At 35.0% G+C, this 72,089-nt stretch overlaps 8 protein-coding genes across 8 annotated transcripts; 6 read left to right on the forward strand and 2 right to left on the reverse strand.

The window, feature by feature from the left end:
* Positions 1-13,798: 13,798 nt before the first annotated feature.
* Positions 13,799-14,878, reverse strand: LOC127252731 (uncharacterized). Its single transcript, XM_051277044.1, has one exon. The coding sequence runs from the start codon at positions 14,876-14,878 to the stop codon at positions 13,799-13,801; it is 1,080 nt and encodes a 359-aa protein (XP_051133001.1).
* Positions 14,879-29,565: 14,687 nt separating this feature from the next.
* Positions 29,566-29,911, forward strand: LOC127254475 (auxin-responsive protein SAUR27-like). The gene has a single exon (XM_051279585.1). The coding sequence runs from the start codon at positions 29,593-29,595 to the stop codon at positions 29,854-29,856; it is 264 nt and encodes an 87-aa protein (XP_051135542.1). The 5' UTR covers positions 29,566-29,592; the 3' UTR covers positions 29,857-29,911.
* Positions 29,912-32,299: 2,388 nt separating this feature from the next.
* On the forward strand, positions 32,300-32,746 carry LOC127254470 (auxin-responsive protein SAUR21-like). The gene has a single exon (XM_051279571.1). It carries the CDS (start codon positions 32,394-32,396, stop codon positions 32,682-32,684), a length of 291 nt encoding a protein of 96 aa, XP_051135528.1. The 5' UTR covers positions 32,300-32,393; the 3' UTR covers positions 32,685-32,746.
* A 1,588-nt stretch (positions 32,747-34,334) lies between these two features.
* On the forward strand, positions 34,335-34,855 carry LOC127251601 (auxin-responsive protein SAUR21-like). The gene has a single exon (XM_051275354.1). It carries the CDS (start codon positions 34,384-34,386, stop codon positions 34,651-34,653), a length of 270 nt encoding a protein of 89 aa, XP_051131311.1. The 5' UTR covers positions 34,335-34,383; the 3' UTR covers positions 34,654-34,855.
* A 1,881-nt stretch (positions 34,856-36,736) lies between these two features.
* LOC127251594 (auxin-induced protein 15A-like) lies at positions 36,737-37,261 on the forward strand. Its single transcript, XM_051275341.1, has one exon. It carries the CDS (start codon positions 36,794-36,796, stop codon positions 37,064-37,066), a length of 273 nt encoding a protein of 90 aa, XP_051131298.1. The 5' UTR covers positions 36,737-36,793; the 3' UTR covers positions 37,067-37,261.
* Positions 37,262-40,716: 3,455 nt separating this feature from the next.
* LOC127252071 (auxin-induced protein 15A-like) lies at positions 40,717-41,205 on the forward strand. Its single transcript, XM_051276083.1, has one exon. The coding sequence runs from the start codon at positions 40,720-40,722 to the stop codon at positions 41,083-41,085; it is 366 nt and encodes a 121-aa protein (XP_051132040.1). The 5' UTR covers positions 40,717-40,719; the 3' UTR covers positions 41,086-41,205.
* A 12,796-nt stretch (positions 41,206-54,001) lies between these two features.
* LOC127252761 (uncharacterized) lies at positions 54,002-60,888 on the reverse strand (the record flags this gene model as incomplete). The annotated part of the gene is made up of 8 exons (XM_051277066.1): positions 60,606-60,888; positions 60,235-60,303; positions 58,477-58,845; positions 57,296-58,410; positions 56,465-56,719; positions 55,392-56,038; positions 54,490-55,268; positions 54,002-54,357 (listed from the first exon to the last, which is right to left on the reverse strand). Coding segments are annotated over exons 1-8 (3,873 nt in total), but the record flags the coding sequence as incomplete, so codon positions are not given.
* A 4,328-nt stretch (positions 60,889-65,216) lies between these two features.
* LOC127253280 (auxin-induced protein 15A-like) lies at positions 65,217-65,745 on the forward strand. The gene has a single exon (XM_051277780.1). The coding sequence runs from the start codon at positions 65,312-65,314 to the stop codon at positions 65,579-65,581; it is 270 nt and encodes an 89-aa protein (XP_051133737.1). The 5' UTR covers positions 65,217-65,311; the 3' UTR covers positions 65,582-65,745.
* Positions 65,746-72,089: the final 6,344 nt, after the last annotated feature.

Genomic DNA, 72,089 nt, shown 5'->3' on the forward strand with positions numbered 1-72,089 from the left:
GTTGGCCTTTTATTTTATTTTTGTATAAATAATGGTAGTTTTCATAAGGGATGATTGAAAAAAAAAAAAAAAAATCAACACAAACAAATGTGCATTAATTTCATAAATTGAAAAACACATAAATTTAACGTCCAACTCAAATTTTGACCAAAGGCAAATAGAATGTTTTTTTGTAGAGGAATATTCTAACTTTAATTTATACAAAACATACATAGGATAGACGAAATAAGTTATCAATTTCATATAAAAGTATGATTATCCTATGATAGCAAAAAATATTCAATCTTTGTCAACGTGAACTTAAGTCTGGTAAAAAATAAATAACTAAAATAAATTTATAAATTTTCACAATATATTACTAACAGACAAATATTGCATTGTTTCTTGAAATAATATCCTACATAAAAATGAAATGTATTCTTTTTTCATAATACTACATGAATGGATAGGATGTAAATTGAAATCCAAGTTTTTTATTGAATTTGACTATACTTGATCGGACCCAAAATAGATTCCGCAAAACCCGAAGGATATCTCGAATCCCCCATTAAAATAATAAATTCTCCGAGATTTGAAATTACACCCGACCGACTTAAGATTTTAATTTTTTTTTTAAAAGAAATATTTATCAAATTTAAATATAAATACTAAAAGATTGCAAATATAAATTCAAAATTTACATATTAAAAACCAATTACAACAATACAATAGCTTTAAATTATATTTGAAGTATTTTAACATAAACTTATAACATGATATTGTTTAATCCTAAACCCAAACTCAACACAAAATGTAATAATGTAGTAACGAAACTTATATTTTTAAAATGTGAACACCTACCTCTACTTAAAGAATGTGCTTGGGTTCTTCCTCTCCTCAGTTGCTTATCTGTGTCATTATAAGTAGATGGTCCATCTTGACCACCAAGAGTATATACAACCAGTTGTTGTTCATTTTGAGTATCTTTTGGTGATGATGCTCTTCCCTCTTCTTCGTAACTCACTGATTGCCGATTATCCTATATAATGAGGTAAATATGGTTGAATATAATCGAATTCTTCATTATTAGTATAAGGTAACAAGAAATTAATAATACTCAAGAAACATGAAAATATTAAATGAACATCTCAATCTTTCCTCTAGACCCCATTCAATATGCTCGTGCTGAAAGTTAACAACATGTTCATGCACATAAAAAATTCTTTCGAAAAAAATGTACTCTCCAATCCCAATATATATATATACACATATATGTGGAGTAATAATAAAGTTTTAAATGTGGAGTAAAGTTCATGGTTTGACGTATACTGGTAAAACTTTAATCTTCATATAAGACACAAGTAATTTTGTTGTAACATTAGTTAAAAAAAATAATTATTAACTTTGTTGTATTTTTATTCTAATATGTTAAACAACAAGAAACTATCAAATAGATTGTGTCGGGGGTTTTGGGTTGCGGGTTAGGCTTGGGTAATGGGTTGGGCCATAAAATATCAACAAACTTAATATTTTTTTATTCACACCAAATAAACAACAAAATTATTAAAAGTACATGAAATGCTCCCTCTCTTTTTTATTCTTTTCTACAACCAATATACGTAACCAATTCTTGAAATTAATATTTTGTACGTGGGGCTTTTATTCTCTAGATAAATTCTATGTCTCCTACGTGGCACCCATGACTTCTAAGAAATATTAGGTTCTTTCAAAGAAAAAGAACATCTCATTTGACAAAAATAAATGTAAAATTAAAAAATATGTATCATATAAGGTTACTCTAAAGTAGAAGAATCTAATTGTATATGATGTTATTATATGACCTTTTTTGAATAATAATAATAATAATAAGATTTTTTAGTTTAAGGATAAGCACAATGAGTCTGAATCAATGATAGTTATTACAAATGCGGCCTAAACCCATTGAAATCAATATTATTTTAAGAAATTTTAAATAAAAATAAATAAAAAACTTACCATTTTGTAGAATTTGAAATCTAAGCAAATGATAGTAATTTGTTGTGTCTTTCTCCGGCCTTCAAACTTGAATCAAGAATACTGTAAAAATGGAATGTTATTTACAAATATCGAGTTGATAAAAATGATAATAACATTCAATAAAATATTTGCTTTATTTTCGCAATCCCATTGGTTTGAGTTTTTTTGTTTAACATCTAGTGTATCAAAAAAATGAATAAATAAAATAAAAAACCTCAAGCATATCAAGAAACTAGATCTAATCGATTAAACCTCAAGTATATCGATAAAATTTTGAGTGTATCGGAAATCGAAAGAGATAAATATTTAAGATTTTTCTTTGAACATCGATATATCAACAAAATTTCGAGTGTATCGAAAATCTAAATCCAATTGAATCGTAGCTTAAAAAATGAATGAAAAATAGTATCAACAATCCCTCCAAGGAAAATGAGAGAATGCATATAAGATAGATTGATAAAAGAAACATCACCTTGAGTTTGAGTTTAGATCCCACTCTGCAAATAATGGATTTAAAATGAGAGATCTCTGAATTTTCGATTAGTAAATTATGCATAGAGAAAAAAACAATATTATATCACTTTGTTATAAGTCACAAATGCAAATCAACAATATCATTTGATCGGGAAGTAAGTAATTGATTTCGAGTTTTTTGTCAAACCTCGAGTGTATCGAAAAAACCTCGAGTATATCGAAAGAATCTAAGGTATTCAAAAAAAGTCAATTCAATCTAATTGTACTTAATTGTAAATGAGTAACAATCGCGACGACATATCAAGAGAGAAAAAGAGAAGGAATATGAGAATAAAGACATCACCTTGAGTTTAGCTTGGGCTCGCAAAATAATAGATGTAGAATGTGAAATGATTTTTGACTACTCAATTCCAGATTTAAGACATGTGCGTTGTTTGCTTTATATAAAGAAACAAAATAATATTTTTTAATTTTTTTTAGATTAGGACTAACGCACGACTCAAGAGAGAATTTTGAGTTTTTTGCCGAACCTAAAATGTGTAATAGAACTGAACTTCAAGTGCATCCAGGGCTGTTCCTGGGTTTTGATGGGCCACGAAAAAAAAAAAAAAAAAAGAAGGTAATTATTTTATATGTAAATTATAAAAAAATTACTTATTTTAAAATATTTTTTGGGCTTGTTGCTTCTATTACAAATATAAATATACTATTTTTTTTTAAATAAAATACCATATCAAATATATTTAATAAAAACTCAAATCTAAATACAATCAAATAAATTTTGATATTATATATTTATAATATTTATTTAATATATACATATATTATATATCGATGACATACATAGGCACTCCACACTTTCTTCCTTTTTTTTTTCCTCCATTTTTTTCTTCTCTCTCGGTTTCTTGTTTTTTTTTACACATTAACATACACACATAAATATATATATATTCTTCTCCCCTCTCCTTATTTCTTCTTCCCTTGTCCGCCTACTGTTCTTCCTTTTTCTTCTTTGGCTTTCTCCATTTTTTTTCCACTTCTATTTCTTGAAGATTCATTTCAGTTTAGACTATTAATGATTGATTATGTTTTTTTAGATTCATAGATCGATTAAAACTCTTGCCAATTTAAATTTGAGGATCTTGAAATTTAACCCAAATCTTAAAAAAAAAAAATGCCTAATTGAGCAATCTCGAAAAAAATATGTCTGATTCATACATAAATCAGTGACTGTACACACAAAAAATATATTTATTGTACATTAAAAAAAAAGAAAAAAATTCATATTCTTGTCCATCCGCCGTTACCAACACCACATTTCTTAATATTTCAGACATTTTCCTTTCGTCACTTTTCTCATATGAAAATTTCAATTTGAGGGTTACAGATTAGATTAGTTCTCTTACTGCTTTTCCCCATTCGAGCTCACCCCAATCCACTTTTTATTACAAGATTTAGGAATTGTCGACTCCCATTACGGCAGAGGTGCACCTCGCCGAAGTGCTGCCCTATTCTTACTGGACTTTTATTGAAGAAAAAGAAAGCGATTGAGAGCAGAAGAGAACTACCATGACAGAAAGGCTGGGGAAGATGAAGGAGAGAATAGAGGGTAATTTTGTAATTTTCTTCGTGAATTTTCAAAAATACGTCGCATTTGCAATTGCCATTAAATATTAATGGTGCGGGTGTTTTTTGCAACATTTTCGAAACCAAAAGTAGGTAATATGGAATTTTAAAATCAGAGGGGGTTTTCAGAGAATTCGAGATTCTATAATATCATATGTATTTTTTTACTAATTTTGAGAATCCATTGAAATCTCACCTCATAACAAGAGATTCTATAGAGTGTATTATGTTAACAATTTTATTAAAGAATCCAACAAAATCCATGGATTTTTAAAGTCTATATGGATTGTTGAATACACCAAAATTTTAAAAGATTTTTTAAAATCTGAATTGAATAAACCCAGATTTTTAAAAACTTTTAAAAGTCTGTATTTAATACACCAAAATTTTAAAAAACTTTTTAAAATTTGGATTGAATATACCCAGATTTTAAGAGTCCAATGAATTCAATAAAATTTGTATTGAATACACCCCTAAAATTTTGATATTATATATTTATAATATTTATTTAATGTATACATATATATTGATCAAAATGGTCCCTGAAGGGCCCCAAAAATTTTGGGCCCTGGGCATGGGACACCTATCCAAAAAAAGTAGATTAACTTGAATTGTTGTTAAAACCAAATGATAATAGCATCAACAATCTTCGGAAATATAAAAGTGGAGAATATGATAATATATTGACAAAGAAACATCACTATGAGTTTAGATGTTGTTGAGATATTTTAGATATTCGGTTTTAAATTTAGTAGATTTATATTTAGATATTCAAAACGACATGACTCTCTGCCGGAGCTGAAAACGACATGGCTCTCCACCGGAGCCGAAAACAATTGACTCTCCACCGGAGCCGAAAATAGTTGACTCTTCACCGGAGTCGAAAACGATATAACTCTCCACCGGAGACAAAAATAGTTGACTCTCCATCGGAGCCAAAACAGTTTAGTCTCCACCGTGCTGAAATACAAAACAGACTCGATAGACTCAAATTTAAGTAATCTAATCGATAGATAAGACCAAATCTAAATATAAAACTACTATGGATAAGACTAAATCTAAATATAAGTTTACTAAATCTAAAACTAAATATATAAAATATCTCAACATATGCGACTGTCCAGGTACAAGAAATAGAGTTCTAGATCTTTAAACTCTCAATTATTCGATTCAAAACTTGAAAAATGTTAAACCTCGATTGTACTGAAAAAAGAAAAAAATTTCACGCATATCAAGAAACTAGATTTAATAGAAACATAGTGAAACCTAATTGAATAACAACAACAACAATATAATGTATCAAAGGAAAAAACAAAAACATCTAAAAACAGATTTTAAAATTAATCACTTTAAATTTATATCCGACTCTCCAAGATATAGATGTAAAATTTGAAATATCCTAATACGATATAGATTTAAAAAACATAAAAATCCCGCTTTATATAGCGAGAAAAATAAAATAAAATAAAGACTTTATTTTAAATTATTGCATACATTAAAAAAGACAAATATATTCATTAAGGGGCTGTTTGGTTCATGGATTTTTTTGTAGGATTGAAATTTCACAGTATGATTTATATGTGATGAGATTTATTATATTTAGGATTTGGAATCCTATCCTATGTTTGGTTGGTAAAATTATTTGGGATTTATATTTCTAACATCTTTTATGTTTTTCATATAAGTTGGGATTTGGATTTTTTTTTTTTTATATTCTAAATGACATAAGTGTCCTCATATTAATTTTATTTATTTTGATAAATTAAACCACTAATTCATTATTAATATAAATTGAAAAGATATTGGGATGACAATAGGTTCGCGTAAACTCGAGACCCGACCGGACCCGATCTATTTATTTGAAGTTGAGTCCAATTATTATAGTATTAGGTCTGGGTACTAGGTCTGGGTCCGGGTCATACTCGGGGTAATATATTAATAATATATCAACTATACATATGAAAATATAATTTTTAAAAATATAATTATATTAAAAATATTTTTTTTGAGTTTAACTTATTCATTATTTTATTATAATATTTTTTAATAAAAAATAAATTTTAATATATGTTGGGTCCAGTACATGTGCAATTTTAAATTAAAATTTAAGAATTATAAAAAAAAAGTAGATTTTTCGGATCCATCCGGTCTTAATGGGTATAGTTTCGGTCGGATCTGGTATAATTGGTAGCTTCGTTGCTTCCAATAAAAATACTTTAACACCACAATTTCCGCGTAGCAAGTGGTGCCGAGGTCGATCCACATGGACTGTGAAGTTTAATTTTTGTTTTGTCACAATTATAAATATTGGGGGAGGGATAGATTAGCAATTCACTAAGATAATTAAAATAAGCGATAAAATTTAGATTTCAATGAGATTAAACTTCTAGCCCAAGGAGTGAACAAGAAACCGGATTAAATAATCTCGTTATTCAATTCATAAATTGGTTACAAACATTAGATAAGATCATAACGCCCAATTTTTCCTTACTTTATTGAAGACAATGGTACGATTGATTAACCGCATCCCTAATCAAAGAAATAATCTAGGTACGACCATAAATTAATTTCCTCAATTGAAAATAGCCCGAGAAAAACCCAATTCAAATATTCAATCAATTACGAAAAGATTAAATTATTTGATCATACAATTCCTAGGCTAAGCTTGTCAACTTCTTTACCACTTTATCAAACAAGTTCATAATTACGGATGCAAATGTTCAATTGGCACACAATTGGTAAACCAATCTAAAATTCGGCCGCAATAAAAGATTAAATAAAAAAATTGTAGTTATGAATAACAGAAATTGCATAAATACCAATTTCATAAACAAGATGCAATTTAAATCAAAACATAATCTCACAAATCCAAATTCGAAATCTAAATTCAATCTTAGACTAGAATAAAGAAAATTAGCTACTCATGCTCAAAATAAAAGAAAGCAATAAGATGAAGATAATGATGATTTTCTGGTAGCGGTTTCTCTCAAATGCCTCGCTCAATCCTTATAAAATGTGAGTGTAAGTTGTGATTGTTCATCCAATGTCTCCCCCCTTTTTTTTATAAACGAGCAAACTCCTCAATTGCTCCTTGATTGGTCCTTTCCATTTTTCATGCCTTCGATCAAGCCTAAATTTTTCACCTTCCATCTTCACACCTATAATCACGCCACCATCTTTTTAAATCACGTCTTTCCTTGGCACGCATAATTAATCCTATAAATTCCTCAATCTTTGTCCCCAAAAATAAACATGATTAGCTCAAATTACTCGTACCTGCCACCAATCACAACTGTACCAAAATTAGTAAGATCTATCCAAATTATTAATTATAAATTAATAATTTAACTATTAAAATATATGACAATATATGCATTATCGATTCCCCCACACCCAAACCATGCTTGCCCTCAAGCATAAACCAAACAAGCACACGCAAGAACTTGATGCATCATAATTTCCACAAACAAATTCACATCATTATTACCTCAATGAAACTCAAGACATACTGAGCGCAACATAACCTCACTATGAATAAAGTGTATACACTCAACACTAAAATATATCTGGATTAAAAAGTCACTCGTGTCGCATCGTAAAAATGATTATCCCATAGGCTTGCATATTGATCAAATCTCTTAATTCTTCGAAATCTAATGCAAATAATCAAAGGGTCTTTAAATAAGGTTGAAACGGGGCTTTAGGTTGGGGTAGGATATAGGATATTATTCGGCTAAATAAGTCAAAAAGAAAATATTCCAAGCTCATTTTGTAATATATAGACTCCGTGTAATACTTCTCATTCCTCACTTATTCCTTCATTAACATGGATACTCAAAACTTTATTCTTGCAATTTACGTAAGAATGCTCACCAATATAGCCCGTAATACACCCAACTCAACCGACAAGTTAACATCAAAATGCCCATTCCCGCTATAATGTAATGAAAATTTGTGCCATATTTCTTATTATTTTTTTTTTCAATCCTTTTACTCCATCCTTCATTTTTTTTTTTATTTTTTTACTTTTCTCTCATAAGCAATAAACAACAATAAATAGACATGACTTCTCATTCCCTTGGAGACTTTAAAATAATATGAGCTCAAAACATTTTCCTTTGACTATAGGTTCAAATAAACTTTAGCTTTAGAAAGAAAGGTCATAGGTTAATATGTGACTCATTTAACAATAAAATAGGGTATTCAAGCTAAAAAGGCCTCACTACGTGATTAATTTTTTAGGTAAGAAATATATTAGGCCAAATGGCTCATCCTAATGCCCTTATCATATTAATTGCATAGACTTTTGGGAAATCAAATTCGACATGCATCACTACGCAAGTTCTAGAAAACAAGTCTATAGCAACAATCACATACAAGAAGAAATGAGTAGCATTTAAAATGAATATTAGGCTCAAATCTCGCATAGGGTAAAACATGTGATACTCGGAATATTTATCGTCTACTTCATCGGCAAGTCATCTAATAAAAATATGTCATGTTGAAAAGATCTACACACAAGTCAGTCATGCAATCGGGCAAACAATTGATATTTTCTCCCCACACCCACTATGCACATTGTCCCCAATGTAAATGCATCTCGAAAAAGAAAAAGAGCAAAGAACAATAGGACTTTCCTGGACTGAGTGGGGGTGGTGCGCAAGATTTTCAAAAACTACGATAAACTCATCTGGCATGGACATGCTGCAAGGCTAGCATGGGCATGTCTAAAGTCGTGCCGCATGCTGGAATGATATTCTTAAGTGCTCAAAATATAGTCCCGGGCATGCTGAAATCATCATCACCTACGGAAAGTAAAGACAAGCCAATTAACACACTAAACATACAAGAGAAAACAACAGTAAGTAAATAATGGGTTGCCTCCCAAAAGCGCCTTTTTTTTAACGTTTTTGGCTAGACATTATTAATTGAGAATTTAGGATGAAGGTCCCTCAAGAGCCATCCAAACAAACTTCTTCTCCATCCTTGAACGGGTCATTCCACCCGTAATACTTTGTATCGCTTTTCAACTCGTTCATCTTGGCTTTCATCATTGTGGATGAAATGGTCACTGGTAGCATCTCACCGTCTCTCAAATGAGCATATTTCAAGTGATTCAAAAAATGCTTAATTTTCAACTCCCGTGGCTGCACAATTGAAGGCAATAATCGTGTATTAGTCTAGGGAAACAATAAATGAGCATGGGCATACCTGTGCGAAATCACTTCTAGAGCCTCCTTGCCTTTTACCTCCAAAGCATCCTACACTTCAAAGTCAATGACAGCTAATGAGGAACAGAGTGAGAATCTGAGGGATGTTCAATCGCATCAAAAATTTTAAATTCAATTTTTTCTCTATCAAATTCCATCGTCAAATTACCATTGTTAACATCAATCTTAGTATCCGTCGTACACATGAAAGGACTCTCTAAGAGTAGTGATGATGGGTTTGATGAATTTTCATCATGCATTTCCAAGACGTAGAAATCGACCAGGAAAATCAAATCATTAACTTGGACAAGGACATTCTCTATAATTCCTTCGGGATATACATGCATTCTATTAGCAAGTTGAATAAAAATTCCAGTTTTCTTTAGTGGTGCAAGATTCAAACAATTATAGATTGATTTCGGCATGACATTAATTGTTGCGCCTAAATCTAACATAGCACGCTTGACTTCTAATTGTCCTATTTTACATGGGATATTGAACATATGACAGACGTTCGTCACACGCTGCAAAATTTAAATAAAATAAACCTACTTCTGCAATAAAAATAACGTAGTGTAGATGAAGTAGGGTCGTCTCCTCGGGGAATTAAAAATGTTTTATTTTCAATTGTTTAATTTATAAATATTATAGAAGAGGGGATTTTTGAAGTAGGAAATAAAAATAAAATAACAAACTAAAAACTCTACGACTAAAAAATAAATTCAATAAAAATAAGTTTCCAGTCTATGATTGAAATTGAAAACTTGGGTAGTGGATTTGATCATCGATAAATATTTAATTTTATTGGTTTCTAAATAAATTAGTTATAATTACCGACACGCGCCTAATAACCAACTCTTCTTTAATTTCTCAACAGTCTAGATACGCCCGTCAACTGCTTCCCTAGTTAAACTAGAACCCTAGTGACGCCACAAGAATTTACTAGCCTAACCGCCTTGCAAACTAGAAGAGCCTAATTCAATTTAACAATTACCTATGCGAAATTGTTTAAAAATTGATTATGTGATTTCCTAATGGTGTTTGCCACTAATTACTACTTGAACAACATTAAAACGCAATTACGGACGTCTAATTTAGTTTAGCAATTAATCCTTAATTCAATTGAAATACCTGGCCATAATATCCAACCAAATAAAAGATTATAAATCAAAGAAATTAGAAACCACAAAAATACTTAAGAACCAAAAAAATATCATAAATCAAAACAAGTCTAATCTCCTAAATCCATACCAAGTTGTTTTTCACTCCTAGAATAGGAAGGTAAACTACTCGCTAATCATAGGAGGATGGACAAAGAAAGCAAAGATAAACATCGCCTGAGAATGATGTTGGTAGTGGTGAACTCAAAATCTTTTTGGAAGAATCTTTCTCCTTCTTGCCCTTGCACGGTTTGTCCCTATGACTGTTCTGCACGGTGTTCTCAGCCTTGGCGTGTAAAGTGGCAAAAGTGGCGCCTCCCCCTTCTTTCTTTCCTTTATATTTGCCCTAATTTTGTAACAATTGGGCTTTGGGCCTTTTAATTAATTCTTCAAGTCATTGGACCTTTTTGTTCTCTTTTCCCTCCAATTCTACCAATTTTATTATTTTTCTCCTACAAATCTTAAATAAATAATATATACCCAAATCAGGTAGAATCTAATCAAAATCAACCAAATATAACAAATAATATGAATATTTAACACATGCGACTTCTTGCTATCAAATCTCCCCATACCTAGATCATGTTTGCCCTCAAGCATAAATTCGAAATAAGCCAAAAGAAATCGCATGCAACTCAATATGACAAGGAAATCTAACACAACCAAACAACCGGAAATTCAACATATCAAACCAAGTTAACCTCACAGGATAAAGTGTATGCGCACATGCTCTCTGAAAGAAATAAGTGTGTATAATCAGCTAACGCTCAAGTAGGCACAAAAGATTATCCCATACGCTTGGATGAAAATCAAATCTCCCTTGCTTAAGATATTCGAATCTAACATCAAGAATCAAATGGAATTTTTTATAAAGGTTGTAACGGGGCTGATGGTTAGGGGTAGAAAAAAGGATATGCGAAGGTTAGAGTATGTCAGAAAAGAACACAATAAGAACAAGATGCTAGCACGTGAGAAATGGTTCGGCATAAACAATGAAACCCTTACTTTATTCACTACCCAAACTTCAATAACATAATTATATCAATAATACTTCATCAAGATGATATGTATATTTTTTCTTTTTGGGGCCTTTTTCTGTTTTCTTTTCTTCTTTTTTTTGGCATATTTTTAATATATATATATATATATATATATGCCTTTCACTACCTGTTCTCATTGCATAAGTCACTTCCAAATGCATTATTTATTTATACTCAAACTTTTTTTAAATTGGTGCCGAACACATTAAGGTGCATCATAACGTGAACCTAAAGTAACTCTTTCTAACATAGGGTTCAAATCGGAGAAGGTTTAATATCAAAAGAAGGGTATGAAGCTAAAAGGCGGTTTAATATAGAAGAAAAATTGTTTAAAACGTCTCAAAGGGGCTAACTAGAGGAAATATATTGTGTTGGGTGATAAAGAAATGTTCAATGGGTTACCTAATGCCCTTATCATTTTCAAAATGCAAGACTCGATAGTTGCAAGTTCAACATGCATAATCACTCAAGTTCTAGGTCATGTAATTGAACACTACAAATCACACAAGAAAGAATTTCCAAAGGTTTGATAATATGTAGCTTATTTTCTATTGTAAGCTTTTTGGAATATAGACTCGAATTCTCACAGGGTTCAAATGTCAACCTGGCTCAACATATTTCAAATCCAATGTCATCAATCATGTCAGACTAACCTATCACACAAACCACATTTGACTCACTTTAGAGAAATCTCAAAAACATGCGAAAGGATAGCGAACCAGGCATAAAAAGTAGCACAAAATGAAAAATTTGCATTACTCTCTCCCCACACCTAAAGCAAACATTGTCCTCAATGTAAAAAAGTAAAATAAAATAAGAGAGGAACTTCCCTGGAGTCTGTAGGATGGTGCGATTGCATGTTTTTGCTTTGGATTCCAATACCAAAATCGATGGCTCACTGAGGTCGGATAACCTGAGCAGGGAGGAAGAAAAAGAAAAGCAGCGGCTTTTTTTTTTTTTCAAAATTCTCCAAGAATTTTCCTACAAAATAAAGAATCCGAATCAAATAGGCGATGTTTAAAAAAAAATAAAACAAAAACTAAAGAAAAAAAAAAGCTAGAAAACTTGGGTTGCCTTCCAAGAAGCGCCTCTCTTTAACGTTTATGGCTAGACGCAGTTACCATGTTAGCCATTAGGTAGCACTACTTCAGACCTTCTTACCCACTTCAGTTTTTCTTTTTTTACTTCCATGTTTAAAACGATGATCACTCAAAAAAAATTTCTTTGCAAGATTTATATCATTATTTAAGTGAGCAGGCTCCAACTCCAGCTGATTCAAAGGGGGCTTCGATTTTATATTCAAATACATTTATCATGCAATCCCAAGACTTTTTGCATACCTTTGTCAATAACATTCACACTGCACAATGCATTAGATTTTTCAAGGTATTTTATAGAATCGGAAATATTAAATTGCACTTTCTCACCATCAAATTCCATAGAAAGTATACCTTGTTTCACATCAATTTTAGTTTGTGCGGTGCACATAGATGGTCTACCTAGTAAAATCGGTGCAGGATTTGGAGAATTATCATCGTGCATATCAAGCACATAAAAATCAACCGGAAAAATTAATTCGTTAACTTACACTAGGACATCTTCAATCATTCCTTCAGGGTAAGCATTTGTCCTATCGGCTAATTGAATAATAATTCCAGTTTCCTTTAAAGGTCCAATATTCAAATATTTGTAAATAGACTTAGGAATCACATTATTTGCAGCTCCTAAATCTAACATTGCTTGTTTAATCACCAACTTATTTTTTACAAGGAACCGAGAACATACCTGGATCTCTACATTTAGGAGGAAACTTACGTTGCAAAAGAACATATATGCTCTCACCAACAATAATGCATTTGTCTTCACGTAGTCTCTGCTTGTTTGCACAAAGATCCTTCAGAAATTTTGCATACTTCAGTACTTGCTTGATCGGATCCAGTAAGGGCAAGTTCAATTCCACCTTTCGAAACATCTCAATCATCTCTTTATTTTTGTCATTCTTCTTTGGTTTCGCCAACCTACAAGGAAATTGTGCAACATTAGTTTTAGTATTAGTAGGTGCATTGAAAGTTACCTTGTTCAATTTTTCAGTGGCGGCTTGCTCTATTTCTTTCTCAATGTCTTCCTCATTCTTGCTTTTTGGAACTTCAATCATTGATACTTCTGAATCTTTTCCATTTTGTATAACAATCGAGCTCAGATTCCTCGGATTGGCGTCGGATTGTGAGGGCAATCTGCCTTTTTCTCTTGACTTCATCTCGCACATCTCATTCGCTATTTGACTTACTTGTTCTTACAAGTTCCTTATGCTGTTCTGAGTTTTGTGTTGAAATTGCAATATGTTAGACGCCATAGTTTTCATCATATCCTCTAAGGAATTATTTGGAATCTTTTGAGGGGGTTGCGGAGGGTGGTTTGGTGCTGGGAATCCTCTCGAATTATCTCCAAAGTTAGCTTGTTGATTCCCACACTTTAAGTTCGGATGATCTTTCCATCTTGGATTGTAGGAATTCGAGTAGTGGTTGTATGCTCTTGGGATGAATCTTGCAGCACTGACATCTACGTCTTGATTCAAAGTAGGACAAATATCCATAGGATGTTCTGAACTTGTACAGATTCTGCAAGCCTTAACTTGTGCCTTCCCTACAATAAATTTTTGAACAAATGAAATCAGTTCAGTCAATTGTTGTTTAATAGAAATCACCTCGCTTGCTTCTTTAACTATTACTGTTTCTCTCGGTCCGACCTGTTGTGAGTTCATTGCCATATTGTTCAGTAAGTCCCACGCCTCTCTAGGAGTTTTGTTAATTAAGGCCCCTCCACTTGTTGCATCTATGATTCTCTTGTCGATAGAAGTCAAACCTTCATAGAAATATTGAATCCGTAACTGCACAACGATTTGATGATGGGTACATCGAATACGTAAAGCATTAAAGCGGTCCCAATATTCAAATAAAGACTCCCCTGTACGTTGTGTCATTCCGCATATCTCTTTCCTCATGATCGCAACTTGTGAAGCGGGAAAGTACTTTTCGAGAAATTTTCTCTTCATGTCAGTCCATGTAATGACGTTTCCGGAAGTTAGATTGAATAGCCAATCTTTTGCAGTGTCTTTCAGTGGAAATGTTAAAACACAAAACTTGATTTGATCTTCTGTTACTCCCTGTGGCTTCATACTTGTGCAGACGACATCAAATTCTTGAAGATGCTTATGTGGCTCTTCTCCTGATAACCCATGAAAAAAAGGCAACAAGTGTATTAGTCCTGATTTTAATTCAAAAATACTGTTACTGTCTACCGTCGGGTATGTTATGCAGAGATGCTGCTGAGTCAAGTTAGGAGCTGCCAACTCCCTTAGTGTCCTTAGATCCATCTCTTCTTCTAGCTCTAACTCGTCAGAACATCATATATACTATTGACATACAAGACGCAAGATTAGTTAAAAAAACTAATTATCAATATATTTTTTTAATCACACCAAATAGTCAACAACAAAATTCTATAAAATACATAAAATGCTCCCTCTGCTTTTTAATTCTTTTCTACAACCAATATACGTAATTAATTCTTGAAATTTATATTTTGTATGTTGAGCATTTTTTCTCTACATAAATTATATGTCTCATATGTTGTACCAATGTTATCTAAGTAAATATTAGGTTCTTTCGAAGAAAAGAACATCCCATTTGAGAAAAAATAAATGTAAAATGCAAAAATATTTATAGAGATAAAGTCACTCTAAAGCAGAAGAACATAGTTGTATGTGATGTTATTATATGACATTTTTTGGAAAATAATAATAATAATAATAATAATAATAATAATAATAATAATAATAATAATAATAATAATAATAATAATAAGAGTTTTTTAAAACAACGATTAAGAACAATGAGTCCAAATGCAGTGATACTTATTACAAAAACTGCCCTAAATCCTTCAAAAGCATCATTATTTTATGAAATTTCAAATCAAAATAAAATAAAAATAAAAATAAAAAATCTTACCATTTTGTAGAATTTGAAATCTAAGCAAATTATTGGAATTTATTGTGCCTTTCTCCGGCCTTCGAACTTGCCTCAAGAATACTGTAGAAATGAAATATTTACTAGTATTGAGTTGGTAAAAATGACAATAACAATCAATAAAATATTTGCTTTATTTTAGCAATCTCATTGATTTGAATTTTTTTGTTAAACATCCAGTGCATAGGAAAAAAACAAAAACTCAAGCATATCAAGAAACTATATCTAATCGATAAAATGAAGAGTATATCAATAAAACTTTGAGTGTATTGAAAAATGAAAGAGAAATAATTTTGATTTTCTTTGAACATCGAGTATATTAATAAAACATCGAGTGTATCGAAAACCTAGATCCAGTTGAATCCTAGCTTAAAAAACTGAATGAATAACCGTGTCAACAAGGAAAATGAGAGAATACATATAATAATATATTGATAAAAGAAACATCAATTTGGATTTAGATCCCACTCTCCAAATAATGGATTTAAATTGCGAGATCTCAGAATTCTCGACTACTCAATTATGTAGAGGGAAAAAAACTAGATTATATGACTTTGTTCTAAATTTTGATCAGAAATCCAAAATATCATCTAATCGAGAAGGAAATAAATGATTTTGAGTTTTTTTTCAAACCTCGAGTGTATCGAAAGAATCTAGAGTACTTAAAAAAAAGTAAATTAAATCTAATTGTACTTAAATCTAAATGAGTAAACAATATCGACAATATATCAAGAGAGAAAGAGAGAAGGAATATGAGAATAGAGACAACACCTTGATTTTAGATTTGACTCTTCAAATAATAGATGTAGAATGTGATATTTAAGACTTTTGCGCGGTTTGGTTTTATAACAAGAAACATGGATCTAGTTGAAACATATTGAAACCTAATTGAATAACAACAACAATATAATGTATCAAAGAAAAAAACAAAAACCAATCTAAAAATAGATTTTAAAAATAATTACTTTAAATTTATATCTGACTCTCCAAGATATAGATATAAAATTTGAAATATCCTAATACAAAGAGAAAAATAAAATAAAATAAAATAAAAACTTTATTTTAAATTATGACATACATTAAAAAAAAAATAAAATTATGGGACTAGAAAAGAGACAAATATATTCTTCAATAGTTTTAAACTTATAATCTAAGTTAGTGCTCCGAGATCCCGCTACCTCCATTTTACTGGTGCTATTTTTTTTTTATTTATCCTATTATAGTTTTAGTGTATTATATTATTATTCATTATATAGTTATTTATTACTAAAATTTGATAATTTAATACTTATAAGATATAATATATATGGCGGCGCCTACAGTGCTAAATGTAAAATTCAGCACTGTGCTGAATAGCACACCGTATGCTACAAGTAGCACACGGTGTTACCATAAAGAACACATAGTATACTTTAATATAATATAAATACAACACATGACTTGACAACATATGATATAGTTTCACATAACACATACAATATTTGATTTCAGCACATGACATACTCTCATACAGCACACGCTATAATTATGAACTAACAACACATACTTTTATTTCAAATACCATAAAGAACACATAGTATACTTTAATATAATATAAATACAACACATGACTTGACAACATATGATATAGTCTCACACAACACATACAATATTTGATTTCAGCACATGACATACTCTCATACAGCACACGCTATAATTATGAACTAACAACACATACTTTTATTTCAAATACCACATGTTGTATATAATAAAAACGTGTGATGTTTCTATATTTTATGTGTGCTAATTTTCCAAATTTAGCACCCTAACATATATATATGTGTAAATTTTCATGTACAGTACCCCGTGTTCGCCATTTTGTCGTCATGGTGGTATGGCGGTCCACAGGCGCTGTCCACAAAAAGGCGCTGTGACAACCTTGGTTTCAACACACTCTTTGCTGAGATCAATCGGGTTATGTGTGATGTGGACTACTACCACGTGTTGTCAGTTCATATTGTATTTGTATTATATTATATGTTGTGTAAACTATTATCATATATGTTAATTTATACCTTACATTTGTGATATATCATGTTGTATGGAATATTACCATACGTTGTTAGTTTATACCTTATGTGCTGATTATGGAATGATTAGAGTGTTGTGAAATGGAATGGACATCCATGAAAATAGAATAGACAAATATGTTGTACATACAGTTAACATGTGCTGTTTGTTTTATTAGCATGGATATGGTGCTGAAGAACTAATTTCAGCACCATGCTGAATACCTAAAATCTAATTATATATAATTATATTAATTAGATAATTTAATGATATAAATTAACATAATTAAGTTTTACTTATTCAGTTATGTGCTGAAATTATTTTCTTTAGCATTTGATCCCCTTCCTCATTTTTTATATGTGAGTTGTGTTACTATATCGCACAGATCATTTGTAATGTGTTGTGTGGACCACGATTAGGGTGTTGATTTGATCTTATAATTTGACCAAGTTAACAAACTAACTTGAAGTAATTAACAAATTATCATAAGGCAGTCAAGTTAGCACATTAATTTGAAACATATGCAAATGATATTTATTGTGTTATATAGAAATATATATTGCATGAGTTATATTTTGTACTGAAATCAACACATTGTGCTACATTCAATTATATTGTAACACCCCGGCCGGCTTCAACCGGAGTATTACCGCCATGCTACACTGGAAGACTCATTCATCCACAACGAGTCGTGGTGCTAAGACTAAAAGAATACCTAATACAAGAAAGAAAATAAAAATTTAAAACTAAAGCACACCGGCTTATCATCTAATTTAAATAAGGACCGAGTAAAAAACATAAGTCGAAAATTAGTTCAAAAGGTATTAATTTTTAAACATTAGTAGAAATTTCAAAAGTATCCTAGAAGATAAGGTAGTTCTAATTCTCCCGATAGATCATGTAACGTGGATGCATCTATTTAGGCATAACAGAAGCACCATCACCTACAAAAAGTTTGTAGAAAAGGGTCAACACGACGGTTGAATAAGTGCAATCAATCAAAAGTAAATCAATATGATATATGCCATGATTCACGAGTAAATACCACAAAATCATTTGAAGAAGATAATTCAAATGAATGTCACCTACCACATAAAGACAACACACACAAGTCTTTTAGCATCTCTTATATCTCATTTTCATTCTCAAATAATGGTGATAGACACATCACAAAGGAAACTTCACTAGGCCTTAATTAGGGTCGGCTCGACCCAATTTTCAATCTTATTACTTCGTATGACACGTCACATAATTATACATAACAAATATAGGGTCGCAACCTTCAAGAAAAGCTCCATAACAGATACTTGAGGATTTGTAACCCAAAGTAAACATAAGTCAACTTATTTGTTAGTTTGCGAGACAAACCTTCTAGTCTTCAATATAACATACCAAGAGGGGATTGTACACAATCCATTCCTCCATCACGGATGATGGTCTAAAGACCATTTCATCGTGAATGACGGACACCTCGGAATCACCTCAAAAGGGAACTCGCCATCTCGATCCCTAGGCCTAGCCCATTCGGCTTATAATTTGAGATTAGCTAGTTATCTTAAAATACCGGTATACCCTCACGTAAACTGCAAGACACAAAGGTGGAATGCTATGCCTTATCATCCTAAATAATTGGCGAGTTGATCGGACTCAACGGATAGTTCCAATTATCAATTTGACCCAATACTCAATATGCTATTAGACAAATTTTAAAAAGACTTTTGAACTCAAGATATTTCAATTTCCAACATTTAACCAACCAATCACTAAAAACATCGGCCAAATAAACATCTTTTGTAACATAAACGAAAGTTAAACAAGAGCTTTCAAGTTTGCTCATAAAACATTATTTTTCGTCCAACAACTTTCTCATTTAATAACCAAGAAAAAAAATAGTGCATTACAACCCAACAAGTTTGTTAATTTCACTTTATTTCACAAAATAAAGCTTTGAACAATATGCCCATTCAAAAGGCATAATCTCACTCCAAAATCATAGATTTGAAAATAATCACAATTTTTTTTTTCTTTCCAAAAACCATAAATTAAGTTAGGGCAATAACTAGGGTTTTAAACCCATTTCACAAATTCTACTGTTTTCAATTTAAAATACAATGATAATCTTCATATTAAGCCTAAACAACATTATAATCAACTTTCTAAATAGAAATTAGAAAAAACTAACAATTTAAAACAGGCAATTTGAAAATAATTTGAACAATATCAAGTCTAGAAAGTATAACATATTATTTCTTACTTACCTTAAGAAAAGAGACAAGAAAAAGAAATTGTTATAAAGAAGAAAACCTCTTAGGAGAAGAGGGCGGCGGTTGGAGAGGAAATCGCTGCTTGATGCTTCTTCATGTTTGTATCTTCATTTATTTTATTTTATTTTTATTTTTTTAAAATAATATACATGGACCCTTATTTCTTTCTTTTATTTTAGGCCCAAAATGGACAAAATGAATTTTTCTTCACTACCATCACTCAAATTAAATTCCTTCAATTCTTAAAAATAATACATAAGCCCAAAATAACTTAAGTTCCAAAATAGAAGTATCCGACTCCGGTAAGGTTCGACAAACTTTCGAAAATTATTTTTTATGGGGTATTACATATATATGCTATGTTATATATTGCATTAATTTTTGTTGTGTGAGTTATATATTGTGCTGAATTATATAGTCTATTTATTGTACTATTGTGTTGATATTAATATGTGTTATTCTTTTTTATAAATATTTGCTGTTTGAGTCATAATATATTGTGATGAAATTAGAATGATATTTTATTATATGTAATTAGATAATTTTCTATTAAAATATATGTTAATATATATATATATTAATCTATTATCTTTTCTTATAGATATTTATTGAATGGGTCAAATCGGTACTATGCTGATTTGATTTGACTCCATCAGCACAGTAGCCAGAGTGGTGCTATGCAGTGACGAAACTAGCATCTAAATTTCGGGGGGCAAAATATTATAATATATTTAATATTTAGCTAATAAATTTAAATAAATAATAATGACAAAATTAGATATGAATTTAAATAATTTTGGGAGGGAAGGGAGGGGAGGCAAATTACATATAAATACATAAAAATTAATATTTTTAATACTAAAGGTGTTGTTTCGTCCCTGGTGCCATGTGATATAAAGGTGTTGTATTTATAATATATAAGCATATATTTTGTGTTGGTGGCCGTTTATACTTTTATAGCTTATACGTTGTTGTTATGTATTTTGTGTTGTGCCGACTAATTATATTTGGCACAGATGCACATTAACAACTGCCATGCTGATTTTTTTTGATCGACACCCTAATTGCTTGTTGTCCGGACTAATCTAAAGTCATGAAGGTGATTGATAAACAGAAAAATGTCCTTGTATTATTGCATTCACTTGATGAGAAGGAGATATGGTTCACACCGCATTTCTCGATTTCTATCATCAACATCACCAAACTTCACATCTATATTCTAACATGAGAATGATGGCCATTCGGCCTATGCTGAATTGTTCTTTAATTTATCCGCCGAAATTAGATCAGCCAGCCAACATTATTACTCTCTCCGTCCCACCTACCATCTTCATATTTCCGTTTATGTCTGTCCCACCTTTCATGTCATTTTCAATTTTTTGGAAAATGATCACACTTTAATCTCATTTTAAATTGCATAATTTATTTATTTTTTATTTTAATTAAACGAATTAATTATCTTAATCTTAATTTGTAATTATTTATATTATAGGATAATTATTTTAACTAATACATTCTTAATTATCTACTAATTATACTTATCATAAATTCTCGTGTCTACAGTAACGCGGACATCCAGTGTGGGATGTGAGTATATAACTAGATACAAGGATAGTACTTGAAATGTTTGAAAATTGATATTGAACTATATTAAAATTAGGGATGGCAACTAGAGCTGATAAACGAACCGAGTCGTTCGTGAACTCGGCTCGGTTCGGCTCGATTCAGCTCGGTTAAAGCTCGTTCACAAACGTTAACGAACAGAACAACATAAACAGACTCGTTTGATTAACGAACGAGCCCGAGCTTTATTCGCGAACGTTCATTAAAATAATATATTTATTATATATATTATATATAAATATAAAATTATAATTTATAAATAAATAAAATATCAATTTAAAATAAATAAATAAAATAATTTCAAATTTCCTTTTTAATTTATGTATAAATTAAAAAAAGTGAGACATACGAGCTCAAACGAGCTTAATCGAGCCGAACACGAATACGAGCTTAAATAATAAATATTCTTAATAAGCCGAGCTCAAACACTGCAAACAAGCTCGAAACTTAACGAACGAACATGAGCCTTGTTCGCGAACGTTAATAAACGAACATGAACACTTAAAATTTTGTTCGGCTCGGCTCGTTAACAAGTCTAATGGCAATGGAGCTGTTTTGCATGCTTCAAGAACCTACCCTGCTAAAAAATTATAGACTCCAGAATCTGCCTCCAAAACCTTGACTATGCTAGGTTTGGGGCCAACTTGAAAACCATCCTATTTTTATTGATTTTTCTGGTAAAATAATAAATTAAAAAAATATAAATAATTATAAAAATATATAATATTAATTTCTATAATTATTATTTTAAATAAGTTTGTAATGGGGCTGATTTTAGGATTAGTTTTTATCAAACTTGTAACTCAGCTTAAGAGTTAAGACCCGGCCAAGTTTTAAAACTTTAAAAATTTAAATATCGATAATCTGTCCGCATGTAAAAAATTGAATCCAAACCTTCAATATTAAAAAGGGGCCGGAGCGGGCGAGACCTGTCCAATTGCCATTCGTAATCATATAAATTTGCATAACTAGGTGTGTAGGTGTGTAATGTCTAAGCAAAATTGCAAAAAACATATTATGTAATTATTTATACTAAGTTATTGCGGTTGTCTTTTAATTTTCACCATAGAAAAATATATTATGTAAATGTCACAACTTCAATGTTTTAGTATATTGATTACCTGTGAAATAGTAACTTGCATTTCGTAGTGAGCCTAGAAAAATATATATTGAACATGTCACAACTTCGCTAAAAATATTTCGTATATATTTTATATTATCCAATATTGTTGAGGAGAATTTGGAAAGATGATCTTTTGTATTTCTCAAACAAAAATAAAATTCATTTACAGTACATTACTATATACATATGATTCTAACAAAAATAACAAACAGAATCTAATTCTAACAAACTATTATAATTGGGCTTAAATTAATAGATAATGGGCTACAAATAAAATAAACATAATACAAAAGAGGCCCATGAAACAACCCAATTACCTAACCTCCATCTTCTTTCTCACCTTCTTCCTTCCCTCGGTTCCAATTCATTTTGTAGCATTCAACTTCTAATGCTCCATTATTCTTCAATTCTTGATACCCTCTCCTCGAACCAAGCGTGATCATGCACAGCTTGGAGCGCAAATTTCTGAACATTGGACTGCATAAGTTCTTAGTGAATAAGTCAGCAATTTGAGATTTAACCAAAAATATGAAACCAGTCAAGACATGATGTCTGACAAAATGACATGCAATCTCAATGTGTTTTGTTCTTTCATGGAACACCGGATTACGAGCTATATGCAATGCTGATAAGTTGTCACAGTGCAATGGAATAGGTTGTGACACAGTCACCTTCAATGAATTCAGAAGATAGGAAATCCAAAGCAGCTCGCTTGTTGTTGTGCTTATACTCCTATACTCAGCTTCTGTTGATGAGATGTTTACCATAGACTGCTTCTTAGCTTTCCAAGAGATAAGATTAGATCCAAGGAACACACAATAACCAATGATAGATTTTCTTGAGTCAGGGCATGTGCCCCAATCTGCATCACAATAGGCTTCCAACTGCAATGAAGATGTTGAATCAAATGCCAAACTGTGATTCATGGTTCCCTTAAGATATCTTAGTAAGTGTGTTGCTGCCCTCCAATGAGTGATAGTAGGTTCACTCATGAATTGACTCAATTGTTGTGTGGCAAAAGTTACATCGGGTCTAGAGAAGTTCAAATACAACAACCTTCCAATTAATCTACGGTACCTTGTTGCATCAACAAGAGGTTCACCATCTTTAGCAGAGAGCTTCAAACCAATAGGCCAAGGAGTGGCTGTAGATTTGGCTTCTAGCATATTCATATCATCAAGGACATCAAATATATACTACCTTTGAGTCAAAATCATCACATCTGGTAGTAACTTTATTTCCAATCCAAGAAAGTAGTTGGCCTCTCCTAAATCCTTGATTGTAAAAGCTTGGTGAAGATATAGTTTGACTTCATCAATGAGTTTTGGTGAGGATCCTGTCAGCAGGATGTCATCCACATAAACAGTTAAAACCAAAATGTCTGCACCAATATACTTGAAGAACATACAATGATCATAGGGGGATTTTTCAAAACCAAATTGTAAGACCTTATTAGCAAGAGTTTTATACCACACACGTGGTGCCTGTTTGAGTCCATAGAGAGACTTCTTTAATCTACACATTTGATCTGAAGTAGCAAAGTAACCAGATGGTGGCTTGAGATATAGTTCTTCCTCCAAAGCTCCATGTAAGAAAGCATTATTCACATCAATTTGTTGAATTCTCCATCCTCTTGCAACTGCAACTGCTAAAACCAATCTTACAGTAACACTTTTGGCCACAGGTGCAAAACATTCGTCAAAATCAACTCCATGAACTTGTAAGTATCCCTTTGCAACAAGCCTAGCCTTATACCTGTTGATGGTTCCATCCTTATTTCTTTTTTATCTGAATATCCATTTGCATCCAATTGCTTTCATTCCGTGTGGTAGAGTGGTTAATTCCCATGTCTCATTAGCTTCAAGGGCCTTAATTTCCTCATTCATTGCCTCAACCCAATGTGATTTTTCTGCAGCTTCAGTATAAGTAGGAGGTTCTTCACCTGCATCTTCGGGAGTGTCATGAATACAGACATAATCTTTCATCCAGTATGGCTTTCTTTTGGCTCTATGAGGTCTATCAAACTCCTCTGAAGTAGTTTGTGTAGGACTGAGACTGAGAGATGCTGGTGGTATGTAGTTTTCATCAATATTTTGGAAATCCCCCACATTTGAGTCATCAGTGGGAATTGATGCAGTCAGCGGGCTGTTCCCTTGTGTTGCCTCAGTGTTTTCAATATTTATGCCTGGTGACAAATTATTAGGTGTGTGAGGGACACTTTGGTTCTCTCCCACAGTAGGCAGTGTATGACATTGTGGCATCTCAAGGTTGCAGCCGGATCTATCTTCAAAACCAGGGAAGACATCCTCATAGAAGATGGCATCCCTAGTAATTAGAACCTTATTTCTTTTGATGTCCAAGACTCTATAACCCTTTGCTCCTTGCTCATATCCCACAAGTATGCATTTTACTGCTCTCTTCCCAAGCTTTAACCTGTAAAGATCAATATTTAGGGCAAAACAAAGACATCCAAAAACTCTCAAGTGGTCTATATTTGGTTGCTCATAGGGACATTTCCACTCGATCACTGGAGTACGAAGAAGATATATAAGATATGTTGCTGTCAAAAGTGATTTCCCCTAAAATGATGTAGGCAAATTGGAATGCATTAACAATGATCTCATCACAGTCAAGAGATATTGGTGCTTTCTTTCCACCCTTCCATTTTGCTGTTGATTGTAAGGACATGTCTTTTCATGCATAATGCCATTTTCATGCAGTAGGTTCTGAAAACACTGACTTAGAAATTCTGCACCATTTTGTCTGTCCTCACCTTTCTTACCTTAGTTTTGAACTGATTTTCAACAAGCTTTAGGAAAATAGTAAAGATTTTCAGTGCTTGTGACTTTGATTTCATTAAGTAAGTCCAAATTGCTCTGCTATGATCATACACCACAGTTAAAAAATATCTACTTCCATTAGAGGAAGGAACACTATACGGCCCCCAAATATCCAAGTGAAGCAAGTCAAAGCAACATGAACCATATGAACTACTTTCATTAAAAGGCAACTTCCTTTGTTTAGAAAAGTGACATGTATCACAAGGTTTATTAACTACAGCAGAATTAAAACATAAGGCATGTGTATTAGCACTTTATTGGACGGATGTCCTAGTTTGTGATGCTAAGGAAACTCATTTTCTGTAGCGAGCACCTTCAAAGAAGACTCACGCAGTAGATGGTATAAGTTCCCATTGAGTTTTCCCTTTCCAACATCAGTTTTACTTCTCTAGTCCTGAATCAAGCATTCATTAGCTCTGAAACTCACAGATAGATTAGAATCCAAACATAATCTAGGCACTAATATGAGACAATATTTGAAATCAGGGATGAGATAAGCATCATACATAATGATGGAATCATTCAACATAATATTTCCTGTTTGTGTTGCAGTTTGCACTGATCCATTAGGCAAGTGTATCCTCACAGGTTTCTTCAAAATATTCAAGAACTTAAAGTGCATGGGGTTATTGCTAATATGACATGTTGCCCCAGAGTCCAATATCCAAGAATAAGTCATTTTGATATCAGAAAGCACATTTAAACACCTTTTACCTGAGTGATCAACCTTCATCATATTGAGATGATCAAGAGGTGATTTCACTCTGTCAAAGGCCTTTTGAATATCTTTTTGAATTAATTATGTGAGTGCACCAGAATTCCAAGCAGCATTTCCAGTTAATTTCTCCTCATCAATCTGGAGTGCGCTCTCAACATACAAGTTTGAAGAGCCAACTCCGTGTTCTTTTTTCTTTTTCTCTTGAATTGTCTTAAACCAATAAGGAGTTCCATGTAATTTGAAACATGTCTCTTTAGTGTGCCCAGTTTTCTTGCAGTGCTCACACATCAGCCCTCTTTTGTCAATTTTCTTCTTGTCAAAAGGCTTGAGGGTTGGCCTGTGGGAGCTGAAGAAGACAGTTGGATTGGTATCATGAACAATCCCATGAATCTCTTGTTGTTTTTCAGTACTGTAGAGCATTCCATAGATTTTGTTAAGTGAAGGAAGGGGATCTTGCATGAGGACTTGAGTCCTAACTGCATCAAATGTGTCATTCAACCCCATAAGGAAGTCCATTATATCCTGCCGATGAATGTACTTCTCAACTTCCTTCTTTTTTTTCAGGAATAGGTGCCAAACAACACAGTTCATCCTTTAGCTTCTTAATTTTAGTGAAGTAAGAGGCTATACTCATGTTACCTTGGGTTAAATTTGAGATTTCCCTTTTTAGTTGATAGATGAGAGGACCATTGCACTGCCCATATCTCTCTTTGAGTATGTTCCACAGTTCATGGCTTGAGTTTACATAACCAAAAGCATCTGTTAGCTGTGGTGAAATAGAGTTGAGCATCCACTGGAGAATCATGTTATCAGTTATCCTCCAAATGGCTGCAGCCACAGGTTCCTTAGGCTTTTGAATTTCTCCAGTAATGAAGCCTTCTTTGCCCTTAGCGGCAAGTGACCGCAATATGCCACGGCTCCAAATCAAATAGTTTGAGTCATTGAGTAATGTGGTCACCAGACTCATCCCTGGATGATCAGAAGGAGGGAGTTTCAAATATGCCATTGATGAGGCAGCAGTATTACCAGCGGTGAAGTTTGATGAAGCACCAGATATGGGGGAATCAGTTGCCATTGCAACACTGAGATCACAATCTCACAGATACGATGAAAGGGAAATAAGATTGAAGTAATGCCAGGATAATTCAAAGCTCTGATACCATGAAGAGAATTTGGGAAGATGATCTTTTGTATTTCTCACACAAAAATAAAATTCATTTACAGTACATCACTATATACATACGATTCTGACATAAATAACAAACAGAATCTAATTCTAACAAACTATTATAATTGGGCTTAAATTAATAGATAATGGGCTACAAATAAAAGAAACATAATAAAAAAGAAGCCCATGAAACAACCCAATTACCTAACCTCCATATTCTTTCTCACCTTCTTCCTTCCCTCGGTTCCAATTCATTTTGTAGCGTTTAGCTTCTAATGCTCCATTATTCTTCAATTCTTGACAATTGTGTCACGTGTAAATTAATGGCAACACATGTGGATTTGATATCCAATGAAACTCACACGCGATCAATGTACCGAATTGGTGAAATTTTGATACTTGCAGGATATATTTATTACGGCGACAATTAGGCATATGTTCAGAATATATATATATATTGTTTCAATTTATCCGTAATGTCCAAGTACTGTTTAACTGTGTTTAGCACCCGGACTGACCTGTTCTCAAAGAACAAATATTAGCGGGACACTTTTGTCGTTGTTTGTAAACCGTATTGTCTAAATATTACCTTGTGGTTCATGTTGAAATTATAAGGGATTTGATGCCGGCTTCATTTTTGCAATCATCTGTTGTGTGCTCTTACAGTTACAGGGTAAATTAATGAAAAACTAACTAGGATTCAGACCACACCAAGAAATCAGTTGTAATCGTCGAACAACCTGAGTTACATGAGCTGCCCTTGCATCATAAGCAATTTGGCCTTCTGATGCAATAACATTATATTTAGGCCGATCACATGGTGGGCCGAGATTTGCAGGTTCGGATGGAAGGCTCGCATTTGAATTATTAGGGGACTCCTATACTAGTAGTAGTTGTGATATGTTTGTCTGATTTATTGCATTAGAGTAGAGACACTTGATGTATACACAATGTCCTAACGGGGATTATGTTGGATAATCGGTTAATCGACTATTTATTTAGTCGATGGAATTTAATTTATATTAAATTCATAATATTTTAAACCGATTATTCGGTGAGTTGAAATGTATATGGGCTGAAAAATGATCGTTATAATATGGCTTAAGCACATAGAATTCAGTAAGCCACCGGCGCGCGCCGCTCGCCCAACTAGATCTGAGGTCATGGGTTGAGGCTTGGATCTGATAAAAAGAATGGATTTATTTAATCCATTTTTGCTCCGGAGTTTAATCGAAATTAAAACTAATTTGTGAAACCCAAAAATCCAAGAAATTAAATTAATTGGACCAAGGAATAGCCCAAATATAGTGAATGCATGCATACATGCATGTGTAATGCATTTCAAATTTTCATGCAAGCAAATTTTAATACATGTGCAATGAAAAAGAATACATGCATGCATGACTTCAAAGACATACATATTAACATGCATAAATATACATGTATGAGAGACATAAGCTTGCATGAGATTGCATGGAAAATGAATGTTATGCACGTGGCTTTGCATTAAATGGTTTGACAATCAATTATGCAATTTAATTTTTGAGAATCGTGCAAAGCCAAAATCAATTTCGTTAATGTCTGTTTGAAATTCAAATTTTTAATTGACGAATGAATGATCGGCCGGTTACGAATGTAATTTCAAATAATTAAATTGTAATAACCGGCTTGACGTTTCGATTTGTCTTTAAATTCCTCACTTGGTGGATGCCTATAAAAAGGCTTCTAACTCACTCATTCGAATATAACAATTCTTCCTCTCTTCTCTCTAATGTATATTATTTCCGGTGACACGCTATTAGTTTGCCGGAGCTCCGAAATATTGGGGTGCCACTTAATTCAGAGACGAACGTCGTTTTATCTTTGGGAACGTTGCGCCATGAACCAGAGGCACTACCGGGGCGTATTCGTTTTTACGGAAAAAGGTTCTAATCTAGACTCGACGTGATTATCGAATTATTTCGATAAATTGATTATTGAAATATAATAATATTATTATATATCTAACAGACCATATTTTCGACTACATAAATTATACAAAGACAAGTGCATTTATTTTTCCATGTGTTTATGTCTTACTATTTTCATAGGCCATACATATCCTACTCAACATGTTGGCCACTTGATCACACATTTTGCACCCGGTATTCTTTATTGCTCGCCTATATATACATACAACACAAATGCGAATTACAACCAACAACTCTTACAAGCCTTCTTTTCTTACAAAAACATATATTCGTAGAAGTCTCATTTTCTTGCCCAATACAACGAACAATGGCCATCATACAAAAGCTGAGACGGTCTTTATCAAGCGAAAGAAGATCACCGGAGGTTCCAAAGGGGCACTTAGCCATATACGTAGGGGAAAGCACCAAAAAGAAGCGATTTATTGTTCCGGTGTCTTATTTGAAGAATACTATGTTTCAAGAATTGCTGTCTCAATCTGAGGAGGAATTCGGGTTCCATCATTCAATGGGAGGCCTCACCATTCCATGCAGCGCGGACTTATTCGTCGATATCACATCCCAATTGAGTTAGGCATAGAATACATACATATCTAGATAGATAGATAGACAGACAATGAGATTGATTTTTTTTTTTCATTTTTCCGTACATGTATCCTATAAAAAAACATGGGATTTTTTGTCCGGACAAGAATTGTAATCTCTTACAAGAAATTTGAAACTCCACAAACACATTTAAAGAAAAACCTGTAACCAATTTCATGATATGTGGCATCAGTTGATCACTTGTGTTTAATTATGCATACATTTTTTTCTACTGACAGAATCACTCAATATTCGAAAACTTTTTTCCTCTTTCGAAACACATTGAAGAAGAAATTTGTTATTCCCATGTCGTACTTGAACCATCCTTCATTCCAAGATTATTGCTGTTTCAAGCAGAATAGAAGCAATTTGTTATTCCCATGTCATACTGGAACCACTCCGTGCAGCGCTGATTTATTCATCGATCTCATGTCTCAAACCAGCATAGCATAATGTATTCATGTTTAGTATACATACACACGTATACACTTAACTTAAAACATATATAGATTTCCTTTTCTTACACTAAGGATTTTTTGCCAGAAGAGAACTGAAATCCTTTGTTAAGAATATGCAGTTAACACAAATACATTACAGAGAGGACGAACACTAATTGGTGTTTGTTTGGAGGTTTGGATTTTGAGTTGGGATTTGAATAGTAAAAAGTTTGAATTTGAATAGTTGTATGATGTGATATAAATAGGTGTTGATGTGATGTTTTGAATGTAAAATTGATTTTTAGTATAATATAAAAAATGAAAAATTGGTGTTTGATTTGATGTTTTTGGGGAAAAAAATGAGATGAACATTGAGATTAAAATCCAATCCCCCAAACAAACACACTTGTCTAAATGTGATTTGAACAGTTTTTCCAATCCGTTATCCAAATAGTATTGTGTGAATTTTGCCATTCTACACAAATCTCCAATTAATTTCCAAGTGTTCCTCTTAAAATATTTCCTATCAACAATATATACTCTCCTCTCACCTAAAAATATGCTCAAACTTTTTAATACGAATTTTAATGCGAGCGTGTATTAATATTATTATTATTATGATTATGAGGAAGAAATTTAACAAGAGAGTAACGTATAGATCTCCACTTTGCAATAACTAAATAGTTCCCAACTATTTATATGTTTTGCAGTCAACAATACTAGCTAGATCCCGGCTATGGGGTCGTCTATTAGCCCTAATCAATACATGAATAACTACTTCTCAGTGTATATTTCTTGAACTAAATTAGCATATGCTATTTGGATTGTTATGATATGTTTATATAGTGTTATTATACACTTTTTACTGAAATTAATCGTGATATATATGGTATGGATTATTATCATATGATGTCAGTTTATAACTTGCTAATGTGTATGAGTTCAATCATAACATGTCCACTGTAGACTATTATCATATGCTATCTTTTTTATCTCATCTGCTACCTTAACTGCTGCCACAATAGACAGATCATGTTAGATGCACAATAATGTACACTCATTTTCCTATAAATTTCTTTTGTTTTAAATTGGATTCCACATCACGCAAATCATGTTTCCGGAGGGGAGCCTCTTCACGGTGAAGCAATGACTGACTCATTGGGCTATTTTGGATGCGAACACAAATGACAAAACCAAAAAAGGATAAGTTAGTAATATTTGACAATAGTTTCTCTCTTCAAAGTGAGTAAAATTTTGGAAATAATAATCTTTCTTGTGGTTATTTTCAATTCATGGTTACTTTCATCAAATGGGGAAATGAGGGATTTTCTAAGAATCATTTCAAGATTTGCTTAAATCAATCTTGTATGCTCTTACAATCTTATACAAGAAGAAAATGAAGTGATCTCAGGACAACCAAGTCTGTAAAAAACATATCATGTTCATATATCACAGGATCGATAACAACTTTGGAAATATATGTTAATCAGGATTCAGACCACATGATGATCTTACCAGAAACTTGTTTGAGTCGAACATTTCGTATCTTTTAAGAAGTACATCACATGAACTGTCAATTTCTTCTTGCATCAGAAACAATAATGTGGACCTTTGATGCAATAACATTTACATTCTAGTCTATCACATGGTGGGCCGATCAATGCAAGCAGGTTTGGAAGGAAGGCTGGCATTCAAATGATTAGGGGACTCTGATCCAATCTGATTAGTAGTTGCAATGTGTCTTTCTGATTTATTGCAGTGAAGACACTTGATGGATACATAATGTCCTAACGGGACCATATTTTCGACTACAAAAATTGTGGTATCTTTTGATCCTTATGATTGTACAAAGACAAGTGCATTTATTTTCCATGTGCTTATGTCTCACTATTTTCATATGCAACACATATCCTACTAAGATGTTGGCCACTTGATCGATCATTTAGTACACAGCAGTTCTTGATTTCTCACCTATATGTATATATACAACACAAAATGCTGATTACAATCAACAACTCTTACAAGCCTTTGCTTCTTACAAAAACATATCTTCATAAAAGTCTCATTTTCTTTCCCAATACAACCACCAATGGCCATTGTACAAAAGCTGAGACGGTCTTTATCAAGCGAAAGAAGATCAGCCGAGGTTCCAAAGGGGCACTTAGCTGTTTACGTTGGGGAGACCAGCGAAAAGAAGCGCTTTGTTGTTCCGGTGTTTTATTTGAAGAATCCTATGTTTCAAGAATTGCTGTCTCAATCTGAGGAGGAATTCGGGTTCCATCATCCAATGGGAGGCCTCACCATTCCATGCAGCGAGGACTTATTTGTGGATATCACATCCCAATTGAGCAAGGCATATAATACATACATGTATAGATGACTAGATAGAAAGATAGATAATGAGATAGATTTATTATTATTATTATTATTATTATTTTTCCAGATTTTTTTCCTTTTATAAACAGGGAGGATTATTTTTGTTGAGACAAAAATTGTAATTCCTAACTTGAAAATACACTCGACAAATACATTTTCAAGAAAAACTTGTTGAAGTGATCATTTTACTGAAAGGGTCGGAGTCATTATGACTATCATCCAACGAACTCATTTTCTTGCTCCAAAATCTCTATAATGATATTGTTCGATTTGGCTAAACCCGCATGGATTTGTTTTTGGATATTCTTCAAAAGGCTTCATACTAGTAGAGTTCAGTTGGGACTTATAAGGTGTGAAATTTTTTTCACAACTTCCGATGTGGGACTTGGATTTGCACCCCAACAATCCTCCCCTCAAACCAAGGACCAACCAATGGACTTTCCCTACCCACCTTGTACCGCCTATCACAAAAAGGGACTCGCTGCCTGACTACCTCAATCGGGACCGACCCAACACCGCCAGGAGACTTTCGACACAAGGCACATCCGCAGGTCACGAGGGCGAGCCCACCACCACAACCAATGCCTAATGCCACCCCAATTAACTTCACCATCTAACCGGACTCTGATACCAGTGTTGAGAATGGGTCAACTCAATACTAGTAATATTGTCCGCTTTGGGCTGAAACCGCACGGATTTGTTTTTGGATATTCTCCAAAAGGCCTCATACTAGCGGAGTTCACTTCAAATTTATAAGGTTTGAAATTTTCTTCACAACTTACGATGTAGAACTTGGGTTTGCACCCTAACAGTTAAGTCACTCTTTGACCAAAAATGTATTTTCTTCTTCTCTGTGATCCTTATTCATGAAAAGTAAAATCTTGGGGAATGTTAGAGTAATGACTAGGACTAATCAACACATGATCATAGTCCACAACACATAAGTCCTTAAACATGGTATGTTTTGTATGAACTATTACCATGTGCCGCCAATTCATACAATGAACATGTCCTATGCTAATATATATATATATATATGGTATGTACTGAGATCAAATTAACGTGACATGTGCTACGTGGACTATTATAATGTTCCATCAACATTGGTGTTATGTTAACATACAATCTTGTGCTAAGATCAACCGTAGCCTGTGCTGTGTATACTATTAGCTGGTGCTCGTTAACCCTAATCAACACTCCAACCGTTGCCAAAATTTAAAGACAAGGTCTAATAATATCTATGATAATTAAGTACAAGATGGGAACTAACAGTAACAGTCAATTCTCCAAGTACTGTAAGACAATAGAGGTTTTTCGTGTGTTGTCTGAACTCTGAATAATGAAGATTGTCTAAAATAAAATCAAACTATATATTGGAATACATGGCATTAAAATTTGTAATAAATCCCTCAGGTGGCCACGTGATGGATGGGGCTATATATCTGAGTTGGTAGGGAACATTTTTAAGCTGGGCTGCCCTTATAATCTGTTCCGATTTGAAATTCCTGAAGATGATTGAAAAACAGACAGACAGACAAATTCATGTGATCCATCACGTGCTTATGTTATTACACTCATTCGATACTTGTAGTTACTAGGCTCTATATATACACACCCACTCCTAGTAGGATTTCGATCATCAAAGTAGCAAAAAGTTCATCTACCTCAGCCTTCACATATTCTTACAAACTTACGTACAGACAATGGCCATCCGACAGATGCTGAGAAGATCCTTATCCGGCGAGAGAAGATCAGCATCCGAAGTTCCAAAGGGACACTTAGCTGTTTATGCCGGCAAGAATGAAAGGAAGCGATTTGTTATTCCGGTGTCATACTTGAACCATCCTTCGTTCCAAGAATTGTTGCTTCAAGCCGAAGAGGAGTTCGGGTTCTATCATCCGATGGGTGGCCTCACCATTCCGTGCAGCGCGGATTTATTCATCGATCTTATGTCCCAAATGAGCTTAGCATAATGTATATATGGACACTATAGACACACACACACACAGACACTTAAACATAGATTGCTTAGATTTGGTTCTTCTTAATTTGTCCTGGCTTCTATCCTTTCTTACACTAAGGATTTTTTGCCTGGAAAAGAGCTGAAACCCTTGTAAGACATTGCAGATACAAGAAATACATTGCAAAGTAAAAATTAATTGCCCAAAACTGTGATTTGGCACTACATAATTTTGTATATTTCTCCAAGTGTTCCTCTCACAATATAGTTTCTAACAGTAATACGTAGGAACAATGTTTAATAAAAGACTAAAATAATCCACTCATCCACTTTGTAATAACTTAAAATAAATATAAATAAAAAAATCATTCGAACCTATATTCACATATTTGTAATAGTATCAAAATGCTGTTCTAATCCAAAGTAGAAAGATAATGTTGGATGTAACAATAGTCTATGCACCATGATTTTCATAATTATCTCAATAGTTAATCAATTGAGAATTCTCAATTTTATGATATTAGATAGAAAGGCAATAATATAATTTTTAGGAACTTTCTCTTCAACAATATCTTAGAATTAATGCATTTTAAATAGTCATTTAAATTACTAATTTATGAATGTGACTTTTTCATTATTCAAAGGATAATTAAGTCTCCTAGATCTTTCTATATGACATTATAAATTGTAATACGAAGGGATGTAATAAGATGCAGGAATATTTATATTCAGTTTTTTGTCTATTAAAATTCATAAACTTTCTCTTCAACAATAATATTAGAAATATGTCCAACTTTGAATATATGATATTTGTTGAAAATATAAGAAATTATGCAAATATGTTCATGGATTGAAATAGTTATTACAAGATCAATATTTTCAGATCTTGCTATCACTTTTTAGGAATCCATTATTGTCATTCTTCTTACCAACTTTTGAGGACTTTTTATTTGGATATTTTATTTTTGTACTTGAAATTGGATGAAATTTGCACTTTTCATCCAAAAATAATCCCCACAACAGAACTTCTCACTTGGCCACAACATCCAACATTTTTTGGCCATCCAAGATCACTTAGGCCTCCAATAAGTATTTTTCTACTTTTGGGGCTTTTTTTTTTTTTTTTTCATTTGAAAATTTTCTTATTTTTTGTTTATTTCCTTTGGCTTTTATGGTTTACGATTCTATAAATATCTCTCATAAAATATCAAATCAAATATATTTTTTCTCTTACAAAACATCAAATCAAATACTAATTTTTTAATTTTTCTAAACTTCCAAATTTCCAAAAACCTCAAAAAAAAAAAAAAAAAAAAAAAAAAAAAAAAAAAAAACAAAAAAACAAAAAAAAACCTCTATCTAAACAAACCCCTAACCTTTTGTTTTGTATTCGAATCCTTTGATGACAATTGCGCTATCTCGATTCTTGTATTGGCATGCATCAAGAAATCTATCAAACTATCTTCAATCGTGCTTTTCAGCACCTGAGCCAACGCATATTCGGAGAACAAAGGAGAAATTGCAGTGATCACATCACAGGACAAGAAGTCTGTAAAAAAGATTCATATTACCACACGATAACTTAGGATTAAGATGTAGTTATGACCTCACCAATAACTCATTCGTTTCGAACATTTTTTAATCCGTTAGCAAGCACAATCACATGACATGCCAAAATTTTCTTGCATCAGAAACTATGTGGACCTTTGATGCAACAGCATTTACATTATTTCGATAATCACATGGTGGACCAATGCTCTGAAGAATGCCATTCAAATTTTTAGTTGACAACGAGAGATGGGTCGGTCTGATTTATTGCAGAAGAGACACTTGACGGATATGTACATAATGTCCTAAGGAGACCAATTTTCGACTACAAAAATTGTGGTATTTTCTTATCCTAATTATTTTAGAAAGACAACTGCACTTATTTGCCATGTGCTTATATTTCATTAGTTCATAGGCAACACCTATCCTACTCAAAATGTTGGCCACTTGATCGAACATTTAGTACGTAGACCACATTTCTTTGTTTCTTGCCTATATATATACAGCACAAAATGCAGATTAAAATCAACAACTCTTACAAGCCTTAATTTCTTACAAAACATACATTCATCAAAGTCTCATTTTCTTGCTCAATACAACCAACAATGGCCATTGTACAGAAGCTGAGATGGTCTTTATCAAGCGAAAGAAGATCAGCCGAGGTTCCAAAGGGGCACTTAGCCGTTTACGTTGGGGAGAGCAGCGAAAAGAAGAGGTTTGTTGTTCCGGTGTCTTATTTGAAGAATCCTATGTTTCAAGAATTGCTGTCTCAAGCTGAGGAGGAATTCGGGTTCCATCATCCAATGGGAGGCCTCACCATTCCATGCAGCGAGGATTTATTCGTCGATCTCACATCCCACTTGAACAAGCAGCAATAAATTAAATACATACATGTGTAGATAAATAGATAGAAAGATTGTTAGGTAACGAGACAGATTCTTGTATTGTTTTCTGGGGCATTTATCCCTTCATTTATTGAGGACTTTTTTTCGCCCGGACAAGAACTGTAAAATCCTTAATTACCAGAAAAATTATACTGCACAAATACATTGCAAGAAAAAGCATGTCGATCAATTTCATAATGTAACGCATTACATGATTCGGCCAGTAACTCAGCAGTATATTCATCGTAATAACACAGTAATTCCAAATTCCAATCCTTTTATGTATCTACCCCAGTAAAAATGATAAATTAAAGACAATAGACAGCTAAAATAGGCCGATTATGGATTCTGATCCTGCTTAGAAGGGCTGTATAAAATCCTCTGGTCAGGAAATCCCTGCATTGTTTAAATCAGTTGATAAGCATAAGTATGTCTGCTTCCATTTTCTTAACTCGCAAACTCAGTCCTTTTCTCTTTCAAAATACATCAATTATTTTATTTTATTGAATTAAATAATAGTAGCTTTTGTGTTTGTTACTCACAAGCGTTAGGATGATCAATGATATTATTGAGCACTTCACTCACAAGCGTATATTAGAAAAACAAATAAGTGATAAATAGACAATATACAAATGTTAATATAATATAATGAATTGACCACGTATGATTAGCAGTGGGCAAAAAAATTGAATCAAACCGTCGAACCGATGAATCGAACTGCATTGAACCGAATTTTCAGTTAACCGAACAAGTTCGGTTCGAATACAAATACCGGATATTTGATATTGTTTTGTTCGGTTAACCAAACCGAATATATTTATATATTTATATTATTATATTTTAAAATTTATATTAATAATTATATTCGGTTCGGTTTCTGTTCGGATATTTGAAATATTTGCAAATATTTGTATTTAATTAGAATTTAAATTATTTTTTAATATATATATTATTTCAATTTTGGTTTGGTTCGGATACGGTTCGCAATTTCGAATATTTGTTCGATTCGATTCGAATATTAAATACCTGCATATTTGCAAATACTCAAACCGTACTCACCCGTACATATTATAATATTCCACACCACACATGTCACTATTGATCTAAGCACATGTCACATATTTGCACAACTAACAATTGACAATTTATATTAATATAATACAATATACATATTTGTTGTTTAAAAAACAACTATATATCATTACAATGTGCTGAGTCAACACCATAACCAGGCCACCCCTTAACCAATATATTTTCCGAATATAAGTTTAATGATTCAATGTCTATTAAGAAATATAACCAGCTCAATCGTTTTGAAACGCTGGTATTCAATTTTCTATGATGTAATGAATTTTATGAATTCTATTATCCGAATTGAAAGGGAAACAGAGTAAGAAGACTGTGACAAGTCAGTCAGTGTGATTTATTAAGTGTAGGGACATTTGATCTTGATGGTATAAGGACAACCTTTTGGAACTCAAAGAATTGTAATATTTGAAAATACATATAACTAAGTATGATCGATGTTCACCATTTCATCAAGTTGATATTATTGGAAATCATAAATTATATCCTTGATCTTCTCTCCATCGTATATAGCCTTTTCATGTATAACCCAATATTCTAGCCTTTTTCTTTACTAGCCTTTTTCTTGTTGTATAAGTATACCTTTCGGCATAATAATTTCATCGACCTTTGATATCAATTTGTATATATATATATATATATAAAGTGTGTATGACTGAACTTATAACTACAATCAACATGTCCACCGAAAATCTCGGTTCAGATAGATATATTTAGAACTTTTGAGTTATAGAAATGATAAAAAATTGAATATTTGGTTTTATGTTTTACGAGAAGAAATATAAATTTGGTGTTATATTTTTTAAAATATTATTATCCATAAATAGTGCCAAAACTGGAAAAAAGTGAACGTAAATAGAGTAAATGCCTTATTAATTCATGATGAAGAGGAAAATCCGAAGAGGGTTACTTTGAGATCTTTTGGACAGCATCTATATGCCAGAAATAATATTGCATTCATGTTTTAACATGCGATCATTTTCGAAAGCTGGCTATGAAATTTTCTGAATGATGTCTAGTTAAGATTTGAGACATTTGGGACAACGTTTCGACAGCCACAAAGTAAATTGTAGTTACTGTTTATCAACTCTAGGGTAACTATAATGGAAAAACATTACAATTTATAGACAATGGCCATCCAACAGATGCTGCGACGATCCTTATCAAGCGAAAGAAGTTCAGCAGATGAAGTTCCGAAGGGGCAGTTGGCTGTTTAGGCTGGCGAGAATGAACAAAAGTGATTTGTTATTTTTGGTGTGTCCTACTTGAACCATACTTTGTTCCAAGAATTTCTGCTTCAATCAGAAGAGGAGTTCGGGTTCTATTATCGGATGGGTGGCCTGATTTATTCATCGATCTCATGTCTCAAGTGAGCATAGCATAATGTATATATGGACAGTATAGAGACACTTAAACATAGATAGCTAGAATTGGTTCTTCTTAATTTGTCCTGGCTCTGATCCTTTTATTACACTTGGCCTGGAAATTAAAGAACTGGAACTCTTGTAAAAAATTAGAGTTGTAAGAAACACATTGCAGAGTAAGAACATTCATTGTCCAAGTGTGATTTGGCAGTCTACACAATTCTCCTTGTTAATATTCCTCTCAGAATGTAGCTTTTAACACTAAAAATAATTACTTGTTAATGCAAGCTTGTGTGGATCAGTACTGTATTGTGTGGATTATTATAATGTTTTACGGATTCATATAATATATTTGTATTATATTAACAAAATCAATCGCCACATCTATTGTGTGGATACGTCATGTGGTCATTAGGGCTGATCAGCGTCTTAACTTCTGCCGGACTGTAAGAAATCTGTTGAATTACGTCACCTGTTCTCAAAGAGCAAATATTATTAACTGGACTTTCTTTCTTGTCTGAAAGCTGTCCTCCTAAATACTGCAATGTAGTTCATGTTGAAATAAGATTTGCATAAACCAAGATTGTGTGCTCTTACAATTCTTTACAAGAAGAAAGTGCAGTGATCTCAGGACAACCAAAATCTTTAATAAAGAATCATGTTATTTTGCCACCTGATAACTTCAGAACAATAACTTAGGATTCAGACAGCAGGAGATGACCTCATGAAAAACTCCTTTTGTCGAACATTTTTGTATCTGTTAAGAAGCACAATCACATGAGCTGTTAATTTCTTCTTGCAACAGAACCAATGTGGACCTTCCATGCAATAACATTTGCATTAATTTGGTCAGTCACATGGTGGACCGATGTTTGCAGGTTGGGAAGGAAGGCTGGTATTCAAATTATTCAGAGACTCTGTTGATAGTGAAAGACTGCAAATGGTTTGTCTGATTTATTGCACTAGAGACCACTTGACCGGTACATAATGTCCTATGGGGACCATATTATCGACTACAAAAATTGTGGTATTTTCTGATTCTAATGATTTTAGAATGACAACTGCATTTATTTTGCCATGTGCTTATGTCTCATTAGTTCATAGGCAACACATATCCTACTCAAAATGTTGGCCACTTGATCGAACATTTAGTACACAACATTTCTTGATTTCTCGCCTATATATACACAGCACAAAATGCAGAGATTAAACTCAACATCTCTTACAAGCCTTCAATTTCTTACAGAACATACATTCATCAAAGTCTCAGTTTCTAGCCCAATACAACCAACAATGGCCATCATGCAAAAGCTGAGACGGTCTTTATCAAGCGAAAGAAGATCAGCCGAGGTTCCAAAGGGGCACTTAGCCGTCTACGTTGGGGAGAGCAGCGAAAAGAAGAGGTTTGTTGTTCCGGTGTCTTATTTGAAGAATCCTATGTTTCAAGAATTGCTGTCTCAAGCTGAGGAGGAATTCGGGTTCCATCATCCAATGGGAGGCCTAACCATTCCCTGCAGCCAAGATTTATTCGTCGATCTCACATCCCACTTGAACAAGTTGTAAAGTATACACACGTAGATTGATATAGAGATTGATAGATGGATGGATAGATAGATAAGATCGATTTTTTGTATTGTTTTTGGGGGCATTTATCCTTTTATGTAAATGAAGGATTTTTTAATATTTATTTTGTCCGGGCAAGAACTGCAGTCCCTTACAGTCCATAAACTCATTGCAGAAAAAACCTGTGGATCAAGAACATGTATATACATATCATCATCCCCATTCCCAGTATCCTCCGCCATTAATTAATCCTCGCTTTGACTCACAGATATATATATGAATGAAATATATATATCATAAATATTTTATATGTTATATCTTTAATATTTTAATAAAAGCATAATATTTTAGTAAAAATATAAAACTCATTATTATATATTTTATAATTTAATAAAAAGCATTAAAATAAATAAATTTATCAAAAATTTTGATTTTTGTTTATGCAATTTTGAGTTTTTGGTTTGACTCAAAATTTGGGATATTTTTTTTTCTTACATCCATATTTTCAGATTGGTTCGAATTTGATAAAATCCGATTCGAAAATACAAATGTTCTTCACCCCTTTGTTTTTCTTGCAGTAAATTTTTTATGAATTATATGCAAAAATTTATATGATGTGTCATGTGTTTATTTGAATTTATTGTTATAACGTAATTTTCAATATATTACACAAATGATTTATATTTTATGACAACATATTATTTATTAAATTGAAGAGATTGTTTTCTGCACGAGAATCTCCATTGGAGTCTTGTTTGCCTAGGCTGGCGTTGATCCTATTGAGCTGCACTATGATAGTCATAGCGAACCATGCATCCGCTCCTGCCGTGCTTCCATGTCTACACAGTGATTGTCGTAATTGGGACTACTAACGTACTTTATGACATTGGTGAATAAAATATACTATATATTATATGTATTGTTCGTATTAAAGGAAAAATATAGTACAATATAAATTGATTGACTTATTTTCACTTGGTTCGCCTTCGTGTGTAGTAATCATGCCCGTTGTGGCGCTTTGTATGCGCCCGCTCATAAGTGGCTCATTTCTCGAGATCCTACCGTCATAATTTGTATAAGTTCTTTAAAGAAATATCTTAATTCTCTGTAATATTTGTACTACTATGTAATTATAAATTTACCATCTTTTTCATCTCCAAGTTCTTGAGGACATTCTAGAGGTCCATGCCTCCCTCCATTTCTTGATCGTGCTCTCTTCCTGTTGTGGCTAGAACAAATTTCATACAACCATTTCTTGTATGTTTCTGCCGCCGGCTGAATAACCTAAAGATGTACCTGTCGTCTCGCGCACCTTTATCTTGATACCGCCGTCGTTAATTGTCAGGTGCTTCCATGGAATGCGAAGTCCCAAGCCCACCTATTTTTGTTCTCGATTGTTTTTGTACACTACCAAAAATTACTTCCCTCGGTCACAGCTAATTTGTTTCGTTTATGTTAGGTATAGATTTTTAGGTATTGTATAATATGCAAGTGATTAACAAATATATTAGTGAAAATAATGATGATTTAATAAAATAATAATTATAAATTAAGATGATTAAATAATTTAATTAAAATAAAAAATTATAAATTATAATTTGAAAATGTTATTAAAGTATTGAGGGGAAGAAATAATTTTGAATTTGGAAAAGAGGGGTGTTGGAGTTAATGCATTTTAATTACATTAATATGTTGTGGTGATTTAGTTTTTCTATGATTGTCTGATGAAGTTTTTTATGTCTCATATTTATGTTATTATAAAATATTCTGTTTTGAATTTTAAATTTCTATATTCATCATATTTTTTATTAAAAAAGAAATATGATAAATATTTTTTATTATTTTTTTAATATGATAAATATTAATAAAAATAAATAATTATTAGTAGTATAAAAACATAGTAATAATTATAATATAATGGTAATATTTTGTATATTTATATTTTTATTTTTTTATTTTTTTTGTTATATAAATAGTATTTAATTTAAATTGTCTAATTAATTAGGTCATTATTTTTTTTTTATAATTTATTTTTTTAAAATTTAAATTTTATTTTAATTAATTATTAAATTTAGTATTTAAATTATTTTTATATTTTAAGAATTTAATTAATTATTATTCATGTATTTTTACACAATAAATAAATTATAAATATATATTTAAATAAAATTAAAATTAAAATCAAAATCATTATTCGGACCGGCAACATAACATTATAATATTAAGGACTAATATTGAACTAATTTAATAAATACGAGACCAAATTATTATTTAAAAATAGAGGAACTAAAATTAGCATATTAGTAATTAAAATAGGCCAAAAATATATTAGATGTATTATTTTATTATTTAATACATTAATAATTTTGGATGTATTCTTTCTATTGTTTACACACATTTTCTCAAGAAAAATAATATACTATATTTATTCACTATTTTTATATTCTCTGCACAAATATTTATTATTTATTTAATTTTAAAAGTTAATTTAATTACTTATTAAGTTTATTATTGTAATTATTTTTATATTGTAACAATTTAATCAATTATTCCCTATTATATATATATATTTACACAATAAAATAAATTACAAATATATATATATATAAATAAAATCAACATCAAAATTAAAATATGAATTAAAATTAGTTAATACCTAGGGGTGGGAATTTAAATTATTTGATATGTTCGGAATTTTCGAGACTATTTCAAAACAAAAAAAAAAAGGTTTAGAATTTCTGATACTAATGAAAATAGATTCAGAAATTCCTGAGATTTTCCGAGGCTAATTAAAATAGGTTTGGAATTTTCGAAACTAATAAAAGTCTCAGAATTTCCGAAATTAATTAAAATAGGTTCGGAAGTTCCGAGACTAAAAGAGTCGGAATTCCCAAGACTTATCAAAATAGGTTCGAAATTTTTGAGACTACAAGTTTTGGAATTTCCGAGACTAATGAAAATAGGTTTGGAATTTCCGAAACTAATAAAAGTCTCGGAGTTTTTGAAACTAATTAAAGTAGGTTCGAAAATTCCGAGACTTTTCTAGATAAGTCAAAGTAGGTTCGGCAATTCCGAACGTAATAAAAACTCTCGAAATTTCCGAACCTATTTAAATTAGCCTCGGAAATTCTGAATCTTTTCCAAAATAGATTCAGAAATTACGAAACTAATCAATATAATAAATTGCATATTTAATATAGTTTCATACTTTTAAATAGTCTCGAAATTTTCGAGGTAAAAAAAGATTAATTGATTTAATATTTATTATATATATTGATAGTCTCGGAATTGATTCTGAAGCGAATTTCGATGCAAATAAACAAATTTTCTGTTGTGCTATTAAGAATTTAATTGGAAGACTAGAAGAATATATATATTATAACATGATGTATCATCTTTGGGGGTCCCAAGTGAAGCAACCGTTGTTGTTTCCGACCTCGACGCGCTGTAGAAGAAAAAGAGTAATTTATTTTTACAAACAATTTTGTACGCCTAATTATTTTGTACCAGCTGACGTATCGGCCTCAAGAAAATTTCGAGCATTCATGGCTGCTTGAAGCTCATTTGTAGAAGAAAGGATTTAGTTTTCCTAATGGAGAAGAAGATCAAGACATGAACACACCTACTCTCAACTAGACAGGAGGTTTGCTAATGTTTTAACTGCGGTTTGATCATTCCTTTCTTGTTGATGGATATTCAAAGAGAGTTGTAGGAGAGAATAATTGGTGGTCGATGTTTGTTAAGTCGTAGAGTCCATTGTGTACCTAGTGATAGACTTATTGGACGTCTCCCGGATTAAAATCTCCCAGATGTGGTTGTTTTATGGAACTGGGTCACCAAATATTGTATGTTGTTTTCTTTTCTTTTGTATTTGGTCAGCTATAGGCAAGTATCATTTCCATACACAAGTGTTTTAACCATGGAACAAACCTCGTGTTTTGTTTTAAGTGCAAACCCTGGGCTGTTTATGTTGGCGAGAATGAAAAGAAGCGATTTGTTATTCCGGTGTCTTACTTGAGCCATCCTTCCTTCTAAGAATTATTTTGTCAAGCTGAAGAGGAATTTGGATTCCATCATCCGATGGGCGGCCTCACCTTTCCGTGCAGCGCGGATTTATTCATTGATCTTATGTCCCAAATGAGCTTAGCATAATGCATGCATATATGTATAATGTAGACAGACACAGGTACACTTAACCATAGATAGATTTTGTTCTTCTTAATTTGTCCTGGCTTCTATCCTTTCTCACATTAAGGATTTTTTGCCTGGAGAAGAAGTGAAACCCTTGTAAGGAATTGTAATTACATGAAATACATTATAGAGGAAAACATTCATTGTCCAACTGTGATTTGGGCAGTTTATTCAATTCATTTTCCAAAAAACATTGTTTGTTTCAAATATTAATTACTCTAAGAATGCAGCTTCTAACCCTATTATGTTGTAGAAGAGTTGAACAAAGACACTAAATGACGCAATTGGCTAGTGTTTCATTTTTTTCGTATTTTTGGTCGGAATTGGACAAAATTCGAATAGGTTATTCAAATTGGACCAACAAACCAAACTCGATTGATGTCCGATGTTTTTTCGGCCATCCGAGATTGTTTAGGGTCTTAAAGTTTCATTTTCTACTTTCTCAAATTTTTTAATCTTTTGCACTTTTTTTATTTATTTCTCGATTTTACTAATAAAATTTTGTTCGATCCTTGATAGGTAAACCTTTTCTTGTTTGGCTATCTCAATTAGTGCAACCAATATCACTAAAATATATATTTCCATTTTCGAGTTGATTCATCCCAATATACGTGGACCAATTAGTCCCGAAACTTTCATTGAAATATGTACTTTATTTCCTTAATTAATGATTTCTCACGAAAAATTTGGATTTTTTTTTTTAAAAAAAAGAAATCCAATGCAGTCGAGGTGTTTAAAAAATTCAAAGTGATTATAGAAGGCAATCGGTAGACATATCACAGCCATATGATCCGATAGAGGTGAGAGTATGCTTTGACAACTTTCTTGGATTATTTTGAAGAGCAAGGCATAAAGAGATTTCTAACTACACCGTACCCTCCTCAACAAAATGATGTGGAAGAAAGAAAAATCAAACTATTCTTGACAAGGTTTTGTCAATGTGTTAATTCCAAATTTTAGCATATTTATCTCTTGCAAAATATATTTATTACTTATACTTTTATGCAAAGATAATCACAATAGCCAATTTATGGCATACAATATCATAATTTTTCACTTGAAATAATCCAAGCTTCCAAAGTTGTGTTTTATGCTAAAAAAGTCCAGAAAACATGAAGTTTCAGACTGAAAGTCACAAGGATCGCGATTCGTCACTAATGTGAACAAACATAGATGCAAGCCTCTGGGCCAGAGAGAATGTAATATTCGGACAAACATACAGACAATGGCCGTCCTACAGATGCTGCGAGCCTGCGACTATCCTTATCTGGCGAAAGAAGATCAGCAGCTGAAGGGACACTTGGCTGTTTATGCTGGCTGGCGAGAATGAAAAGAAGCCGTTTATTATTCCAACGTTCAGGCAGGATCCTCAGTCCCGGGCTTTGACCCGGTACCAGGAGTGTGGGTACTCCCTGTGCCGGGGACCGAGGATCCCTTCCATCCAACGTCATACTTGAACCATCCTTCGTTTCAAGAATTGCTATTTCATACATGACTGGATATTTTTGTCTGAAAATAGAATGTAATATTTGGACAAACATTATAGAATATAGATACATTACAACAAAAAGTGTTAATAGTCTTCTATTTGAAGAGTGCGTATTGGTTACAGACGACATCAAATCGTTTTATCTTAGCAAATAGCAATGTCCCTTGCTTTGTCTTGTTTTGTTAATTCACCATAAGAGCTAACGGATCATGCATTCTGTCTAAATCATAGCTTGGTTCGCGTACTTGTAAAACATCCCACACGTTTTTGAACAATGTGGCGACGTATATTGATGGCAAACTGCATATAAACCGATCATTGATCCTCCATCTCACTTTAGTCTATCTCAAAATTTCATTGCAGCATACATTCTGACAAGAAATCTGCTCGGTTGGCTACACTCATATACATATGCTATCTTTTCCCCCAAAAAAAAAAAAAAAATTCTAATTGATGCAAGAAGCCTGTAAGTAAAGAGAACTGATTTGTTGATTTTTTTTTATTATAATGAAATGAATTTTATTATTAAACAAGACTATACTAAGAATCGATGATTAATTACAATGAAGGTTTGAGGTATTACATAAGCTTGTAACGGAAACGTATTAAAGCCTCATTAAATTTTGCATTTGAATCTAAAATTTCAAATTCAAAATTTTATATAGAATTTGAATTCAAAATTAATTTAAATTTCAGAATTTATTTCACAATTATTTAACACATTAATTTTCAACACTCCTCCTTAATGCGTTGTTCGATTCCCATAGCATCTTGAAGTTGTTGGAAACTTTCTCGAGGTAGTGCGTTGGTCATGATGTCTGAAAGTTGATTCTCTGATCAACAATGTTCCTGTTAATATACATTGTATATATCTATATATATATATATTATACCTAATATTTCTCTTGTATAAATATAATATTGTACCCTAATTTGTGATTTAACGAAAATAGAGTTTATTCCATTAATCGTAACATGGTATCAGAGCCATGCATTTTCCCGACCAAATCAAAACAACCCACGCATTCCAGATAGCATATTTCCGACCACCTCCGACCGTCACCGCCACCACCATCGTCTTCGCCGCCACGAGACCGGCCGGACACCGGAACAGTTCGGCGAACGGCGGCGCGTGAGCCTCACACGCGCCTGACGAGTTTTCCGGCCGGATGCCTCGCCGGCGCGTGAGCCTCACACGCGCCTGACGAGTTTTCCGGCCGGATGCCTCGCCGGCGCGTGGAGGCGCGTGCGGCGGCCGTTGGCGGCGATCTTTTCACCGTCGTGTTCGGAATTTGATTTCCTCCGCGATGGTAACTTCACTTCTTCCGTTTGAGCAGTTTTTTGTATCCGGTTGACTTTTCGAGTTTCGGGTTCGATTCGGTTTTCTTGTGTTTCTGTCGTTTCGGCTTTCGAGTTGAGGTTTGAGATATTGTCTTCTCTTGAATTTCTATGGAAAAGATGGATGTCCATATTCCGATCAATGTTGTTCTGTCCGGAGATAATTACAGTTTGTGGGCAGAATCGATGAAAAGTTTTTTGATAGGTCGGAAATTGTGGCAAATTGTTACGGGAGATATAGTTGCTCCCATTGCTCCGGTTTCTATAGGAGAAGTTACGCCTACCGCCACAGTTGTCGACTCCTATATTGAAAAATTGGAGGATTGGGATAGTAAGAACCATCAAATTCTTACTTCGCAACACTTCCACTCCAGCGATCCATGTTCAGCTTGCTCAATTTGATACGGCAAAGGCAGCGTGGGATTTCTCGGCAGTCCGCTTCCGTGCTACTGGTTTGGCACACTATTATCAGATATGGAGCACTCTCCATGATTTAAAACAGGAACCAGGACAATCTATCAACGACTTCCTTGCCCAAGTGCAACCTCTTTGGCATCGGTTGGATCAAGCAGAGATCAGTCCTAATCATCTTCGCCTCATTCAGGTCTTGATGGCTTTGCGTCCAGAGTATGAGGCAGTTCGTGCCTCTTTGTTACATCGGCATCCACTTCCTACCTTGGATGCAGCTATTCAGGATATTTTGTTTGAGGAAACTCGTCTCCACCTAGCTAAGGCTCCTTAGCTTGATTCTGCTCTTGCGGTCACCGCCCAAACTCCTACTCAGAATTGTTCTCATCGCTGCAAAAGATGTCAGTCTTCTGATCATGACTTCGGTCATTGCCCAAAGGTGGAGTGTCACTACTGTCATGTTTTAGGTCATACCATACAGTACTGCCCCACTAGGCCGTCTCGCTCTGGCAGTAGTAACTACAAACCTCGGCATTCTCGTGGACCTCAGTCTGGTACCTTATTTGTCACAGCCTCTGCCACGCCTGCGCCTGCGCCTGCGCATCCCACGATTCAGGACCTGGAAGCTGTTCTTAAACATGTTCTATCTTCCAATACCGCTATGTCTACCACATCAGGTAACTCTCCTTGGTATTTTGATTCTGCTTGCAGTAATCATATGACCTCTGATATACGCCTTATGACCTCCACATCCACCGCACCATCCTTACCTCCTATCCTTACTGCAAATGGTACCCATATGCGCATCACCCATACCGGACATACATCCACCTCATCCTTATCCCTCCCCGACACATACTGTATCCCTCAAATAACCTTAAATCTGATCTTCGTTGGTCAATTAGTTGATCAAGGTCTAACAGTGATTTTTTCTTCTACTGGTGTGCAGGTTCAAGACGCGCAAACCGGGCGGACTCTTGGGAAAGGCCGGAAGACGGGCCGTTTATTTGAACTTACGTCACTCCAGGTCCCTCGTCCCTCTATCTCGGCTGCCACCACCTCTACACCATCTTGCCTTCAGTGGCATCATCGTCTCAGTTATGCGTCCTCCAATAAAGTCAGGTCTTTGATTAGTCAGGGTAGTTTAGGTTCTGTCAAGTTTGAGTCTTTTCATTGTGTGGATTGTTCATTGGGAAAACAACCTGCCTTGTCATTTCCTCATAGTACTTCCATTGCGGATACACCGTTTTCCTTAGTTCACTCAGATATTTGGGGACCTTCGCCCGCTGTGTCTATGAATGGTTCTCGTTATTTTGTGATTTTTATTGATGACTATTCTCGCTTTACGTGGATTTACTTTCTGAGGCATCGTTCTGAACTTCCATCTATTTATATGACCTTTGCTAAAATGATACATACCCAATTTTCCTCTACCATAAAAACTCTCCGCACAGATAATGCTCTTGTGTATACTGATTCATCATTTCTTCGTTTCTTATCTGATCAAGGTACTGTTGTCCAACGCTCCTGCCCATACACATCTCCACAAAATGGTCGCGCCGAACGTAAACACCGACATATCCTCGATACAGTCCGCACCCTTCTCTTATCTGCCTCTTGTCCGGACCGCTTTTGGGGGGAAGCCGCCCTCACCGCTGTCCACACTATAAATCGTGTCCCTTCCTCTGTCCTGGGTAATGTCAGTCCTTTTGAAAAACTATTTAATCGTACCCCTGATTGTAGTCTTCTCCGCCCTTTCGGTTGTGTCAGTTTTGTCCTTCTCCCTCCTCATGAGCGCACTAAGTTAGAACCTCGCGCGCGTCTGTGTTGCTTCATGGGATACGGGTGTTAGAGCATAAGGGTTATTGTTGTTGGGATCCCATTTCCAATAGACTACGTATTTCTCGTCATGTCACATTTTGGGAGGATAACCAAATTCTCCCCCTTGTCCCACTTTCGAGTCCCCTTTGATCGTTCGTCTCCGTTATTTGCCTTGTCCTCTCCACCTCTATTCCCCTCCGGTGACACGGCTCCATCTCCCACTCCTGACGCTGTCCCGGTTGCGCCTCCTGAACCGATGCTGATCCCCGAGCCTACTTCTACTCTCGACTCCGATACATAACCATCACTAGAGCCCAACACGACTTCAATCTCAGCCCCTGATCCTGGCCCTCGTCGTTCCACTCGGGTTAGTCATCTTCCTACTCACATACTTGATTATCACTGCTTCTTTGCCACCTTGTCCCACCATGAGCCCAGGTCCTTTCGTGAGGCGTATGCGGATCCGTTATGGCGGCAGGTTATGTCTGAGGAGTTGCAGGCTTTGGAGAAAACCCATACGTGGGATATGGTTGATCTTCCCTCTGGCAAGAAACCTATTGGCTGCAAGTGGGTATTCAGAATCAAAATTCACTCTGATGGATCCATCGAGCGCTACAAGGCGCGTTTGGTAGCCAAAGGCTACACCCAGCAGTATGGTATCGACTATGAGGAGATATTTTCCCCGGTTGCTCGTCTCACCTCTGTCCGTTGTCTTATCGCCATCGCTGCCGCTCGTCAGTGGCCCCTGCATCAGCTTGATGTCAAGAATGCGTTCTTGCATGGTGACTTATCCGAGGATATCTACATGTCTCCTCCTCCTGGTTTTCCTACCTCTTCCAAGGTATGCAAACTTCGCCGTGCCATATATGGTTTGAAACAGGCACCTCGAGCTTGGTTTTCGAAATTTAGCTCTGCACTACTCCAGCTTGGCTTTACTTCTAGCGATCATGATTCGGCTCTTTTCCTCGGACGTGGGTCAGCTGGAATTACTGTTTTATTGCTTTATGTGGATGACATGATCATTACGGGAGATGATGCATCAGGTATCTCTGAGTTGCAGACTCATCTACATCGCCACTTTGAGATGAAGAGTTTAGGGCCTCTTCGGTACTTCCTAGGACTTGAGATCTCCGACACCTCTGACGGATATTATCTCTCTCAAGCCAAGTATGCCTCCGACCTCCTATCCAGTGCCGGTCTCACTGACTCCAAGAGTGCTCCTACTCCTCTTGATTCTGATTGTCGTCTTACTCCGATGGACGGCGTTCCCCTTGATGATCCTACTTTGTATTGTCAGCTAGTGGGAAGTCTGATCTACCTGACTGTCACTCGACCGGATATTGCTTATGTTGTCCATATCGTCAGTCAATTTTTATGTCTGCTCCTCGGACGACTCACCATTCTGCTGTCCTACGGATTCTCCGGTACGTCAAAGGTACTCTTCTTCATGGGCTTTATTATTCCGCTTGTTCTTCCTTAGTTTTGATCGGGTATTCTGACGCTGATTGGGCGGGAGATCCCTCTGATCGCCGCTCGACCACCGGATTTTGCATCTTCCTTGGCGACTCGCTTATTTCGTGACGCAGCAAGAAACAGATGGTTGTCTCCCGGTCCAGCGCAGAGTCCGAATATCGAGCCCTTGTCGATACCACTGCCGAGCTTCTATGGCTTCGCTGGCTGCTGGCTGATCTCGGAGTGCCTCAGCCCTCTGCCACTATTATCCATTGCGACAGTCAAAACGCCATGAAGATTTCGACGAATGATGTCTTCCACGAGCGTACGAAGCACATTGAGATCGATTGTCACCTTGTACGTCATCACGTTGCTCATGGAAGCATCTCATTGTCTCCCGTTTCCTCTGCTGATCAGACGGCCGACGGATTCACCAAACCTCACCTTCCCGGCCGTTTTCAGTCATTTTTGAGCAAACTCAAGTTGGTTTCCACCGTTCCACCTTGAGTTTGAGGGGGGATGTTAATATATATATTGTATATATCTATATATATATCCTACCTAATATATCTCTTGTATAAATATAATATTGTACCATAATTTTTGATTTAACGAAAATAGAATTTATTCCATTAATCGTAACAGTTCCAACCTTATTTATCCGTTTTCAATTGCCTCCCGAATGAAGTGATGCTTGAGAGCAATGTGTCGGGTACGGCTGTGGTGTGTTGGATTCTTTGCCATGGAGATATCTGATTTGTTATCACAATACAACGTGGTTCCTTCTTGCTGCTCGTGTCGGAGATCACCTATGATTCTTCTTAGCCAAATGGCTTGAGACGTGACTAATGCTGCTGATACATACTCCGTTTCGGCGGATGATTGTGCAACGCTTTGTTGTGTCTTTGAAAGCCATGAGAAAATAGCCGATCCCATTGTAAAGCAATATCCCAACGTCCTTTTTGAGTCATCAAGGGATCCTCCAAAATCACTATCGGAATAACCAACCAATTTGACATCAATATTCTTCTTGTAACTCAATCGGAAATCCATGGTACCTTGGATGTAGCGCAACACTCTCTTGGAAACTCCAAGATGGATTTGGCTTGGCTTTTGCATGAATCGGGACAAGAGACTTGTGACAAACATGATGTCGGGACGTGTTGCTGTGAGGTAAAGAAGGTTCCCGATCAAGCTTCTGTAGTGAGTTTCATCAACCGGTTTTCCTTTGTTATCTTGCTTGAGTTTCTCCCCCATAATTGAGGGTGTGGAGACTGGATTGCATCCGAGAATCTTAAACTTCTTTAAGATTTTTTGGCATAATTCCTTTGACAAATAACCATATTTTCTTCTTCTTTATGAATCTCCATTCCAAGAAGTGTCAGAGCAAACCCAAGATGACACGGCCCAGCCGCGTATAATTATAACCAACATAATTTTCTTACCCACAAAGTTCAATAGAACAAATGGATTAACAATATGTATAAAAGAAAAGAGAAGGAAGAAGAAAGATAGTGCAGAGAATGTGAATTAATATAGATGATAACCAACCACGAGAATAAGTCTCGGACCTGAAATCAATCTAGAGGTAAAACACAAACAATAGGCTAAATCCCACTGCAAAGGATTGGAAGCCACGAACCGATGGAATCACTCCAAAGACCTGATTTGAGATTCTAAATGCGAGGAAATCACTCCCTAACACTAGAAAATATAAAAGTGAAATTCAATTCAAGATGTAAAAAAGGTCCGCATTACAATGATAGGTAAGGACCTTATATAGAGGTCCTTGAGGAAAATAAAAGGCAACAAGTAATAAAGGAAACAAACCAAAAGGTAAGTCTAACTATAAGGAAATAAATAATTAGGGAAGTTTTAGATATGGAATCATACTATATGGGAACTTATAATAAAAGGAAATAAGTGATGATTCCCTTGATATACTTCCATGATTTAGTGATTCTCTCCATAAGTGATGATTCCCTTGATATACTTCCATGATTAGTGATTCTCTCCATAAGTGAGGATTCTCTTGATATACTTCCATGATTAGTGATTCTCTCCATAAGTGATGATTCTCTTGATAACCTTCCATTATTAGCGATTTTCTTGATCTTTCAATTGGAATTCTTGCGGGTCCCATTGAAGGAGCGTCAGGTAAGGGCTAAGTGGTCTCCAAACATCATCCTTAAATTGATTCTCCATGAAAAATCGTCTGATCAATGCAGTGACGGATTTTTGAAATTGACGAGCTCGACTTCGAGTGATGGGTCCCACGGGCATTTGAATGCTTGAAGATTGGACGTCCTCGTCATTCCCTCCTTCTTGAAAAGCTTTCTTGTTCTCCCGAACAAGATATTCATCCGCTGTATCAAAAAGGCTTAAGTCATAAACATTAAAAGTAGCATGGACTTGGTACTCACCTGGGAGTTCAAGTTTGTAGGCATTATCATTAATGCGTTCCAACACTCGAAAAGGTCCATCGCCACGGGGAGTAAGTTTTGACTTTCGCAACTCTGGAAATCTTTCCTTCCTTAAGTGTAGCCAAACCCAATCTCCTATCTCAAAAACAACTTTCTTGCGCCCACGGTTAGCTTGTTTTGCGTGATTGTCAGCTGCCTTTCTTAGGTTATCCCGAACTTGAGAATGAAGTTGTTGTACAAATTCAGCTCTTTTTCTGCCATCCAAACTAACGTGCTCATTGCGTGGCAATGGCATAAGATCAAGAGGAGTTAATGGGTTAAAACCGTAAACAACCTCAAATGGAGAACAATTCGTAGAGCTATGAACCGTACGGTTATATGCAAATTCAGCATGAGCTAAACATTCTTCCCAACTCTTCAAATTCTCATTAACTAAGGCACGTAACAAGCTACCCACAGTTCGATTAACAACTTCTGTTTGACCATCAGTTTGAGGGTGGTGTGATGTGGAAAACATTAGTTTTGTACCTAACTTAGCCCAAAGTGTTTTCCAAAAATAACTTAAAAATCGAGAATCCCTATAAGAAACAATGGATCTTGGAACACCATGCAATCTAAGAACCTCTTTGAAAAATAATGAAGCAACATGCGAAGCATCAGTGGTTTTTGTGCATGGAATAAAATGTGCCATTTTTGAAAATCGATCAACCACAACAAATATTGAATCTTTACCAGACCTACTCCTAGGCAAACCTAATATGAAATCCATAGAAATATCAATCCAAGGGGATTCAGGAATAGGTAGCGGAGTATACAAACCGTGTGGATGAACAGTAGACTTCGACGAGAGGCACGTTGTACACCGACGAATTGCGGCTTCAACTTCGGCTTTCATTCGTGGCCAAAAAAAATGTTCCTGCAGCAAGTTAAGTGTCTTGTTCCTACCAAAGTGTCCCATCAAACCCCCCGAATGACTTTCCCAAATCAACAATTCTCTCAAGGAGCATTTAGGAACGCACAATTTATTTTCTCGCAGCAAATACCCCTCATATACATGATACCTTTCAAATGCATGAGAATTACACTTGGAAAATATATCGGAGAAATCAGGGTCAGTTGCATATAATTCTTTCAAATACGAAAAACCTAATAGCTTAGACTCAAGTGTGGTAACAAGTGCATACCTGCGTGATAATGCATCCGCAACGATGTTTTCCTTACCCTTTTTGTATTTAACAACATAGGGGAAGGTGTCAATGAAGGAGATCCATCGGATGTGTCTCGTACTCAACTTACTTTGGGATTTGATATGCTTGAGGGATTCATGATCAGTGTACACAACAAACTCACGAGGACGTAAGTAATGTTGCCATGTTTGCAGCGCCCGCACTAAGGAGTATAATTCCTTATCGTACGTTGAGTAATTCAATGCAGCGCCATGTATCTTTTCACTGAAAAATGCAACAGGTTTCTTTTCTTGCGAGAGGACGGCGCCAATACCTACGCCAGAGGCATCACAATCAAGTTCAAACGGTTTAGAGAAATCAGGTAAGGCAAGTACGGGTGCACATGTAAGTTTCGATTTCAAAGTATCAAAAGCATTTTGTTGTTCACTTCCCCACTCAAACTTATCCTCTTTTTTGGTAATTGCCGTTAAGGGTGCTGCAATAGTGCTGAAGTTCCGCACAAATCGACGGTAGAAACTTGCAAGGCCATGGAAACTGCGGACATCACGTACGCTAGTAGGTGTAGGCCACTCTTGGATGGCTGCAACCTTCGCAGGATCTACACATACTCCATCTTTTCCTACAATAAAACCCAAAAAGTTGCACTTGTCGACACAAAAGTCGCATTTTTTCAAGTTAGCATATAACTTCTCAGCCCGTAAAACATCTAAAACTGCTTGTAAATGTTCAACATGTGTTTCAATAAAAGTACTATAAACAAGTATGTCATCAAAGTATACTACCACAAACTTATTTATAAAATTCCTTAAAATATGATTCATCAATCGCATGAATGTGCTTGGGGCATTAGTAAGTCCAAATGGCATAACTAACCACTCATATAGACCAAAAGAAGTCTTGAAGGCAGTTTTCCATTCATCACCTTGATTCATCCGAATTTGGTGATAGCCACTTTTTAAATCAATTTTTGAAAAAATTACAGAACCACACAAATTATCAAGCATGTCATCTAATCTAGGAATGGGATGACGATACTTAACTGTTATAGCGTTGACGGCTCGGCAATCCACACACATGCGCCAACCTCCATCTTTTTTTGGCACCAATAGGACAGGTACAGCACAAGGACTTAGACTTTCACGAATCCAACCTTTGCTCAGTAGATCCTCCACTTGCCTTTGTATTTCTTTTACCTCATCCGGGTTGGCTCGATAGGCTGGCCGATTAGGAATTGATGCTCCCGGGACAAAATCAATTTGGTGCTCAATTCCACGAGTGGGTGGTAAACCATGGGGTACTTCATCAGGAAAAACATCATCATACGCCTTCAATAAGTTAGAAAAACTAGATGGAAGTTTGTTAGAGTCATTCATGGAAAAATAAGAAGGTTTAGATAGTAATAGCAGACAATGAACTCCATGTTCTAAGCGTAAAGCTTCCTTCCTACACATAAAAAGATTAGGCCTCTCACTCTCGTGTTTAAGATTCCAGCTGGTTTCACCCTGAATCACTACACTCGTGTTTGATTTTTGAGTAGAAGGGTAGAGTATTTGAGAGTGGCTCGGGGAAGATGTATTTATTGGTGAGGATGAAGATTTGAAAGGTTGTGGGGTAGTTAGGCTATATGAAAGAGTAGATGCACTTGTATGCGGAGTACCTTTTGTTGCGGGTGATTCTAAGGAGGGCTTCAAGTTGGATTCCTCACATAGAGTTGATTCAGCGACATAGCCCACCATCTTGTTGTCTTTCCTTTGGTTCCTTTTCTCTCTTGCTTCAGTGGCAAATTGCTTGTACAAGTATTTTTGATCTTCATTTACTTCTCGAGGACTCAACGGCTTTAGAACTATGGTCCGTCCGGCATGTGTGAAAGTATATCGATTACGGCGGCCATCATGTACAACTTCTTTGTCAAATTGCCATGGTCTCCCAAGCAAAATATGACATGCTTGCATTGGAACTACATCGCATTTTACCTCATCCTTGTAACCTTGTAGTTCAATTTCCACCAACACTTGTTTGGTGACGTTGATTTCCCCGCAATTATTGAGCCACTGTAGTTTGTAAGGCCTCGGATGCAAATTCATCCTCAAATTAAGTCTTTTCACTGCGAGGTCACTAATGACATTAGTACAACTACCACCGTCAATGATAAGACTACATACCTTAGTCGCGATCTTACACCTTCCATGGAATAAATTTTCGCGTTGTTCGGTGTCTTCAACCTCCTTTGGAAGAGTGCTAAGAGCTCGGAGAGTGACTAACGTCAAATTGGACTCTGGTATGGATTCTACAGCTTCCTGGTGGTAGGAGTTTGCCTCATTGGCCTCTTCAGTTTCTGATTCGGATTCGTACTCACCGGAGATCGTAAGAACCATAGTACGCTTGTTTGGACATTGATTCGCAAAATGTCCTCGGCCTTGGCATTTGAAACATAACACATCTCGGCTACGGGTGGTGTTCTTTGGGGGGGCATATGTTGGCGGCTTAGGGCGCGTCGAATCAACTCCCGCTATCTCTTTTCCTTTGTTGATATGTTGTGGAAGCGGCGCTTTAGGAAACCCTACAGTTGGAGAAAGTTTAAACTGATTACCTTGCATCCGCTTAGATTTTAGTTGCTTCTCCACCTTTATGGCCAAGTGTACCATCTCCTCGAGGTCCACGTATTGGTACATCTCTACCGCATCAGCAATATCCCTTTGAAGCCCATTCGAGAATCTAGACATCATTTGCTCCTGATCTTCATGGATATCGGCTTGTAGAAGAAGTGTTTCAACCTCCTTATAGTACTCCTCCACTGACCGCGACCCTTGTTGTATACTCTGCAATCTCCGCAATACTTCACGATGGTAATGAGGGGGAACAAACCTCTTTCGCATGAGTGTACGAAGTTCTGTCCAAGTACGCACTGGAGCCTCCCTATTTCTGCGGCGGTTGATGCTCAATTGGTCCCACCATGCAAGCGCATAATCTGAAAACTCCATTACGGCCACACGGAGTTTTTGTTGGTCAGTTAATTGTTGAACATCAAAGATTAGTTCTAACCTTCGCTCCCATTGCAAAAATGCTTCAGGGTCGGATTTTCCTTGGAACGGTGGCACTTGGAATTTGATCGAGTTGATCGCCTCATCTCCATCCCGTCGGTGATGGTTATTATGATGCCTAGGTCGTTCCCAATTTCCTCCAAACTCCTCATCATCGGGTTCGTCAGTGTTGTGTGGTGATGGGGGCCGGATGTTGCGTCTTGGCCTCAAATGCGGTTGAACATTATTTCGCCTCTGAGCTTCAGGTAATGGTCGGATATTCTCTTGTAACTTTTGTTGATTCTCTTCCAGTTGATCCATCCTATTATTCATCAACTCCAATCCAGAATGGTGAAGAGTTTTGAACTCTTGTAGAATGGTGTTGAGAAGACCTTGTACATCAACTTGTTGAGAATTGGATCCTTCACCCCCTGCCATTAGAAATAGAAGAAAGAAAAAAAAAAGAAAATAACCTCACTAGAACTCTCGTGTATCACTCCACACCTTATGTACCTCTCCGTCTCGCAAAAAGGACTCAAATCAAATCGATGGAATTCTCCCAAAGACGATAGCCAAAAAATCCAAAACAGTAGGGAAACCAAAAGATTATAAGTTTATAATGAAGGTAGAAGACAAATAATCTAAATAGATATTTTTTTTTTGTTTTTTTTTTTATAAAAGAAAAGATGATTCGAGAACTAGAAGTAAATAACAAATATAAATATTTGATAATAACTTCTTTTTTTTTTTCCTCTTTTTTTTTTTTTTTTTGCCTTTTTTTTTGTTGTTTTTTTTTTTTTTTTGCTTTTTTTTGACTTTTTTTTTTTGCTTTTTTTTTTCTTTTTCAAATAAGAACCGTGATATCAATCAAGAGATTGTATCAACTAGCTCTGATACCAGATGACACGGCCCAGCCGCGTATAATTATAACCAACATAATTTTCTTACCCACAAAGTTCAATAGAACAAATGGATTAACAATATGTATAAAAGAAAAGAGAAGGAAGAAGAAAGATAGTGCAGAGAATGTGAATTAATATAGATGATAACCAACCACGAGAATAAGTCTCGGACCTGAAATCAATCTAGAGGTAAAACACAAACAATAGGCTAAATCCCACTACAAAGGATTGGAAGCCACGAACCGATGGAATCACTCCAAAGACCCGATTTGAGATTCTAAATGCGAGGAAATCACTCCCTAACACTAGAAAATATAAAAGTGAAATTCAATTCAAGATGTAAAAAAGGTCCGCATTACAATGATAGGTAAGGACCTTATATAAAGGCCCTTGAGGAAAATAAAAGGCAACAAGTAATAAAGGAAACAAACCAAAAGGTAAGTCTAACTATAAGGAAATAAATAATTAGGGAAGTTTTAGATATGGAATCATACTATATGGGAACTTATAATAAAAGGAAATAAGTGATGATTCCCTTGATATACTTCCATGATTTAGTGATTCTCTCCATAAGTGATGATTCCCTTGATATACTTCCATGATTAGTGATTCTCTCCATAAGTGAGGATTCTCTTGATATACTTCCATGATTAGTGATTCTCTCCATAAGTGATGATTCTCTTGATAACCTTCCATTATTAGCGATTTTCTTGATCTTTCAATTGGAATTCTTGCGGGTCCCATTGAAGGAGCGTCAGGTAAGGGCTAAGTGGTCTCCAAGCATCATCCTTAAATTGATTCTCCATGAAAGATCGTCTGATCAATGCAGTGACGGATTTTTGAAATTGACGAGCTCGGCTTCGAGTGATGGGTCCCACGGGCATTTGAATGCTTGAAGATTGGACGTCCTCGTCAAACCCATATCACTCATTTCATACTTTTGAGCCATGTCATGCTTGAATTCTTCGATCCTTTCCTTGTTTCTACCTGTGAAGATCAAGTCATCGACATAAAGGATGACAATAAGAGCATCATTACATTTTTTCTTGACGTATAATGTCAGCTCACTCTTGCTCCTCTCAAATCCACTTTCAATGAAGTAGTTTTCTATTTCACTATACGACGATCGGGGTGCTTGGTTTAATCCCTACAATGCCTTTTTCAATCGGTAGACTTTATCTTCCTTTCCGTCGACGGTGAATCCCGGTGGTTGTTCGACATAAACTTCTTCCTTTATAATGCTCTATTTAAGAATGCGGATTTCACATCAAGTTGAAAGAGTGTCCAACCTTTGCTTGCGGCAAGTGCAATGATGGTTCGAAATGTGTCATGACGTGCTACCGGGGCAAAGGTTTCATCGTAATCAATTCCAACTTGTTGTGAATATCCCTTGGCAACAAGTCTTGCTTTGTTTCTTTGAATGGACCAATCAGCATTGTGGTTCACCTTATATATCCATTTCACTCCAATTACATCTTTTCTGGATGGCCTATCAACAAGCTCCCATGTGTGATTCTTTTCGATCACTTGAATCTCCTCATTCATTGCTTTTCTCCAAGCTTCTTCCTTCATAGCCTATTCAAAGTTCTTGGGTTCAACTACACAATAATTGCAAGAAGCATAAATGTCATTCAATGATTTGTACCTCTTTGGACTTGGATTTGCAGTGTATGATGAGTTAGGACTGAATGGATTAGCATCATCCGCGGTATTTGATGAGGTGGGACTAGATGGTTCAGCCTCATCTTTTCCTTCATTGTTAACTTCTTCTCTTGCCACTGGAATGACGCCCATTACTATCCCTTTCTTTTCAATTCTACTTTCTTCCCAATTTCATGAGGTATTTTCATTTATTTGGATATCCGAGTGATGATGACACGATTTTGCTTTAGGCTGAAGACTCGGTACCCTTTGCTCATCGTGTTATATCCAACAAAAATGCATCGCTCACTTGATTCGTCGAATTTTTTTCTCTTCACTTTCGGTACTTGAGGCGTAGCAAATGCTCCCGAATAATTAGAGATGGTTAACAGCAAGTTTCCGGCCACTCAAAGCTTCGATCGGGGTTTTGTGTTGAATTGCTTTCGTCGGACATTGGTTGGAAAGGTACAACGCAGTATAGACAGCTTCAGCCCAAAAAGTTTTGGGAAGTCCTTTCTCATGAAGCATCGACTTCGCCATCTTCACGATTGTTTGATTTTTTCTTTCGGTTACATCATTTTAATTTGTTGAGGGGTGTAACCAACTATCAATTGTCGTACCATTCCTTCATCCTCACAAAGGTCATAAACTCTGTTGATGGGTATTCCTTTCCTCTATCACTCCTCTAGGTTTTGATAGCACATCCACTTTGCTTTTCGACAAGTCTCTTGAATTTTTTGAATATGGTGAACACCTCCGACTTTTGCCTCATAAAATAAACCCATGTCATACGTGAATAATGATCAATAAAAAGTACAAAGTACCTATCATTCCGCAAACGTCGGTGTGAACAAGCTTTAACTTTTCTTTGGCTTTCCAAGCTACATCGTTCGGGAAAGGTTGTCGATGTTGTTTTCCTATCATACAACCTTCGCACACATCGTGTTTCTCGTTGATGTCCGGAAGTCCATGCACCATTTTCTGATCCAATAAGGCTTTGAGGCTTCTATAGTTGACATGACCAAGCAGTCAATGCCATAGTTCTGATTCTTCCATTTATCGGTTCGATTTGCAGTTGTGTGGAAATAATTGATATTGAGAGCAAAGCTTCGGTTCACCATTGGAATCTTCATAAACACCATGTTCTTTTCACGCTTGTCAAAGATTGTGCACTCATTGTTGTCGAAGAGAAGCTTGTTTCCATTCTCCAAAATTTGTCCAAGACTAAGTAAATTTTGGTTTAGATGGTACATAAATTTTGGTTTAGACTTGGTACATAAAGAACATTGGAAATGAAGCTCTCACCTTCTTTTGTGTTGATCGGAATGGCCCCGAGTCCCTTTGATTCAATGAGTGCACTGTTTCCAAGTTGGACAGGAGTTGTGACTTTGTCATCAATGGTGCTGAAAATTCCTTTTATTGAGGTCATATGGTTGCTACATCCGCTATGGAGTAGTCATCTCTTGCTTCTTTCGGCACTCGCGGTATGACAAGCATAGAATGTTCCATGGTGTTCTTGTGTCTCTGTTTGATTTGCTTGATGAGCGCCTCGATTCCTGTAATATTTTTCAAGGTGACTGAAACGGTTGCAAATGTTGCACTTGGGTTTATTCTTGAACCGACAATATTTGTTGACGTGCCCTGATTGTTTGCAAATGTTGCAAAATGATGCATTTTGAGATCGTCCGCTTCCTCGAATGCCTTGTCCTCGTCCTCGAAAATTTCCACCAGCCTGAGATTAATTGGAGTCGAACTTTGTAATATCTTCTCTGTTGCCCAACTTTAGCTTTGACTGGAAAACACTTTCAATGCATTTTTCGAACCGCCTTGAACGTCTTTCTTCAAATGTTTTTAGAGACGTCATTACTTCTTGGACGGTGAGTGTTGAGAGATCATTTGTTTGCTCAATGACAGACACGATCGAATCGAACTCTTCGGGAAGACCAATAAGTATCTTCTCTACCATCCTCTTATCGGAAATCTCTTCGCCGTGTGACTTCATTTTATTGACGAGATCAACGAACCTCATTGAGAAATCTTTCACCGTTTCATTTCCTTTCATAGTGATATTCTCAAACTCCTTCCGTAGCGTCTGCAACTTAAATGTTCGGACTTTGGCATCTCCTTGGAATTCATCCTTGAGAATTTCCCAAGTGTCCTTAGCGGTGTCGGCTCTCATGATTCTAAGAAAAAGATTTTTAGTGAGGGCTCGTTGAATTACCGAATGAGCGCTGGCGTCAGCTTGTCTCCGCTGCTCCAATTTCCTCGCAGCATTTTCGTCAAGCGCTTCTTCCTCGGCGGGTTCCGCAAACCCTTTATCTACAATCTCCCAGAGATTAAGCGACCGGAAAATGGTCTTCATTTTGATGTTCCAAAAGTCATAGTCGTCTTCAACAAATTCTGGAATGAGGTGGCTGGAGGAAGCCCACGTACTAGCCGGATTGGAAGCCATAGAACAGTTTGGAAAAGATTTTTAGTTCTGATACTAAATGTTGGTTTTTTTTTATTATTATTATAAATAGAATGAATTATATTATTAAAAAAGATGATGCTAAGAATCGATGATTACAATAAAGGTTTGAGGTCTATATATATATTACATAAGCTCGTAATCGACACGTATTAAAGTTTCATATTCATGTTATTAAATTTTAAATTTGAGTTTAAAATTTCAAATTCAAAATTCAATATAGAATTTGAATTCAAAATTTCAAATTAAAAAATTCAAATCTGAAAATTTATTTCAAATTATTCAACACAATAATTCTCAACATCATTCTATAAAAATTTAGTTTTTTCATCAGACTTCCTTAAAACATATGACCCCAAACCAAAATCAAACCTGATACTTGATTTTAGTATTATAGGTAATATTTTTTTATATAATTTCAAATTAAATTATATCAATAAATAAAAATATACTAAAAAAATTATACAAGATCATATTGCTACACAAAAATTCGTAATAAAAAATTGTTATCATTCCCACTTGAACCTACACATCTTCGTATGGTCGTCTGTGCTCCTTTATCCGCCGTCGTTGTTGTCTCACTACAAAAAAATAATATATTTGTAACGGAATTCCGTCCCTAAAGTTCACGTAGCTAATGTAATTCCGTTCCTAATTCCGTCTCTAATGTCATTAGTAACGAAAAAAATAGATTTTGAGACAAAAAAGTTTTGTTACAAAATGATTTTTTTCTTGTAGTGTCTTCTTCCTTGTCTTTATTTTCTTGTTGGTAATTTTCTCCTTGATAAATTAAATTATATATATATATATGTAATTTTCAATTTTATTCAAATTTTAAATCATATTTAATTTGGTATACGAGTTTTTTTTTTTTTTTTTCGGTTTTATTTTATATCAATTTGGTATTTCATGTTTGTTTTGTGTCTAGTTAGTCGGGTTCATTCAAGTTATCGAAGGACTTAAACGAAAATCAGGTTGACTTGAAATTACTTATAAGTTTGCAGATTTTTTATTATACTGACAGCTCAACCTAATATGAATCCGATACAAAAACACTAATTGGCATCCCTATTACTTAAGTCCAAGTAATTCTTTGAATTTCTTCTTTGTCGTCCGAGAAGTACATTCCTAACTCCTAAGCGTTGTTCTGAAGTCCATCTACTCCATTATTTTGTGCTCTTGCAATTTCAAGCATTGTGTCAGTGTATTGTTAATGATCTTAGGACAAGGTTTCGGTAACAAAGAATAATCGAAAAAGGAAAAAAGAAAAATTAGGATGCAAACTCGACAGTGTTGAAATTAAACTTTTCATATCTTCGAAAAAACACAACCACATGAGCAGTAGATTTTCTTGCATCAGAAATGTGGACCACCTTTTAGGCAACAACATACACAATTAATTTGGTCGATCACATGGTGGACCAATGTTGGTAGGTTGGGAAATGATTCAAACTTTCACAGTTTCTATGATCGCCGTATATGCACAAATAACGGGAATCGAACTTACTTAGTATTTGAAAGATCTGAGAGATGGCAGCCAGTCTGTCTGAGAGGGACATTTAATTTGACGGATACATGTCCTAAAGGGACAATATTTAGGACCACAAAACTTGTGGTGTCTTGAGATTCTATTCGAATATCATAGAATGACAAGTGCATTTGTCTCTCCATGTGCTTATGTCTCACTAGTTTTTTAGACAACACATATTTTAGTTACGGCATTCGCATTCGCCACTTGATTAAATATCCTGTACTATACAGCTTCTTTCGCCCCTATATATATACACCGCATATCCATACAACGAGCACCAAGTCCTAAGCCTTCGCTTCTTACATCATCAGATCTTCCTAAAATTCTCATTTTCTTGCCCGATACAACCAACAATGGCCATCGTACAAAAGCTGAGACGGTCTCTATCAAGCGAAAGAAGATCAGCTGAGGTTCCAAAGGGGCACTTAGCCGTTTATGTTGGGGAGAGCAGTGAAAAGAAGAGATTTGTTGTTCCGGTGTCTTATTTGAAGAATCCTATGTTTCAAGAATTGTTGTCTCAAGCCGAGGAGGAATTTGGGTTCCATCATCCGATGGGAGGCCTCACCATTCCGTGCAGCGAGGATTTATTTGTCGAACTCACATCCCTCTTGAGCAAGTCATAGAATACAAACATGTCTAGATAAATAGATAGATAGACTTTTGTATTGATTTCGGAGGCATTTATCCTTTCAATTACCAAGGATTTTTTTGCCCGGACAAATGTATGTTCTTACCTGAAATTATACTCTACAAACAGATTGCAAGAAAATTTTGTTGATCACTTTCATGTGTAGAAACATTACCTAATTCAGCTTATTCTATTCATAATTTTAACAATATGCCTCATCAATTATTTTCTTTCTAGGATCAAAGAATGAACAATCGAACTCATCTACCCAACGTTTTGAAAGAGCTTTTTCATTTTAATTTTGATTATTCCTTATTTATCCTTAAAATTTAATTATTTATGTTATACATATATATATATTTTTTTTATATCAGTTTATTAATTATTTCTAATATATTTAATTTATTAAATTATATTTTTATTTTTGTAAATTTAAAATAATTACTATTATTAATTATTACATATAAATTATTTTATTTGTAAAATATATAAAGTTTTAAAACTAAATCAAATAGAAAAAATAAAATTTATTAATCTATTTATATATATTAAAACAATAATTAACATAATAAAAATATATACGAAAGATTTATTATTTTATATTTTACATAATTTTAATAAAAAATTATTATTTTTTAGTAAAAATAATTTTCTCAAATCTAAATAATAAAAATAAATATTTTATAATATTTTTGTAATTTTCAATAATTAATAACAAAAATTCTCATAAATTTCAAATCAAAATGAACAAAATTAAATATTTTAAAAAATAACATATCAATGTCCTTAATAGTCATTTTATGTATAAACCGCTAATGTCAAATAGATGTTTTACCAAACACTTTAATACAAACCACTAAATTAGCTAGTCAAACTAGCTAATTGAATCAGCTATCAACTAATTGCCAAACGCACCCATAGTTTATTGTATAGAGATTTTTTTTTTAATAAAAATAATTATTTGATGTAATATTTTATATAGAAGATAATTTTTAATGAAAATAGTGGCAAACATAAGTTTGAAATCACACATAAAACTACCTTTTTAAAATTTTAGAGTTTTGAAAAATTTTGGAATAGTAATTATAAGATATTGTGAATATATATATATATTAATTTAATGTGATATTTATTATTTTTTTAAAGTTACTATTGATAAATATAAATAGTATATAAAATAACTTTTCAAAATTAAAATGTGTAAGCAAATAGAGCCTTGATTTTTCTACTCTTTAAAAAATACACTGATATATTTTGTGATATCATTACAATACTTTGGTGTTTGTTAGACAAAGGATTCACCAAATATCATCAAATGGCTTCTTCATTTTCTTGCTCAAAAAATCTCAATGGTTAGAAGACAAATTCATGTGGACCTTTGAATTTATGATAGTTCACATGCTACACCAATATTAATTAGCTCCTCTACTGTCCGTCATATTTAATCCATTTAGGCTCGACACAAAAAATAAAAACATATCTATTTAAGTAAATACGTAGAAAAAAATAAAAAAGTAGTTAAAAATATTTTGAAAATTTAGTTAGTAATTAAGCAGAAAAAATATAATAGAGTTGATGACATTTGTTGCAAAATAAGTGTTGAATGAACTATAATAATTAAATATTAATTCTTTTTAACTTTTCTAAATATAATAATATAATAAATTTAACGAAAATAAATAAATAAATTTAGCTAATGGTGATGGGAGATAGGGTTTGTTTGTGTGGCACCGCGTTCACTTTATTTTAGTGGATAAACTGTTTTTTCAAGTCCCGTAACTGGATTCCCTTATCATTTTAGTCCCGTAAATAGAGTCTGTCGCAAACTAGTTTCAAAAGTGAAAAATTTTCATTGTTTTAGTCCTCCGGCGCCGGAGACGCCTGCGTGGCTCGCCGGAGGTGACGTGTCTGCCAGGTCAGCGACACATGGCGGACACGTGGATTTTTATTTTTAGTTATTCTTTTTTTTTTATTTTTTTAAAACTTATTTTTAATTTTTTTAATTTTATTTGCATTTTTTTATTTGGTCCAATTAAAAAAAATTAAAAAAATGAAAAAAATAAATAAATCCATGTGTCTGCCTGGTGTCGCTGACCTGGCGGGACACTTGGCGGACACGTCACCTCCGGCGAGCCACGTGGGCGTCTCCGGCGCCGGAGGACTAAAACAACGAAAATATTTCACTTATGGGACTTGATGTAATTTTTCAACAAAAATAAAGTAAAATTCAAAGATATAGAAAATATCCTTAAACTTGATTAATTAGTGCCTGAGATTAGGAATCTCTAAACACTGTATGGTACAGAAAATAAACTGGAAAATAAAAGACTGAAATTTAAAGTGGTGATCCCCAAATCTGACTTTGCTTTGTTGAAGTTGATTGAAGATGCCTTGCCAAATGATGATCCAAACCCTTAAATATTCCCTGGGAAACTGTACTGAAAACCGTCGCCCGAACGGTTACAACGTCTCCTTTCCAACCGTCTTCCAACCCTTCTCCTGCTGACACGTGTCCTCAACGGACCAAAAATTATCACTATATTTCACTCTTTGAGCCGACCACAGACCTTCCGCCCCTTTTGGCCCGACTGCCAATCTACGACCGACTTGCAAACCATCTGACTGGTTGGTCCAGCCGCAGAATCCCGACCTGAGGACCTCCCGACCTGTCCGACCTGAGGACTTTCCGTCCTGAGGACTTTTCGACTTGCGGACTTTCCGACCTGAGGACCTCCCGACCTGCGGACTTTCTGTCCTGATGACTTTCCGTCTTGAAGACCTCCCGACCTGAGGACCTCCCGACCGGAGGACTTTCCGTCCTGAGGACTTTTCGACCTGAGGACCTCCCGTCCTGATGACTTTCCGTCTTGAAGACCTCCCGACCTGAGGACCTCCCGACCGGAGGACTTTCCGTCCTGAGGACTTTTCGACCTGAGGACCTCCCGACCTGAGGACCTCCCGACCTGAAGACTTTCTGTCCTGAGGACCTCCCGACCTGTATTTTCCTTAGAAATAAACCTATTTTCCTTGAGTTCCCAACGGTGTCCTTCAGCCAGTTCAATCAACTCTATTGCCAGGCCCATTTTTTCTTTTACCTTGGGCTTTTTAACCTAATTCTAAATTTCATACGTAACAACTTGCCCGCCGCCAAGGGACTTTCAAACGCCATTTATCAATCGACGTTTGGAAGTTCATAAATCACCACCCTCTTGAAAAATTCCCTTAGCAACTGCACCAGTTACTGCAACACTCCTGATTAACTTCCCTTTCCGCAATACGAGCCTTTGTGAATCACAATCTCAACCACTCTAACCATGGCGAATCGATACATTCCTGCCCTTCCCTTCGACGGAACCCTCCCAGAGGGCCCGTTTTCAGCCTCGAAAGTACTAACTCCGACCATCCGCCCATACTGCACTACTCCTGAAGACTCAAATCGGATGAGGGAAGTTTTGGAATCCCGAAATTCCTTGGCTGTCAACAACCCTACTTACCAAGCAGTTCGCATTCGAGACAGCATCAAAACCCATCTCACAGACCCAAAAGATCCTTATCGCTCTTGGTATCGACGGGTATCAGAACACTTCCAGACCCAATGGCGATCTCAAAAAATCGACCAAGCGATTCTATTGTCCACCATGCCGATCAATCTGCACGAGAAGGTGCTCCTAGCTATGTCGGCCTTCTGGAATGCGGAAAATGGGACTTTTCTCTTACCGTCGGGCCCCTTTGGTCCGACTCTTATGGATGTAGCGATGATCGCTCATCTCCCAGTCGTGGGTGAAGACCCTGTGATGGGAGCCCTAGATGGGCAGGAGCCACCAGAAGACCATCCAGGGTGGTCTTTACAAGGCGTGAAGGAATGGGGCTGGACCAAGTTTGCGACCGACCAGCAAGGGGCTCCAGGGACCCCAGTGACCGACCTCATTGTTGCATCAAGCAACTGGGAAGGTGTTCTTCAACCCTTCTTTGTAGGTAATCAACCTGTTGGAGGCCATGCAGAAGACTTGTTACATATACTCAAGCAACTAGACTTCAAATTCCGATTCTCCCAACGAGGTAGAAGAACCATTCATCGCGTCATCCGCCTAATGGAAAAAATCATTGAGGGGTATGACACTCTTCGTGACATCCTTAGCCGCATCCCTGACCTCCATCATTACCTGGAATTGATTGAACATCACGCAGCAACCATACTTCCAGACCTTGGTTGGGATAATATATTTTCCAATCAACGAAAAGTCTTTTCAAGATTGCGTACCATTGTTAACCGTGAATATCAAGCCATAACAGATATGCAAGCACGTACCAATCAAGATTTAGACGAAATGCAAAGCCAATGGGAGAGGTACCGACCAGATTTGGAAGATCTTATTGAAGAAGAACCAGAACTAATATCCACTCATTGGGATGAAAATTCTGATCCAGAGGCAGAACATTTCTCACAAATACATGATGACTAACAGAAATGAACCTTTAAATAGGTTCGAACCCCATAAATGGGTTCTGAATAATATTTTGTTTCATGCAGTTTTGTTATCTGAAAAGGCAGGATAATACCTCTTCAGATATTTAGCATTAATACAATCATGTACTCTCTTACCTTCATGATTTACAATAATGAAAGCGCCATTCCCAATGTCTTTTTGAATAATGTATGGTCCTTCCCAATTCGGTGACCACTTTCCCAATTGGTCAGTTTTCTTATATGTAGGAAGAATGGTCTTCCAGACTAGGTCTCCTTTTTGGAATGTCCTGTAAAAAACTTTCTTTCCGTAATTCCTTGCTCTGATTTCACTCTGTTTCACACTTTGACCTATTGCATGGAGTCGGTTAACATCCAAATCCTCCAACTGTTGCAACATAAGCTGTTGGTATTCTTTTGTAAGATCACCATCAGTAAATTCTGTTCGGCCAGACGATACTCGGATTTCGGCTGGTAAAACGGCATCTTGGCCAAAAGTGAGTTGGTACGGTGAGAACCCTGTGGCCGTATTTCTGGTATTCCTGTGTGCCCATAAAGCCCGAGACAATAACAAATGCCACTTTCTTGGGTTCCCTTCAACCATCTTCTTTATAATCCCAATAATGATCTTATTTGCTGCTTCCGCTTGTCCATTGGCTTGGGGATAATAAGGTGACGAATGGTGTAACCGAACACCAAATTCTGCTAAGAAACTAGAGAACTTTTCCCCTGTGAAAACCAGGCCCTGGTCGGTTGTTATAGACTGAGAATACCATATCTGTAAATAATTTGGTTCAACACGAAGTCTATCACTTCTTTCTGATCTACATTTTTCAAAGCAACTGCTTCTACCCATTTGGTGAAGTAGTCAGTCGCGACCAATATGAAACAATGGGGTTTCGATGAAGCAGGATGTATCTTACCAATGATATCCATAGCCCATGATTTAAAAGGCCATGGTTTTGCCAAAAATTGCAATTCGGTTACTGGCAAATGATTTAAATTTCCATGTCTCTGACATTCCTGGCAGCCTTTGGCAAATTGTATGCAATCTTCAAAAATCTTTGGCCAGAAAAAACCCAAACGATGAATGGCCCATCTCATATTCAGACCTGCCCGATGAGCTCCACATATCCCACTATGTACTTCTGTCATTACCTCTAGAGCTTCTTTAGACCCCAAACATTTTAAAAGTAAACCTTCAAATGATCTCTTATACAAAATTCCATTTATCAATTGAAAACGTAAAGCCTTCAATTGTATCGCAATTGAAACATTCGCACCTGGATTTTGTAAATACATGATAAGTTCTGTTCTCCAATCGGTCGCTGTTTCACTGGTATCTTTGTGTCCGACTGTAACTACGCAGTCGGACTCCTGTCCGACAGTAACTACGCAGTCGGGCCCCTGTCCGACAGTCTCTTGTCCGACCATTCGATCACATATTTGGTCTGTCTTTCCTTCTATGTCCGACTTGACCTCCGAACACATATCCTCCAGAATTCCTTTACAGGCCCTTTGAGCCAACTCATCAGCACGTTGGTTTTCTTTCCTTGGAATGAACGCAATTATTACTTCTGAGATTTTTGTCAGTAACCGACCCACAATGTCCCTGTATCTGCGAAGATGAGGGTAATTGCAAACATATTGATTGTTTACCTGGTTGATTACTAGTTGAGAATCCCCTCTTATGATTACAGACTGGACCTTCCTGGCTATTAAAGCCTCCAAACCCAAAATTAAAGCTTCATATTCTGCCGAATTATGGGTCATGGCTTTCAATCGTAGTTGTAAGTTGATCTTTTGACCGTCAGGTCCTTGCAAAAAGACCCCTGCTCCTGATTTGTTTCCAGAGGTGGAACCATCAAAGAACATCAACCATGTTCTGGTACTTATATAAGGCACACATCCGACCTGTAGATTATTCAGATATGATGAACAACTGAGTGGTCGGACACTATCACAAAAGGAATATCCGACTTGTGAGAATTCTGCTAAGAAGTCGGCTACTGCTTGTCCCTTGATTGCCTTCAAAGGG

Source organism: Andrographis paniculata, unplaced genomic scaffold (assembly GCF_009805555.1).
Source record: "Andrographis paniculata isolate CXL003 unplaced genomic scaffold, ASM980555v1 Contig12END, whole genome shotgun sequence".
Taxonomy (NCBI): Eukaryota; Viridiplantae; Streptophyta; class Magnoliopsida; order Lamiales; family Acanthaceae; genus Andrographis; species Andrographis paniculata.

Bases quoted from the DNA above. Each gene is read 5' to 3' on its own strand.
- LOC127253280 (XM_051277780.1), top strand. From the start codon at position 65,312: ATGGCCATCGTACAAAAGCTGAGACGGTCTCTATCAAGCGAAAGAAGA.
- LOC127254470 (XM_051279571.1), top strand. From the start codon at position 32,394: ATGGCCATTGTACAAAAGCTGAGACGGTCTTTATCAAGCGAAAGAAGA.
- LOC127254475 (XM_051279585.1), top strand. From the start codon at position 29,593: ATGGCCATCATACAAAAGCTGAGACGGTCTTTATCAAGCGAAAGAAGA.
- LOC127251594 (XM_051275341.1), top strand. From the start codon at position 36,794: ATGGCCATTGTACAGAAGCTGAGATGGTCTTTATCAAGCGAAAGAAGA.
- LOC127252071 (XM_051276083.1), top strand. From the start codon at position 40,720: ATGCAGAGATTAAACTCAACATCTCTTACAAGCCTTCAATTTCTTACA.
- LOC127252731 (XM_051277044.1), bottom strand. From the start codon at position 14,878: ATGGATCTAAGGACACTAAGGGAGTTGGCAGCTCCTAACTTGACTCAG.
- LOC127251601 (XM_051275354.1), top strand. From the start codon at position 34,384: ATGGCCATCCGACAGATGCTGAGAAGATCCTTATCCGGCGAGAGAAGA.